Source organism: Mercenaria mercenaria, unplaced genomic scaffold (assembly GCF_021730395.1).
Source record: "Mercenaria mercenaria strain notata unplaced genomic scaffold, MADL_Memer_1 contig_3066, whole genome shotgun sequence".
Lineage (NCBI taxonomy): Eukaryota > Metazoa > Mollusca > Bivalvia > Venerida > Veneridae > Mercenaria > Mercenaria mercenaria.
In genome coordinates this window covers 1-65,571 of record NW_026461171.1, presented here as the reverse complement: position 1 = coordinate 65,571, position 65,571 = coordinate 1, and the positions used below count along the sequence as shown (strand labels likewise).

Sequence of the window (65,571 nt, the reverse complement as noted above, 5' to 3'; positions counted from 1 at the left end):
CTGTGTGGTCCAATAGACCACCGAAAATTACAAGCAAGTCATTTTTAGCTTGACTATACGAAGTTTAAGGAGAGCTATCCTACTCGCCCCGGCGTCGGCGTCTTTCCGCGTCCCCACCTTGGTTAAAGCTTTTTTACACTTTCTCTTTTTTCAACTTATCTCTGTAACTACTTGATGGATTTGATTCAAACTTGAAATACTTATTCCTCATCATCATCCACATCATCTGACATAAGGGCCATAACTCTGGCACTAATATTTCATGAATTATCCCCCATTTTCACTTAGATTTTCAGGTTAAAGTTTTGATGCACTTTCACTCTATCTCTGTTATTACTGAATGGATTTGATTCAAACTTAAAATAGCTGTTCAACATCATCACCCGCATCATATGACACAAGGTGCATAACTCTGGCACCATTTTTAGCTCACCTGTCACATAGTGACAAGGTGAGCTTTTGTGATCGCGCAGCGTCCGTCATCCGTGCGTGCGTAAACTTTTGCTTGTGACCACTCTAGAGGTCACATTTTTTGTGGGATCTTTATTAAAGTTGGTCAGAATGTTCACCTTGATGATATATAGGTCAAGTTCGAAACTGGGTCACGTGCCATCAAAAACTAGGTCAGTAGGTCTAAAAATAGAAAAACCTTGTGACCTCTCTAGAGGCCATATATTTCACAAGATCTTCATGAAAATTGGTCAGAACGTTCACCTTGATGATGTCTAGGTCAAGTTTGAAACTGGGTCACGTGCCATCAAAAACTAGGTCAGTAGGTCAAATAATAGAACAACTTTTTGAACTCTCTAAAGGCCATATTTTTCATGGGATCAGTATGAAAGTTGGTCTGAGTGTTCATCTTGATGATATCTAGGTCAAGTTCGAAACTTGGTCACGTGCGGTCAAAAACTAGGTCAGTAGTTCGAAAAATAGGAAAACCTTGTGACCTCTCTAGAGGCCGTACGTGTGAATGGATCTTCATAAAAATTGGTCAGAATGTTCATCTTGATGATATCTAGGTTCGAAAGTGGGTCACTTGTCTTCAAAAAGTAGGTCAGTAGGTCAAATAATGAAAAAACCTTGTGACCTCTCTAGACGTCAAATTTTTCATGGGATCTGTATGAAAGTTGGTCTGAATGTTTATCTTGATGATATATAGGTCATGTTTGAAACTGGGTCAACTGCGATCAAAAACTAGGTCAGTAGGTCTTAAAATAGAAAAACCTTGTGACCTCTCTAGAGGCCATACCCTTGAATGGATCTTCATGAAAATTGGTCAGAATTTTTATCTTGATGATATCTAGGTCAAGTTCAAAACTGGGTCACATGAGCTCAAAAACTAGGTCACTATGTCAAATAATAGAAAAAACGACGTCATACTCAAAACTGGGTCATGTGGGAACAGGTGAGCGATTCAGGACCATCATGGTCCTCTTGTTTCATGAATTATTCCCCCTTTTTACTTAGAATTTAAGGTTTAAGTTTTGGTGCACTTTCACTCTACCTCTGTTATTACTGAATGGATCTGATTCAAACTTGAACAATTGTTCAACATCATTACCCTTATCATATGACACAAGCTGCATAACTCTGGCACCAATTTTTCATGAATTATTTCCCCTTTTTACTTAGAATTTTAGGTTAAAGTTTTGATGCACTTTCACTCTGTCTCTGTTATTACTGAAGTGATTTGATTCAAACTTAAAATAGTTGTTCAACATCATCACCCACACCATATGACACAAGGTGCATAACTCTGGCACCAATTTTTCATTAATTATTCCTCCTTTTTACTTAGAATTTTAGGTTAAAGTTTTGATTATTCCCCCTTTTTACTTAGAATTTTAGGTTAAAGGTTTGATGCACTTTCACTCTGTCTCTGTTATTACTTAATGGATTTGATTTAAACTTAAAATAGTTGTTCAACATCATCACCCACACAATATGACACAAGCTGCATAACTCTGGCACCAATATTTAATGAATTATGCCCCTTTTTGCTTAGGATATACTTATATAGTGTTTTGATACATTTTATCTTTACCTCTCTTATTACTTTAAGTTGATATTTTTGACATAGACTCAGGCTATTGTGCAATATCTTCATCCACAATTGGAGTCATTAAACACTCCAGTGACACTCTACTTTCCTCAGATCTGCCCAGTTTCACTATCCAGCATCGAAATAGTCGAGCGCGCTGTCTCCTGTGACAGCTCTTGTTAAAATAAATTAATAAACATTGAATTGTTCACGGTACCGAAGTACAGCAGTTTAAAAATAGAATTTGGTTTTCCCCGTGTCTTTTTTCTTGAAATTTGGAATGCCCGGATGTAATGCTGGTACTAAAACCCGGGAACTGAACACGGTAACTTATCTATCGGCTTGAAGTATTCATTTACGACCTCACGGGAATACCTAGTCTGCAACTATTGAGGTATCAGTACAGTATCCAGCGTTCGGTAGATCCGAGGTTCTGGATTTTGACCCGCGAAAATCGAGAAAAACTTGTATCTGACCCGCACAGAAAATGCCCCAGGCGTCGGCTTGATCCGCGGAAATTGTCTCGAGTTCGAAAGTTCCGCCCCTGTGCCAATCAAAATCCCGATGAATTTAAATATTGTTTGCCGCTATAAGTGGAAGTATGACAGTAGGCGGAGCATCATATATTAATTAGCCACTGACATATGTCAATCACGCCACGAGCCGACTGACATGTTGTCATCTCGCGGTTTGTATTCAGTACAATTAGAATGCGCGTCATTATCATAAGTGTTTATTGTTTAAAGTTAATTGATAAACAGTGCGAAAAGCAGCCTATTATCATGTTTGTACAACTTGTTAATTAGCAGTATACAGCTTATGCTGTATTGTTATGTGCCTTGCCGATCATTACTGAAAACTAAAAGCATTTATTTTATGTGCTTGACACGTTTATATGAGCCGGTCGGCCGTTACGGTCTATAGCATTTTATTTAATTTATTATCATTACCGAGTCTTTGTTTGGGCCAAAACAAATACCATGCCTTAAATAAGCAGAAATTGTAAGCATTCAATAGGTATAATGGAAAAAAAAGAATTTTGTAGCACGTATTTTATCAAGAATTTAATGTTACTTTCGTTTTCCATAATTTGTCACCCGTTTTCATGGCCGTGATTTTCGGACATTTTTAACGAGATTTTCTGGTGCAATCTTAATAAAAAGTCAATAAAAAGTCTGCATTTAAGAAAAAATGACAACTGTTGCAAAAAAAGAGAGAAAAGGCACCAAACCCCACCCACTTTTCATATATGGCCCGCAATGTGCAAAATAAGACAACTTAAAATATGAATTGCTGAAAAAAGTCTTTATTGCCATCTTTATTTTAAATTTTTATTTTAAAATTATTTTCATTAATTAAATGGCAGATGCTTATCAAAATAATATTATAAAAATCACGTTTTGCAGTGTTTGTAAAAATTACTCCATGGAAGAAGAGGGGGTCTCATATGTTACTGGTTGCGTTAACTTAAAAAAACCCATCCATCTAGGTAGGACCACCTGAAATTCTGTCGGACCATCAGTTTGCAAAAGCTGCTGGTCCTTCGGACCACCACTGGAAAAAAGTTAGTGTCTAGCCCTGCTGTATCTCAGTTACTACTAAATGGATTTGATTTAAACTTAAAATAGATGTTCCACCTCATCACCCACATCATGTGACTCAAGGTGCATAACTCTGACACCAATTTTTCTTCAATTATTCCCCCTTTTACTTAGAATTTAAGGTTAATTTTGATGTATTTTTACTATATCTCATTCCGATTGGCTTAAAGCCAAAAGGAAGTAACCTTTTTTTAACTTTTGTACTGAGTTTCTTCCCCTTAAGTTCCAGGAATTAGTCTACTTTTAGAAATCCTATTTTTAGATTTTCAATATTTTTAGTATTTTTCTAACTTTTTTATTATCAGTCCTATGTTAAAAGTAAATACATTTTGCTGTGGTAACATGGGTCGGTAAAACAATTTTTTATATTCGCTTTTAGTGTGTCTCTAATATTAGAGATTTTTTATTTTTACCTCATCCCTCATCCAGGGCACAAAATTATACTAGTATTACTTATATGTGGAAGCCCAGGATGAAGTACTCCAAAGACGAGTAAACTTCTTTTTAAGTATTAAGCTTTTTTGACATTTTTATATTATTCTAAGTATTTTTAAGATTACTTATGGTTGTCATTCTTCTGTGACAAGACCATATGGCGGGGGTATGAGTCACTCCTGTGACAGTTCTAGTTTTTACTGTTGTGTTAAACCTTATCATGCTGGACACGATTAATTCTGCATATGCAACCAGTGTAGATCATGATCAGCCTGCACATCTGTGCAGTCTGATCTTGATCTGCCCTGTTTGCCATTCAGTCAGTATCTTTTAGGTAAGCACCCCTTTTAACTTTTAAGGTACTGTCCAAATTGCAAGATAGACAAGCTTATTATAGAAATGTAGCAGGATAAGGGTTAAATCTACTGTGTAAAAAAATACACCTACGAGGGCTCTTCAAAAATAACGTAGACTTTTTCTGTAGCTTTTATATACTTTAATGAAGCAAAACAAGAAATATATCATTTATTTGCTATCTTTCTACTAACTTCACTGCAAATTTGACTTGATTATGACCATGCAGTCAGGAGTTACGCCTCCTCAAAAACAGTCACTTACATGGACCCGGTGCACGGCAATATATTTCAACACGTTAACAATGTCGTGCCTTCATTGTGATGCTTTCATTAAGTTTGCATTAATTTATATTGGTAAATTTATTTCATAAATTTTCATGAGCAATACTTATGTCATAAAATGTTGTTTGTTTAGAATACTAAAAATGTATGAACTCTTATGACACGTATCTCGGACAGGGTACTCAGCATTAGTACTTGGTCTTTATCTACAGCGTTATACATTGGCGTTAATGTCCATTTGCAGGTTTTCCTTTTTCTCCCTCCATCTCTGCTGTATTTAAGCAATTCTGGACTATATGTGAACCGTTTCTACCATTTGGAGGTACAGACATAGATGAATGAATATTTCTGTGGCGTCTACTTTATTATTTATGATTTTCAGTTGATATTCACCAAAATTTCTCCATAACTAAACAACTGTCATATTATCTATGTGAGTCGATGACGACATTACATGCATTAAAAACAGTAATAATGACTTAGTTTAAACATTGTTTTCTTCCGCCTCCTACGTCAGAATGACTCCATACTCTAGGTGCATGTCGCCTCGACGTATTGATGCACTTTGGCCTACTTTGGGGCAAATAAGTATACTATTAGTATGAATATTAGCGATCAAACTCAAATCATGACAGATCAAAAAGCGACTGCGCCGCTTATGCATAGCTATGGTATTTGACGCACTTTGCCTGTCGGCAAAATGTTACAAAAAATGTATGACCAAATTACAGAAAGATTCCGAATTACAACGATATATGTCACATAATTATTTAGACAATATGCAACATTTGACAGCAAAAGTCTACGTTATTTTTGAACAGCCTTCGTATGATAAGAAGTGAAACAGTGACCTTAACCTTTACTGTTTAAACTGATAATACTTAGAGATGTTAGTCTAACACCGTAAGGTGATGAACATTTTTGTGTTGCAGCTAAAAAAAGAAGTGAAGTGGAACTGAATGGGAGGTAAGCATAGCCAATATTTTAACACATTGAAATATATTTAGGGCCAGTGACACTGAGGTCATGTTCAAAGTGGCCTTTAAATGAAAAAGCTTGCCAATTCTGTATCATGAAAATGCTTGAATTCTAGCCTCACCCAGAGTGTTGAACTCTTCATGTCAGGAAGCCATCCAGCTAGCTTACTGAGGGTTGGTTCTACCCAGATGCACGGAGGGGCACCTGGGGTCTTCCTCCACCATGAAAGCTGAAAAGTCTCCATACCACCTATAAGTGTGTCGATGCGATGTTAAACCAAACCAAATAAAATAAATTGCTTGGGTGCAAATAGCTTGTCTCTAATACTTTCTAAATCAGTTTAAACCTTCAAACTTGATTGGTTGTAGGGCTGCTGGAGTAGATGTCCCCTATTGTTTTTGGGGTCACTCCGTCAAAGGTCATGGTCACAGGGGCCTGAACATTGAAAAAAATTTCCGATCAATAACTAGAGAACCACGTGACCCAGAATGTTGAAACTTCATAGGATGATTGGTCATGAAGAGTAGATGACCCCTATTGTTTTTTGGGTCACTCCGTCAAAGGTCAAGGTCACAGGGGCCTGAACATTGAAAACCATTTCTAATCAATAATTAGAGAACCACTTGACCCAGAATGTTGAAATTTAATAGGATGATTGGTCATGAAGAGTATATGACCCCTATTGATTTTGGGGTCACTCTGTCAAAGGTCAAGGTCACAGGGACCTGAACATTGAAAACCATTTCCGATCAATAACTAGGGAACCACTTGACCCAGAATGTTGAAAGTTAATAGGATGATTGGTCATGAAGAGTAGATGGCCCTATTGTTTTTGGGGTCACCACATCAAAGGTCAAGTTCACAGGGGCCTGAACATTGAAAATCATTTCTGATCAATAACTAGAGAACCACTTGACCCAGAATGTTGAAACTTAATAGGATGATTGGTCATGAAGAGTAGATGACCCCTATTGATTTTGGGGTCACTCTGTCAAAGGTCAAGGTCACAGGGGCCTGAACATTCAAAACCATTTCTGATCAATAACTGGAGAATCACTTGACCCAGAATGTTGAAACTTCATAGGATGATTGGTCATGAAGAGTAGATGACCCCTTATGTTTTTGGGGTCCTTCTGTTAAAGGTCAAGGTCACAGGGGCCTGCACATTGAAAACCATTTCCGATTAATAACTTGACCCAGAATGTTGAAACTTCATAGGATGATTGTACATGCAAATTAGTTGACCCCTATTGATTTTGGAGTCACTCTGTTAAAGGTCAAGGTCACAGGGGCCTGAACATTGAAAACCATTTCTGGTCAGTAACTTGAGAACCACTCAACCCAGAATGTTGGAACTTCACAGGATGATTGTTCATGCAGAATAAATGACCCCTATTGTTGAAACTTCACAGGATGATTGTTCATGCAGAATAAATGACCCCTATTGTTTTTGGGGTCACTCTGTTAAAGGTCAAGATCACAGGGGCCTGAACATTGTTAGCCATTTCCAACCAGTAACTTCAGAACCTCTTGATCAATCATAGGATGATTGAACATGCAGAGTAGATGGCCCCTATCGATTTTGGGGTCACTCTGCTAAAGGTCAAGGTCACAGGAGCCTGAACATGGAAAACAATTTCCGATCAATAACTTGAGAACCACTTGACCCAGAATGTTGAAACTTCATAGGATGATTGAACATGCAGAGTAGATGATCCCTATCAGTTTTGGTGTCAGTCTAAAGGTCAGTGTCACAGGGGCCTGGTCATGTAAAATAATTTCTGGAGAATAACTTGAGAACCACTTGACCTAGAATGTTGAAACTTAATAGGATGATTGGAAATGCAGAGTAGATGACCCCTATTTATTTTGAGGTCACTTGATCAAAGGTCAAGGTCACAAGAGCCCGAACAGTGGCTTGAAAACCACTAAGCCAATAGTGTTGAAATTTAGCAGGATGACTGGACATGCCAAGTAGATGATCCCAATAGCAACCAACCATCAGTGTCTATTTGACTTTCGCTCCTGACCCCTATTGACTTCTTGCCTATAGGACTTGGCATTTGGGGGAGACATGTTCTTTTTAGCTCACCTGAGCAATGCTCAGGTGATTTTTTTCTGATCGCTCGATGTCTGGCGTCCGTCGTCTGTCGTCTGTCTGTCTGTCAACATTTAGCTTGTGTATGGGATAAAGGCTGTATTTTTCAACTGATCTTCATGAAAATTGGTCAGAATGATTACCTTGATGAAATCTAGGCCGAGTTTGAAAATGGGTTATCTGGGGTCAAAAACTAGGTCACTAGGTCAAATCAAAGAAAAACCTTGTGTATGCGATAGAGGCTGTATTTTTCAATTAATCTTCATGAATTTTGGTCAGAATGATTATATTGATGAAATCTAGGCTGAGTTTGAAAAAGGGTCATCTGGGTCAAAAACTAGGTCACTAGGTCAAATCAAAGAAAAACCTTGTGTATGCGATAGAGGCTGTATTTTTCTATTAATCTTTACGAATTTTGGTCAGAATGATTACCTTGATGACATCTAGGCCGAGTACGAAAACAGGTCATCTGGGATCAAAAAGAAGGTCACTAGGTCAAATCAAAGAAAAACCTTGTGTATGCGATAGAGGCTGTATTTTTCAATTAATGTTCATGAGTTTTGGTCAGAATGATTTCCTTGATGAAATCTAGGTCAAGTTCGAATATGGGTCCTCTGGGATCAAAAAGTAGGTCACTGGGTCAAATCAAAGGAAAAGCTTGTATATGCAATAGAGGCTGTATTTTTCAATTGATCTCCCTGAAATTAAGTCCAAAATGATAACCTTAATGAAATCTAGGCCGAGTTCGAAAATGGGTCATCTTGGGTCAAAAAGTAGGTCACTAGGTCAAATCAAAGAAAAACCTTGTGTATGCGATAGAGGCTGTATATTTCAATTGATCTTCATGAAATTTGGTCAGAATGATAGTCTTGATGAAATCTAGGTCAAGTTCGAATATGGGTCTCGTACTCTGGGGTCAAAAATTAGGTCACAGTTCGAATCAAAGAATATATTTATTTAAACTCAAGATTTTTGCTCCAATTTTAATGATAATTGGTCAGAATATTTTTTTCCATGAAATCACTAGGTCAAACATGTTTACACTGTTATGGTGTGTTTCTCAGGTGAGCGACCTAGGGCCATCTTGGCCCTCTTGTTTACAAAAGCAATTTCTAGTTTTAGATTAAAACAAATGTGAAGGAAATTACTTGAAATCAAGTTTCACCTTTCAAAATCCGGAAGATTTTGTGTGTAAAACAGAATAATAGATTGCATGAGTTTAATTAACATCATTATCTTGTATTAGGTTTCATTCGCATCACTAAAACACCAAAAAATGTGAAAAAATCTTTAATATCAATATCTAGCTAAATTCATCATCTGTCAAAAGGTTTAAACACAAAATTATCTGCAGATAAGAAAGAAAAGTTACTGTAACTATTAAACTTTCTATTCACTTTAATTCACCATACAAATAAGATTTGAGGTTATCCTTAAAAAAAAAAACAGTTACATATAAAACAAAAATAAAGCTGTTTTTAGCTCACCTGAGCACAAAGTGCTCCAGGTGAGCTTTAGTGATCACCCTGAATTTGTCCATCATCTACAATTTGACTGTTAACACTCAGGAGATTACAATTTTGGTCTAAACTTAAAGAAACTTGGTCAAAATATTACCCTTAATAAAATCTTGGACAAGTTTGATATTGGGTCACCAGGTCAAATCAAAGGATAAGCTTGTTAACACATTATAGGTCACAATTTTGGTTCAATCTTTAAACTTTGTCAGAATGTTACTCTAAATAAAATCTTGGACAAGTTGGATATTGGGTCATCTGGGGTCAAAAACTAGGTCACATGGTCAAATCAAAGGAAAAGCTAGTTAAACACTCTAGAGGCTGAATTTATGATCATATCTTAATAAAATTTGATCAGAATGTTAATCTTGATGACATTTAAGTCAAGTTCAAATCTGGGTCAGGTGGAATCAAAATCTAGGTAACTAGGTAAAATCAAAGGAAAAGCAAGTTTTACACTGTAGAGGCCAAATTTATGACCATATGTTAATGAAAATTGGCCAGAATGTTAATCTTGATGATCTTTAGGTCAAGTTCAAATCTTGATCAGGTGGGGTCAACAACTAGGTTACCAGGTCAAATCAAAGGAAAGAGTATGGGGCCAATAAGGTCTACCATGCATCCCCCCTAGACTTTTTTTCATAGGTACCAAGTTCTTTGGCAGGACAAACTCTTTCAAAATAAAAAATGTTCCCATGAAAAAACTCTTGAACTATATATGATTTCACTGTTTGCATGGCAACCGTTCATTATTGAAAGGGACAACCATATAGATGATAAACAGTCATATCTTGGTCAGTTTAGGTGATAGAACAATTCAAATGGTGTCAAAATGGAGCTAAGACATTGGCCTTTAAATAGCAGCATTTTTATGTTACCGTAATTAACATGAATATTAATGAGAATATTACAAAATGACACAATTTTGTTAAAAAAATAACATTTTCTGAGTTTCAAATCAGTTTAAATGTACCAAACAGCTTTGATCTGGTCTTAAAGTCTCTCTGTGTGTTTTTAGCTCACCTGTCATGAAATGACAAGGTGAGCTGCTATTGTGTCCGCTTGATGTCCGTCGTGCAACCTGGTTTCAGATCTCACAGTGCTGGATATATTCCCACATGTCGACATAAGTCCGGCAAAGATCAATAGAAAACTTGTTGTCAATGACATTTTAAAATTAAAAAATGGAAACTCCACAGATTGCTCAACAAGACAAAATCGAAATTGTACAGTTTGATTCAGAGCCTGTTCATGGACAGTAGTGGAAATGCAACCTTAGAATTGCCATGATGCAAGAAGATAAATCTGACAATTAATAGTCACTGTGAATCGTCAGAAGTGCCGGTATCATCTTCATCCTAATTAAAAAGTGAAAATAAAATAGAGTAGAGAAACTTAGTGGAAACTTCACAGGTCGCTCAACAGGACAAAAACAAAAATGTTGCAGGCTCGGTTTGATTGAGCCTGCTCATGGACGGTAGTGGAAATGTATGCTACCATCCACGCGCTCTAGCCCCGGGTTGAGCAGAACTCAACATTTACACATGCTAAAAGTACAAAAAACAATTTAGAGACATCCGCAGATGTATTCAAATGGCGGTGAAAATGGAACCTTCAGTGATACACATGTTGAGGCGTGTAATTCCATGAAGAGCGGCGTTTGGTCCCCAGATAAAGGAAAGGGTTTGCCCGAAATGAGAAAACAATGGGCAGAACTAAACAAACTGAAATTTAGGAAGGGGATAACTTGACCCTTTTAGTACTTTTAAATTAATTCAATTTGTCGATCATCTATTAATTACGTTAACAGTTATTCAGCCATTTTTACGAATAATTCACAACGTGGCATTCACATTGTTCTGACATTAAAATGATGTGAATTTTGTTCTACAAAGCAGCATGAATGCATTTGCCAAGTTTGATAGTGTATACAGCTGGAACTTTTGCTTAAAATAATCTTGACACATGTTTCAGATAAATTAAATTTAGACTACTGTATTTATCATCAGATTAATGTCCACTTGCATAATTGTGCCTATTTTTAATTCATTTAATGTTTTAATTAATTAAATTTCAGGCATTTAAATATGCTTCACTGTATGAGCTTGTGTGTGAAAATATATTTAACTAAAATTAAATAAAAAACATAATTTTAAAGATTTTGAATATGATATAAGCTCACATTAGAGCGAAATGCTTTTGGCAAGCTATTGTGACCACCCCATGTCCGTCATCAAACTTTTATTCTAATTAAAGCTTGTCGTATTTAGAAATGAAAATTATCTTAATTTTCTTCAGCTTTTCACATTCTGATTAATTGCTGCAGATTTCAATACTCTGCATTAATTTGCGTAACTTTTCCGATTCTGATCTTCACTTAAACCAAGGAATATATTGCATCTGGAATGGAGTGTTATCGAATAATTTGAATCACGCCTCATAAGAGTTGTAATTCATATTATTGTGATCACCCAATCTGCCCGTTATTATACCTTTTGTTCATTTCAGCTTTCTTTCCTGGAAAATCAAGGCAAAGAAACTGGGAAATTTACACATAAAATGTGGATAATATTCCGCAATCGCATTCTGCAGATTCTTCGCATTCTGGTTAATTGCTGCGAATTTCCTCGGGTCAGTACTCCGCATTGATAGCGAAACTTTTTCCGATACCTGATTCTCTCCCAGTTTCCGCATTTTTTCCGCATTCTAGTTTTGTTGCGGATCTCCGCAGCTCAGTACTCCGCTTTTTTTACGCATGACTTGCGGAAATAGTCCTGCGGAGGAATTGCGGAATTCCGCATTATTTGCGGAGATCTGAGCTAAGGGTGACTGGGCAGAATTACACCAAACTTCACAGGAATGATCCTTGGGTGGTCCCCTTCAATAAATATTCAAAGAATTTAATTCCATGCAGAACTCTGGTTGCCATGGCAACCGAAAGCGGCGTGTTTTTTTTCACCAAAATATTTGGCGAAATTCGGCCCCATTACCCCCTCAAAATAGTATGTTTTATTCCCCTTCCCGATGCTTAAAATTCCCCTCCGAAAAAAAAAATGGCAATCAATTAAATCATAATTCATTAGATCTAGTTTATCTTATTTATTTTCATATAGAAAACAGTTCACTGCGGTATCTCTCGTTTTGTTTACATCAACACTTCCCTTGACAAATCAGAATCATTAAAGCGCTTTATTATTCTGCACAACAACACTGTTGAATGTTAGTCTGTAAGTGATTTGCATTCTGTTTGTTTGGCCGGGTAGTGTTGAGTTTTCCATCTTCTAGTCAGTTAGGGTTTGATTTTATGCTTTGGGAAGGGACTAGACCAGCGCATACATTTTTTTTACAGTTTGTTTTTTATTGTAACAGGTCAAATTTAACAGTGACTGCAAATGTAAGAATCAACAGAAATAAAAAACAGCCACTCACCGACTTGTTTAGGAAGGGACCTAATGTCTGTTGTAATAATGCCCCCTTTCGAAGATTGGGCCTTGTGTCAGGAAAAATGATAGTTAGGTTGGCCATGATCAGCAGATGACCCCTATTGATTTTGAGGTCATTAGGTCAAAGGTCAAGGTCACATTGGCCAGGAACAGTTAAACGATTTCTGATCTTCTTGTTCAAAACTGTAGGGCCTAGAGCTTTGCCATTTGGTGTGTAGCAAAATATAGTGGTCCTCTACCAAGATTGTTCAGATTATTTCCCTGGGGTCAAATATGGCCCCACCCCGGGGGTCACGAGGTTTATATAGACTTATATAGGATTTTTTTTTGAAAAAAGCTCTTGTCCAAACCCACAGGGCCTAGGGCTTTGATATTTTGTATATGACATCATCTAGTGGTCCTGTACTAAGACTGTTCAAATTATTTTGTTCAAATTATTCCCCTAGGGTCATATATGGCTCCGCCCTGGGGGTCACATGGTTTACATAGACTTATATAGGGAAAAACTTTGAAAAATCTTCTTGTCCAAACCACAAAGACTATGGCTTTGATATTTTGTAATGTAGCATCATCTAGTGGTTCTCTACCAAGTTTGTTCAAAGTATCCCTCTAGGGTCAAATATGGCCCAGCCCCAGGGGTCACATGGTTCATATAGACTTATATAGGGAAAAACTTAGAATCTTCATGTCCATAAATTACATCATTCAAATTTGGACCACATGTATATTTTTGAGTGGCAAGATGAACCTTGACATGAGTTGGTCTTGATCTTGACCTAGTGACCTGCTTTCACATTTTTGTAGCTACAGCCTTCAAATATGGACCACATGCATAGGTTTGCGTATTGAAACAAACTTTGACCTTGTTATTGACCTAGTGACCCACTTTCACATTTTTGAAGGTACAGGCTTCAAATTTGGACCACATGCATAGTTTTTTGTTTCAAAATGAAATTTGACCTTGATTTTGACCTAGTGACCTACTTTCACATTTCTCAAGCTACAGCCTTCAAATTTGAACCACAAGCATAGTTTTATGTACTGAAATGAACTTTGATCTTGAGATTGACCTAGTGACCTACTTTCACATTTTTGAAGGTACAGGCTTCAGATTTGGACTGCATGCATATTTTTGTGTTCTGAATTGAAATCTGACATTGATTTTTACCTGGTACCTACTTTCACATTTCTCAAGCTGCAGCTATCAAGTTTGAACCACATACATAGTTTTGTGTATCGAAATGAACTTTGATCTTGAGATTGACGTAGTGACCTACTTCCACATTTCTGAAGGTACAGGCTTCAGATTTGGACTGCGCGCATATTTTTGTGTTCTGAATTGAAATTTGACATTGATTTTTACCTAGTACCTACTTTCACATTTCTCAAGCTACAGCCTCCAAATTTAAAGCACATGCATAGTTCTGTCTACCAAAATGAACTTTGACCTTGATATTGATCTAGTGACCTACTTTCTCATTTCTCAAGCCACAGCTTTCAAATTTGGACCACATACACATTGTTTTGTACCAAAATTAAATTTGACCTTGATTTTGACCTTGAGCTAGTCTTGAAATTTGGAACATTCAAAAATGGCTCAGTGGATTGCACCAAGATAACTCTGTAATCTCTTGTTAGGTTAATAGGTTAAAGGTCAAGGTCAGATTAAACCAGAATGGTAGAACTTTTGTTTACAATGAGCATATAATTTCTGTTCCTTGTGCAATTACTAAATGCATCCAGGGGGGCATTTCGTGTTCTTTGGTAGTCTTATGGATGTCTTCTCTTCCACATTTGAAAAATTTATTTGGTTATCTGGTATTGATATGCTACATTGTGTTATATGTCATGTCACATGCTCTTATGGGCCCTGAATTTATCAATACACTTGAAACTATAGTTTATTTCAACACAAATGAAAATTCCCCTTTTCTTGGTTTTACATCGTATTTTTCCCCCTCCAAAGGGCATCGACACACTTCCCCCAAAACTGAAAAAAATCACTGGAAAGGAAAAACTTCAAAAATCTTCTTGTCCAAAGCCACAGGGCCTATAGCTTAGATATTTGGTGTGAAGCAATGCCAAGTGGACCTCTACCAAGTTTGTTCAGATCATGACCCCGAGGTCAAAATTGACCCTGCCACAGGGGTCACTTGATTTTACATAGATTTCTATAGGAAAATCTTAATTTAAAAAAAAAAAATAAACCAGAAGGCCTAGAGCTTAGATATTTGATATGTAGCATTGCCTAGTGGACATCTACAAAATTTGTTCAAATCATGACGCCCGGGGTCAAAATTGACCCTGCCCAGGTGTCACTTGATTTTACATAGGAAAATCTTCAAAAATTTTCTAAATGTAAACCAGAATGCCTAGCTTAAATATTTGACATGTAGCATTGCCTAGTGGACCTCTACAAAATTTGTTCAAATCATGACCCCCGGGGTCAAAATTGACCACGCCGCAGGAGTCACTTGATTTTGCATAGGAAAATCTTCAAAAATTTTCTACAAATAAACCAGAAGGCCTACATCTTAGATATTTGACATATAGCATTGCCTAGTAGACTTCTACACCTGCCCTATGGGGTTACTTGATTGTACATAGAAAAGTCTTCAAAATTTTCTAAAAATAAACCAGAAGGCCTAGAGCTTAGATATTTGAAATGACGCCCCCACTCCCTTCCACAGCCCAAGGGGTCACTTTATTGTACATAGGCAAATCTTCATAAATTTGCTAAAAATACCAGAAGGCCTAGATCTTAGATATTTGATATGTAACATTGCCTGGTAGAGTTCTACAAACTTTGTTCAAATCATGACCCCCAGGGTAAAATTGGCCCGCCCCAGGGGTTCCCTGATGGTACATCGGAAAATCTTCCAAAAAATTTCTAAAAAGCATCAGTTTGACATTTGAAACATGTATCTCATATTATTCAGGTTAGCAATTGAGGGTCATCATGACCCACTTGTAATATATTATTTTGTTACTCTTATGGTTTTTTTTTACTCGAAACTGGATATGCTCAGCTAATTTGCATAAAATGAACCAATGTCACAAACAACAAATAAAACGTTAAGAACGTTTTTTTCATACGCCCGAAGGGACGTATTACGTTATGGTTCCGGTGTCTGTCTGTCCGTCCGTCCGTTAGCAATTTCGTGTCCGCTCTGTAACTCTTGAACCTCTTGAAGGATTTCAAAGAAACTTGAAATAAATATTCACCCCACTGACATGACGTGCAGAGCGCATTTTAATTGTAATCGCTCAATGTCTGGCGTCTGTCTGTCGTCTGTCAACATTTAGCTTGTGTATACGATAGAGGCTGTATTTTTCAACTGATCCTCATGAAATTTTGTCAAAATTATTGCATTGATGAAATCTAGGCCGAGTTCGAAAATGGGTCATCTGGGGTCAAAAACTAGGTCACTAGGTCAAATCAAAGAAAAACCTTGTGTATGCAAAAGAGGCTGTATTTTTCAATTGATGTTCATGAATATTGGTCAGAAGATAACCTTGATGAAATCTAGGCCAAGTTTGAAAATGGGTCATCTTGGGTCAAAAACTAGGTCACTAGGTTAAATTAAAGAAAAACCTTGTGTATGTGAAAGAGGCTGTATTTTTCAATTGATATTCATGAATATTTGTCAGAATGATAACCTTGATGAAATCTAGGCCAAGTTTGAAAATGGGTCATCTTGGGTCAAAAACTAGGTCACTAGGTCAAATCAAAGAAAAACCTTGTGTATGCGATAGAGGCTGTATTTTTCAATTGATCTTCATGCAGGGTTCCCACGCTTCTTTGAAAACTGGAAAAGTCCTTGAATTTTTCATTTCATTTTCAAGGCCTTGAAAGTACTTGAATTTTACAGAAAGAGTAAAAAACCTGGAAAAAGTTGGGAATTTTGTTCTTTCTGTATGCTCACAATATTGCCAGTGTACATAAAAAGCAAGCATATTTAAATAGGGAAACACGGGCATTGCTATCTCTGTTCTTGAAAAATTTGCGTCTAAGATTGTAAGGAAGGATAACTCTTCACATCAGTTGAGATTTTAGTGGTGTTACACCTACTTAGTCTATATGGAGTTGTCTTTCTTTGTAAAGCGTCTGGTGATTAAGATGAAAGAAAAATGTGGCACACTTCGAAAAAGGATTTCTTTCCTACAAAGAAGAGAAATATGCAAAGCTAGTGTAAAATACGACCTCAAAAGTCTGAAAATTGACACGAAATCGGTATTGCCAGATGACTGCATTGTCCTTTCCAAATAATCTGACTGAAATACATCTGACAAATTGCAGAACACCCTTAAAATTGAATCACAAGGTGAAGAGATGCTTATCAGCACAAGAAGTCAATCTAAAAAGCAACCTACTGACAACTTTGAAAAGTCTTAAACACTTGGTGAAAAATGACATTGAAGTGACAGTGAGCGAGGCAGAAGTATTCATTCCCTTTAGGGATAGCGCTAGCTTATTTTCTTAAAGTTCTGCCACCTATTAAAGGTGGATAATCAGATTTTGGCCATGTAACGGATTTGTTCGAAACTTTAGCATCTGATCATTTACACTCATTTATGTTCACTTAACACTTAATACAAATTAGATTTTCACTGGAGGTATTTTTAAAATTTCATTTTCCTATCCTGGTTGCCCAACCAAGATAGAGTTATTTTATCATAAGTATAAATTTGATAAACATACTTTGCCTAAGGAAATGTATAAATATTAGACATATTGTAATATATTTGTAAAATATTTGCATTAAAAATTATGTATTTAGATGGAATTCATTAGAAACGCAAGTTTGAAAAAATGTTATTACCTCCCTTTGCCTATCTTGGTTGCGCAACCAAGATAGATTGGAAATAAATGAACTCAGAAGCTACACACAGCTTTAAAACTTGCATTTTGGTTCAGATTGTTCATTAGTTGATATGTCTATCAAATGCAAATGTAAAACTAGACATTGTATCGAAATAAAAAGAAATACCCAGCTTTTTATATACTTTCATATTAAAGAGGAGTAATTACAAAATTTTATAAAAATAATAAAATATACATTTCAAATAGGAATCTAACTCTATGTAATCGGTCTTTTTGTTCCTTAAATAATTCTCTACCAGAATATACAAAAAGTAAAAAATGTCATTAAATGTTGATTAAATGTGATTGACCAACTTTAAAGAGCTTAGAGGCAGTGAAAGAATTTCACTTCTGAAGGGACTTGAACGTACAATGTCTGGATCAGGTTTGGGCGCTCTACCTTGAACCACGAGGCGCTCTATTAGTCCTTGAATTTTGTGAAAATGTCCTGGAAAAGTCCTTGAAAAGTCCTTGAATTATTTCCACAGAAAAGAGTGGGAACCCTGTAAATATGAGTATTGGTCAGAATAATTTCATTGATGAAATCTAGGCCGAGTTCGAAAATGGGTCATCTTGGGTCAAAAACTAGGTCAAATCAAAGAAAAAACTTGTGTATGCGATAAAGGCTGTATTTTTCAATTAATCTTCATGAGTTTTGGTAAGAATGATTGCCTTGATGAAATTAAGGCTGAGTTTGAAAATGGGTCATCCTGGGTCAAAAAGTAGGTCACTAGGTCAAATCAAAGAAAAAATTTTGTGTATGAGATACAGGCTATATTTTTCAATTGATCTTCCTAAAATTAAGTCAGAATAATTGCCTTGATGAAATCTAGATCGAGTTTGAATATGGGTCATCTGAGATCAAAAACTAGGTCACTAGGTTAAATTAAAGAAAAACCTTATGTATGCGATAGAGGCTGTATTTTTCAATTGATCTACATGAAATTTCCTTAGAATTATTGCCTTGATAAAATCTATATTGAGTTTGATTTTGGGTCATTGGACTCAAAAAAGTAGGTCACTAGGTCAAATCAAAGAAAACTCTTCTGTATGCAATAGAGGCTGTATTTTTCAATTAACCTTCATGGACTTTGGTCAGAATGATTGCCTTAATGAAATCTAGGTCAGGTTCTAATATGGGTCATCTGGGTCAAAAAGAAGGTCACTAGGTCAATCAAAGAAAAGCCTTGTGTATGCGATAGAGGCTGTATTTTTGAACTGATCTTCATGAAATTCTGTCAGAATGATATCCTTGATGAAATCTAGGTCAAGTTTGAATATGGGTCATCTGGGGTCAAAAACTAGGTCACCCAGTCAAATCAAGGAAAAACCTTGTGTATACGATCGAGGCTGTATTTTTCAATTGATCTTCATTTAATTTGGTCAGAATGGTTGCCTTGATGAAGTCTAGGTCAAGTTCGAATATGGGTAGTCTGGGGTCCAAATCTAGGTCACTAGGTCAAATCAAAGAAAATACTTATTTATACTCAAGATTTTTTACTCCAATTTTAATGAAATAATGCACGGAAGGGCACCTGGGGTCTTCCTCCACCATTATATTTATAATATTTATAAGAGCTTGTCTAATTATTTCCTTCGGATAGAGTTATATGAAATGTTTGTGGAAATAATTAGACGAGCTTTATAAAAGATTTGAATAGTATAGGCTTTAAGTATGAAACCTAAATATTTTAAAAAGACTGTGCACAATGGAGAAACATGACGTGTTAGTCCATAATATGATAATAATAATAATAGGTCGATCTGTTAAAGTGAGTATATCGTGTCTGTGTGATGAAAATACAAGAGATTTTAACACTAATTTATCCATTTACAACTAGAAAATAAAAGGGCGGTAGACAAATACGTGTTTTTCAGTGAATATTTCCTGAATGTTAGAAAAAACTACAAATGATATGAAAAGTTCGATACATCCCCATAAAAGCGTGTTTATTGTAGGTCATCCTCGGCCAGTTCCCAATAACAAAGCTTTAATAATGAACAAACTGCGAAGGAAAGCGTTACCTTGACTGGTGAAAACTACTGCAAAGAGCGCCCTGCTCACACGTAATTATACCACCTGTCAACGCTTACGTTGAGACTCGGTTTTATAGTACAATTTTTGTCTGGAATATTTGTCAGCAACCACTGGTTGGAATTTAGCCATACTTCGTAGGAAGCTTTACTATTGAGAGGAGTCTGAGATAATTATAATCTTCGTGTTTCATGTTGAATGATTTTTCACTGAATTATTGCCCTTTGATTATTCAACATTAGTAAACTGTAACGCCATTATAGTTTGGAGTATTTCTTAGCAACCACTGCCTGGAGTTCAGCAAATATTCATAGGAATCTTCAATCTTAAGAGGAGATGTGCATATTTTCTTTATTATCTGGTGGAATGAGTGCAAATTTTGGGGAGCATCCATCTTGTCATATTGTACAAGAAAAACTTTATCCAACACTTACCCTCTCATTTCATATTTCAAATGACTTTCAAGCAGTAGAACTGAAAGGATTGATGTGAGCATCGGCGGGCAGCTTCTAGTTTTGGGCAATAAAAGTTAGCTTTGAGGAATTTTATTAGACTTTACGTACCGGTTATTAATTTTAATTCTTGTCAGGATCAGTCTTCAGCAGCCTGAATATTTAGCACTTGATGGAAATGGATGCCTCGGTGGATGATTACAGCAAATAGTCTTCAGGTAATGTTACAAGTAGTGCCATGAGTAAATGTATATTACTTTTTTATAGCTTGGTGGTAAGATATTTAAGCCAGGCTGTGTAACATAAAAATACTAAATTTGATAAGTAGGGAGAAATGATCCATTTACCTGTAACCACAAAGTCAATTTGAAATTTGAAACTTAAACATAATCCTAAAAATCAGGAGGTATGAATAAAGCAATGTACATATTAATAAAAAAAAGAGAGATATGTTTATGAATGCTTCCTACTTCAGCATAAAAAACATCTTTCAGTAGATTACATGTATACATTAATTATAAACTGACAAATGTATACAATTTATTTTTAAGAATGTTAAGGGTGTATGATTTTGAAAAAAAATGGTAAGGTAGATTTCTTTGAAGTTCAGAGCACCTCAGATAAAGCCATAGAGTCATGCAGTGCAAAGTAGGCCTGCACCAAAAAAAACTAAAAAAAAAAAAAAAATGGAAAAATATAGCAGATGTGTTGCTTCAAAAATTCATTCCGTTTTTATTATTTGCAAAATACAAAAATGGGTAAGGGTTAGATAAAGGATGGAGGTGTTGAGGAAAGTGGAAAAAAGCAAGGATGAATATTGAACGGGAAAAGCCACACTCCGAAAAAACGTGATGTCTCTACACCTCAAACAACAGCAGCGCAAACATGCGGACACACACACACACACATACATGTAAACGCTACCAGTCGGGGATGTAAGTTATAAACCTACTAAGTGGAAACTTCTTTATTACTGTACCTACAGTTATCATATTTCTGTCGACTCTTATTCCTATCATCTTTAAATTATCAGAGGCTTTAGATTAAAGCTATCTTCAATAGTTAAGCAATGAGATTTTTCACATTCAAAATGGGGCACTTTGTTAAAAACCAACTGAGGTGAGTGTATTACAAATCAGGTGTTTGTGTATAGACGAAATGTGGAATTGTGTGTTTCAACAAACTGGGGAATTAGTGTAAAGACTAAATGAGGTACAAATGTATAACTAAATGGGTGCGTGTGTATAGTTGAAACGAGGAACTAGCCATCAAAATAGTATATGCGGAATCACTTGTTGCATAACGTGTATATGAGTAAAGTCAGTCGAGGAATTTGATTTGATTTGATGGGTTTAACGCTCGTTTTCAACAGTACTTCAGTTATGTCAGGCAGGCAGTTTACTCAACAATTGTTCCTTGGAACATCCAGTAATAGTCTCCCATCCTCCGTAAGAAACTGACAGCTTTCTTACAAAAAGAGACATGGTTGGAAGCAGGACTCGAACCATTGCCCCTCAATCAGTGAGAGCTTATGGTGATTTTAAATCAGCGACCCTAACCACCCAAGCACAGAGGCGGTCAGTCAATCGGAGAAATTCTATATTCTGTTTGTAAGCGGTACGTCAATCCTTTCAAAATTCAGTCAAAGTTGCCTATGTCAAATGTTAATATTAAAAGTAATGTTTTAAGAAGACATAAAACGATCGAAGAACAAGCCAGATACTTGGTGCAGAAACACAATATATCACAAAAAGTATCTGGTTATATCAACTTTATATTTCAGTCAAAAGCATTACTTACAAAAGCGGCTGGACTTCGATATTAGGTGAATATTATATACTGTAGTCCCCACTTATGTTTTAACTAAATTGCTAAGCAGTCAATTTCTCCTTCAATTCCGTCTAAATCAAAGAACCAATTTAGAGACGCAATATTGTAAATGAACATTCTACCCTTTGCAAATGAATACTATTCGTTCCAAAGACAGTATTACTGAATATGGTTGTAAGTACAATAAGAACAGTATTAAGAAGCAAAACATATAAGTGGTTCCTATAAGAATGATTCTGATTAAGGAAATCATCCGTATCCGAGTACACTAAAAATAAACAGACAACGGCCTGATCGAAGTTAAGTTCATATGTTTTTATCCCCCCGCCAAAGGCGAAGGGGATATTAGAAATGCTCTCCATCCGTCCGTCCGTCCGTGTGTCCGCAACGATCTTTCTCCGGAGCATAACTCCAAAAGTACTGGAGGGATTTTCTTCAAACTTCATACACTGATAGAACACTTTGGGAGGAAATGCAGTGTAAGAACAATAACTCTACCTTGCCTGTTTTTTGAGTTATTCCCCTTTATCTTATTTTCTTAAAAAAATTTGTCCGGAGCATAACTCCAAAAGTACTGGAGGGATTTTCTCCAAACTTCATACACTGATAGAACACATTAGGAGGAAGTGCAGTGTGCAAGAACAATAACTCTCCCTTGCCTATTTTTTGAGTTATTCCCCTTTATCATATTTTTTTAAAAAGAAATGTCCGGAGCATATCTTTTTCATGCATGGAGGGATTTTGATATATCTTGGCACAAATGTTCACCACCACGAGGCGGATTGTCATGCGTAAGAACCAGGTCCCTAGGTCTAAGGTCAAGGTCACACTTAGAGGTCAAAGGATACAAGAATGAAAACCTTGTCCGGAGCATTTCTTCTTCATGCATAGAGGGATTTTGATATAACTTGGCACAAATGTTCACCACCACGAGACAGAGTGTCTTGCGCAAGATCCAGGTCCCTAGGTCTAAGGTCAAGGTCACACTTAGAGGCCAAAGGTCAGATACAAGAATGACTTTGTCCGAAGCATTTCTTCTTCATGCATGGAGGGATTTTGATGTAATTTGGCACAATTATACACCATCATGAGACGAAGTGTCATGCACAGTTCCCTTCTTTAGAATTACTTCCCTTTGTTGTTACTTTAAATAGCTTTTATTGTAACTTTTTCATTACTAGTCGTAGGGAAAAATCGAGACCACTTTTCTGTAGTACAACATGCATGCTACATCCAATTTTGAGGTGTATTTTGACCAATCTCTACCTGGTAAAGATTTTTGTGTGGACTTACAATTTTTTTTTTTTCTTTAATATTAACTTCCCTTAGTTGTTACTATAAATAACTTATATTGTAACATTTTTATAATTGACCGTAGGGAAAAAACAAGACCACTTTTCTGTGGTACAACATGGATTTTACTTCCCAATTTTAGGTGTATTTTAAGATATCTCTACCTGGTAAGGCCTTTTTTGTGGACTTAGAGAAACAAAAGACTTACAATGATTACTAAACAACCACAAAATTAAAATTCCATTTGCAAATACAGCTGCTAGAGTAAAGAAATTTGCTGTGACGGGTGTATATTGTGACATTCTGGCACTCTTGTTCCCTGTTAGCTTTCCATTCCTTCTTTTTACAGTAGCCATATAGAAAAACATCATAGCTATACTGTTCATGAAAATTAATAAAATTTAGCAGTAAACCACCTCACCACTGACTTATTCTTTCTTCCACATCTTTAAAAACCCCTGATGCGAACCACAACTAAACGGTTCTTCAAAGCATTCCCCAAAATTAATACTTTCAGACACTAACTTGCCAGGAACTTTAGCCTTCATTTATAATATGCCCGGTGGGGAGATTGGCCATGTCTAACATGGCTCTTGTTCACTTTTTTTGCGCTCCTACCTTTGAAATGTTATATTATTATAATGAATACATTGTATAAATTATAATGATTAAAACTTTAGATAGTACCAGTTGCTATTTTTAGCTCACCTGTCACATAGTCACCCTTCTTGTCTGCCTAATAGCAGCTTTATTTATAATTTGATTTTTACCAAACTTGCACACAACTTGTATCACCATAAGATCTTGGTTCCTTTCTTGAACTGGCCAGATTCCTTTATGGGTTCCAGAGTTATGGCCCCTGAAAGTGCCAGTATTAGCTATTTTGACCTTGTCTGCACAATAGCAGCTTCATTTATGATTTTATTTTAACCAAACTTGCACACAACTTGTATCACTATAAGATCTTGGTTCCTTTCTTGAACTGGCCAGATTCCTTTATGGGTTCCAGAGTTATGGCCCCTGAAAGGGCCAAAATTAGCTATTTTAACCTTGTCTGCACAATAGCAGCTTCATTTATGATTTGATTTTAACCAAACTTGCTCACAACTTTTATCACCACAAGATCTCAGTTCCTTATTGAACCGGCCAGGTTCCATTATGGGTTCCAGAGTTATGGCCCTGATAGGGCCTGAATTAGCTATTTTGACCTTGTCTGCACAATAGCAGCTTCATTTATGATTTGAATTTAATCAAACTTGCACAAAACTTGTGTCACCATAAGTTCTTGGTTCCTTTCTTCAACTGGCCAGATTCCATCATGGGCTCCAGAGTTATGGCCCTTAAAAGTCCAAAATTTGCTATTTTTTTTGCTTTTGCAGCCATATAGAGACTTCATTTATGGTTTGATTTGATACAAACTTCCAAAATATCTTCAACAACAATAAATCTTGGATTTCATGAGACTTCAAATCACTTGCCCCTCATCGATGTGGGTTCGAGTCTCACTCGGGGCTTTGAATTCTTCATGTGAGGAAGCCATCCAGCTGGTTTGCGGAAGGTCGGTGGTTCTACCCAGGTACCCGCTCATGATGAAATAATGCACGGAGGGGCACCTGGGGTCTTCCTCCACCATCAAAGCTGGAAAGTCGCCATATGACCTATAATTGTGTCGGTGCGACGTTAAACCCAACCAAAAAAAAAAAAAAAAAAATGGATTCCATGATGAATCTGTCAGATCCAATCGTAGCTTCCAGAGTTATTTTTTATCTGATTACCTCCCCTGATTGTAATCAAAATGGATTTATATCAGTAAGTACTTATAGGATTTACATATATTTGAAATTTCATTATTGTCATTAGTTGGACTGAGACAATCAGGGTAGATAACTATGGACTGATTTTATATCAAATTACCTCCCTTTATTTCAAATTAAAATGGGTATATCTCCGTAACTAATGAAGATACTGGGGGCCTCCATGGCCGAGTGGTTAAGGTCGCTGACTTCAAATCACTTGCCCCTCATCGATGTGGGTTCGAGCCTCATTCAGGGCGTTAAATTCTTCATGTGAGGAAGCCATCCAGCTGGCTTACGGAAGGTCGGTGGTTCTACCCAGGTGCCCGCTCGTAATGAAATAATGCACGGAGGGGCACCTGGGGTCTTCCTCCACCATTAAAGCTGGAAAGTCGCCATATGACCTTTCATGTGTCGGTGCGAATCAAAAAAATAAAAAAAATAAATGAAGATACTGGTCTGAAATTTCATTTATGTCAGCAGATGGACTTGGACAATCAAAGAAGATACATATTGACTGAATTTATGACAAATTACCTCCCTTTATTTATTATCTAAATGAATACACCTTAGCAGCTTCTAATGAGATTGGTTTGAAACGTTATTTATGTCTTCCATGGTAAGAAATAGTCATATTAGATAACTCTTGATTGAACATTTATCGATATGAATACTTTACTAATTTATTGTTGTATAAAGGCTTGTACTCTGTATCTTCTACATGCATATACCAATGCATGATTACCTCCCCTGATTTTAATAAAAATGGATTTATCTCGGTAAATATTTATAGAACTCATTTGAAATTTCATTATTGTCTTTAGCTGGATTTAGGCAATCAGGGTAGATAGCTATGGACTGGTTTTATTTCAAATTACCTCCCTTTGTTTCAAATTAAAATGGGTGTATCTCATTAATGCCTTTTATTTTTGATCTTCCGGTTTACGGAACCGCTGCTCAAAAAAACGTGTTTTCAGAAAAAAAATAAAATTGGAAAAACGTGATTTTTTTATTTCCTCTGCTATGACATGAAAGCTTGCAGAAGAAAAAATGCATCGCGTATTCCAAAAAGAAAAAAAAAATCTCGTTCTTCGAATATCCGTCACGGCGAACAAGTCAAATCAACATTAGGAATTCCTATAATTCTATTTTTAAACTTCATATCTTATGCATGACGTAAATGTCCAATTAAAATTTCCGATATATACTGCGCCCAATCAGCATGCTTGTTACGCAATTTACGAAACGTTTAAAAATGGCTTCGCCCAGGCTGTATTATTTTGAGGTTTGAAGTAATTTGAATGAAAATGCAAGAACATTCAAAGTTGCGATGTAGTGCTTTCCTGAAAAAATGGCCAATTGTCGGTGATATGCAGTCTGTATTTAGTATACAACTACGTTTATGGTAACTGTCGTTCCAATAGCGCAATGCTTATTACGGTGATTCTATGCACCGCTTATTACGCGAACTTGAAAGCATTTTTTCCCGAAAAATATCATTTAAATACACAATGATGACAGTACTTTTGTTTGATGATATAAACTGGTACAGGGGACATTAAAACTGTGTAATTGTAAGGCCCGGTAAGCAAACGTTTAGCCTGTACAGCTTTTTGGCGTCCGGTAACCTATTTGTTTATAAGTTATGAATTACGTATTTTTAATGAAATTATTGTACGTTATATATTAACATCAGATTAATGTTGATTATAGATGTAATTACTGTCTTTTCCAATGTAGCTGTGCAGTAGATGTGGCAAGACAAATATTGACTAACAGAATTTTCAAAGATCATTGCAAAGATGAACTGTTGTGTTACATGGCCTATTCATAAAATAAATTAACAAATACCAAGAAAACCATATGAGGAAAGGCAAGGCTTCCAGTTAACAGACATAGGCTAGGTGTCTGTGTACCAGATGGCTAGACACTTCCTATTCCTAACACTTAAAAAGATAATTGCTTATTACGCACAGTGCAGTGTATGTTGTCATATAGCTGTACCCCTAAGTTTCAGACTGGGTCCATAAACAGCCAAGATGCTTGAAAGCTGCTGAGTGTAAAATCATATATCCATGGGTTTAAGATCTGACAGTGTTGTTCAAATGTGGGGAATATTAGATTCTTCCATCTGTTGTTTTAACAGAAGGTATTAATTTCAGTTAGTGTTTAACATATGACTTCTATGTCTCCAATCATTTAGTTTGTGAGAATATATGCAGTTTTTATGTATAGTACAGTCCTTTCAAGAAAAATGTTACAGCTACCTGCCCAGCTGTATATTAATGTAATTTCACAGAAATACCTAGACAAAATTTTTTCTCAAGCTGCTATGACAAGCCCCAAGGCTCATTTTTAATCAAATATAACCAAGGTCACAGGTATATTTGCAGGAAAAAGCATCAAAAGTGGGAAAGAAGATTATAACATGCAGCCTGTGTGATGTTATGTAGAATTTACCCATATTCCTTTCAAAGGTCCGTTTTCTACGGAGAAAAAAAATTCTGATTCTGTTTTTTAATTTTATTTTTTTTTCCCTCCTCCTACGACCATGTGTCATCGTGGCGGTTCGTAAACCAAAAAATAATGGCCTAACCAATGAAGATACTGATTTGAAATGTCATTTGTGCCATCAGATGGACTTGGACATAACTTTTGACTAAATTTATGACAAATTACCTCCCTTTATTTTATGTAAACAAATATATCTCAGCAGCATCTAATGAGATTGGTTTTAAATGTTATTTAAGTCTTCCAGGGTAAGGAATAGTCATGTTTAGTACAAAAATGCAGCATTTGAGCCTTGGAATCTCAAACTTGGTATGGAAATTGGCCCTGACCTGGTCAAAAGGGACTGTTACAAGAAAATGTTTATCCTGATGATATTTAATGTGTATACCTATGTGCTCTATGTCAAAACTTGATAATATCATTTTGAGCAATGGTACTCAGGTGAGCGATACAGGACCTTCATGGCCCTCTTGTATCGTGATTAGTTTCAAAAAGAAAAAGTATTACAAAATGGTAAACAAATGATGACCGCAGAGTAGGACATAAACCCATGACCCTCAAGGATATTGTTTCACTACCTGTTTACGAATGAAGGCAAAATCTCTTAAATTTAAGACGAAAAGCTATAGAGTTATTTAGGTGATTAATATGAAAAACATAGATCTGAAGCAAACACATGACCCTAAATCAGGAAGAAAAACAGTGACAGCATTTATTTTTATTTGCACTTTTTCTCTATAATAGGCTAGTGAAAACATGATTTTTTTTATGCCGCTGAAGGGAGCCATATTAGTTTTCAACTGTCCGTCCGTTCGTTAGTTTGTTCGTTAGTTCGTTCGTCACAACGTTAACTTTTTGCATGAAGGCACTTTACTTGCGAACCACTGCACCCAGGACCTTCAAACTTCACTTGCTGATAGTACTTATTGAATACACGACTCCTACTGACTTTGGGGGCACCATGTCAAAGGTCAAGGTCACAGGGGCCAATGTTAACTATTTGCATGAAGGCACTTTACTCGCGAACCACTGCACCCAGGACCTTCAAACTTCACGTGCTGATAGTACTTATTTAGTACACGGCCCCTACTGACTTTGGGGTCAAAGGTCAAGGTCACAGGGGCCAATGTTAACTTTTTGCATGAAGGCACTTTACTCGCGAACCACTGCACCCAGGACCTTCAAACCTCACAGGCAGATAGTACTTATTGAGTACACGACCCCTACTGACTTTGGGGTCACCACGTCAAAGGTCAAGGTCACAGGGGCCAATGTTAACTTTTTGCATGAAGGCACTTTACTCGCAAACCACTGCACCCAGGACCTTCAAACTTCACATGCTGATAGTACTTATTGAGTACACGACCCCTACTGACTTTGGGGTCACCACGTCAAAAGACAATATGTCTGAAATCATTCGTCCTCCACCTCTGATAATTCATGTCACCATTAGTGACCATTAGTCACCATTAGTGACAGCTCTTGTTTTTAGAAAAAAGACATTTACGGATACTTTTCAAAGTAATATTTCAGGTTTTATTATATAGAGGCAAGAACTCTGCCATGACACGCAGTTCCCGATTTGCATACAAATTGTTCTTTCCTACCTGAGATAAACTGCAAAAAATATAAACAAAATGATGAACAAACATCATTTCGAGTCATATATATTTGGTTAGCAATGGATTTTCATGTTTTTTCTTCTTCTGTCATGTTTGTAGAAAACAAGGTTGCTTTACACGCTGTCAGGTAATCTTTTAGATTTCTTGGAGATTATGGGTTCGAATCCCACACTGAGAAAGTCTTTTTTACAGTTTTCCGACACTTTTCCTTTTTGAAACTGATCATTATGTAATAGCAGATAATACTATCTAGAGTTCCATATCATGAACATGTACAATATAGCATAACATCTTAAAGGTAGAAGCATGGAAACTGATACACAAAACTGCTATATTTACCGCAGTATACTAGTATTTTCTACAAAAAGCAAATGTACATGGCTCTTTCAAACAAAGGACATGTTGTGCCTGAATGCTCCTGTAAAAATCATTCTGATCAAGGATGAGTGAAATGAAAGCAGTCATAGGTATTTTAAATGCATTTGGTATTGTTGTTGTTTTAATATATATGTACTTTCATGTCCTAATGATTATATTACATTTATTTTTCCAAGAAAAAGAAAAAACCTGAGTATTTCAATGCTGTATATACCAGTAAAGCATATATATGCACTGTCAAAACTAAAGGTAAATGCACTTGCACTCCTAATAAATGCCGGGTTAGTGTGTCGGCAAAAAGGGAAATGTCTTGATCTGTGCTGGTCAGTTAAACTGTGTTGGTCAGTAACCTAAGTAAGTCAGTCAGTAAATTCTTAATTTAGCCTGCCCGCTTAGCTCAGTAGGTAAAAGCGTTGGTCTACGGATCGCGGGGTCGTGAGTTCGATTCTCGGGCGGGGCGTATGTTCTCCGTGACTATTTGATAAATGACATTGTGTCTGAAATCATTAGTCCTCCACCTCTGATAATTCATGTGGGGAAGTTGGCAGTTACATGCGGAGAACAGGTTTGTACTGGTACAGAATCCAGGAACACTGGTTAGGTTATCTGCCCGCTGTTACATGACTGAAATACTGTTGAAAAACAGCGTTAAACCCAAAAACAAACAAAACAAACAAAATTCTTAATTTATAGTGGTCCCATTTAGCTAATCTATTCTTCTTTGGGGGCCCTCTTTGGATTAGAATGAAGAGTATTTTGATCATAGTAAACAGTTTAACAAAGCTGTATGCATTGATAATAATTATACAAACATGTCTACAAACATGTCTAAACATGATAAGCTGATATTCCTGTTTACTAATCTAAATATGATAAGGTTGTCTGCCAAAACCTGCCTTAACATTTTACAGCGTTATACGTATTTTTTTTTCTGTGTAAATTTCTTATTGCATAGGATTAACATGGAAACCAGTGGCTTCAACTTAGTATACATAAGTATTCTTTACCATTTGACTTCTGTAAGTGCTGGTGAATGTTTTCCATGTTAATTCTATGTTAATTTAAAAGTTTCTTACATGTGCTATTTAAAGAGTATATTTGTAATTGTGTTGGGGTGCACTTATTACAGTCTCTTGTGTCTATTTTATAAAATGCAGCTATATACTGTGGAATGGTTTTATTGTATTGTATTATGATTGTACATATATAGAAGAAACGGAAATAAACATAGTATATATATAGCAACAAATATTTAACAGAAATCAAAGAAATTATATATGCATAAAACAAGAGATATGAAATGGAGTTAGCATTAAAATCCATTCATCCATCGATCCATTTTTTACAGTTAAATTTAAAACATGGTAACGAAAATTAGGTTTTGATTTCTATTGGCAAACAATTCAATACAATTTGCCCGGAATATAAAAGACTATCTTTAAATAGTTAACAGTTTGTATTTGATATATACAGTTCAGGATGCGTGCTTTTGCAGAAATATTTCATTTATATAATAAGTATGTAAACCAGTCGACACTTTATACATAAAACATACCTTCTGGAAAAAACACAAACATACCTTCTGGAAAAAAGACGCTTATCAAATCTTAAATTATCATTAATTTCAAATCTTGATCAAAACCTTAAAATTCATTTTTCAAAAACAGTACTACAGACCCGTTTTTGTAGTCATCTGATTTTGTTTGTGTTAATTATAGACGTTTTTCCAGTAATCCAGGTTCATTTAAATATATGCTTTATAAAACAAAGTTCGATATGATACTGTTAAAAGTCTCTGATTCTGTACAATAACCAAATATATGATGCTACTTTTTGCAAACTTGTTTAATATCAATATCCCACTTAAGATTATATTGAAAGTATTTGCCAAGAATTTTCCGCCTGAACTTTGTCCAAGTAACTGAATAAATCATTATGTAAAACTGAATAATGTCGTTATCATTCTCTCTGGAAGCTATCTACTGTGTATGTGTGTTTAACGTATTTTTCAACAATTTTTCAGTCATATAAATGACGGTGTCTACTTGTAGCAGTGAGCACAATGCCCAACTTTATAGTGCTGCCTCACTTGAATATCACGCCGTAGACACGTGACATGATACCCCACCCAGACACATTATACTGACACCAGGCTGACCAGTCCTAGCACTACCCTCTTAATTCTGAGCGCCAAGCGAGGAAGCTGCCAGTACCATTTTTTACGTCTTTTGTGTGACGGGGATCGAACCCACGACCTCCCACACTCGAAGCAGACGCTCTACCACTAGGCTACTGAGGTGGTTCAATAAAAATATTGTACAACATTTTTTTCACGGGCCCGGCAATAAAATGTCTCAGTTTTCATGTTCCCATTAACGACTGTACTTGTGTAATGAGAAATAAAGGTAACGGCATTCATTCAATACATTACATTTTGCATTTTCTGACACCTAGGGAACTCACCTGTATATCGTTCTGTTTTCGGTTTCATCATCACTGTCAGTTCAATCAACAATTTTTTTTCGCTCTTCTTTCCCCTAAACTACCAAAATTTAGTGCTACCACAATACACATACGATGTGATATATTATTGAATTAACAGAACTGATTAGCAATTGAGTGAGGTCTTCCCCTTCCATCAAACAAAGTTTCTTAAAATGCAGTTTTGATCAAATTTAACTTTTACGGCCCTGAAGTTGAAAAAACAACAACATCACGTTCAGATAACTGTATACCATATCTATACTTATGCCTATCTAGAATCGTCGTACAATACAATAATTTCTTACATGTATATGAGCCTGTATGCTTTGTTGAAACATTTTTACATCATAGATTTCAACACATTGCGATTGCTGAACAAAATCAGTGCGAAAATTGCATGGAAATCCTGTGTTAAGATAATTGCATGAGTTAGCTACTGTATGATACAGGTTTTATGATTTTCACGTGTTCTTAATCAGTATTTTAAACATACTGGAGTCAAATCCTCTTATGCTTTTCTTTGATGTGTAGTAAATGTTGTTGTTTTTTTTTTTACAAATAATGAAACTGTATTAAAATTCTCTGGCTTTGCAGTATTAATTGCTTTGCAGTATTAATTGCTGTTGAACTTACATAGGTAATTGCATTATGAGCTGATTATATGATTCAGAACATCTTTGGAGGTAATACTACATTTATTTTTTTCAAATGCAGCACGGTAATTCAAAAGGAATTAGTATATTTCAGCACCGCGCTTGAAGTTGAAAGTTCGTTAAATTCAGTTGGTGGGAGTTGTGGCCCCTGACTTTGTAAAAATTGTTCATTTTAGTGTTGTGTCGCGCCTAGCTCCAAAAGTATTTGACGTAGAGTCACCAAAGTTTACAGGAATGTTGGTCAGCATGTGCAGTTGTGCACCTGGGGTTTCGCGTCCAGATTCATTCAGTCATGTAGGAGTTATGGCCCCTGACTTAGTAAAAAATTGGTCATTTTAATGTTGTGTCGCGTGTAGCTCCAGAAGTATTTGACCTAGAGTCACAAAAGTTTACAGGAATGTTGGTCAGCATGTGCAGTTGTGCACCTGGGGTTTCACTTCCGGATTCATTCAGTATTTTAGGAGTTATGGCCCCTGACCTAGGAAAAAATTGTCATTTTAATGTTTTGTCGCACGTATTGTTTTCCCAAAGTTGATCTGTGTCTTTTGTCATGTAGTCCCATGGACACATTCTAGTTGATAATATGAAGATTTCTGTTATTAAAATCCGCTAACATTGAGCATGCTCTGCCAAGGCAAATAAGTTTTGAAATAAAGACACCGTATGATGTCACTCAAGGGACATCAATGAAGCTGTATTTTTTCATCATTTTTGTTGTAAACTTGATATGACAAGTTTAATAATATTATCATGTACATGTTTCAGGCACATGGATGATCAAAATGAAGATAGTTCAGACGATGAAGGTAAATCTCTTCCACACTTACCCTCTCATTGCATATTTTAAAAGACTTTCAAGCAGTACACCTATAGTACATTTTGCATATGCCTTCATAACAAATTTCTCTAGTAACATTTTAATGTCAATGAATTAGTTTTTAACTCGACTATTCAAAGAATAGTCTAGCTATTCTACTCACCCTGGCGTCGGCTTCTGTGTCGGCGTCACACCTTGGTTAAAGTTTTGCATGCAAGTACATATGGCTATCATTTAAAGGCATATAGCTTTGAAACTTATTTTTTCTTTTTTTAGGTCAATTACCAACCTCACTGGGTCAAGTCCCATAACTCTGACATGTATTTTGGCCAAATTATGCCCCCTTTTGGACTTAGAAAATCCTGGTAAAAGCTTTGCGTGCAAGTACATATTATAGCTATTACTTAAAGGCATATAGCTTTGAGACATATTTTTAGAGGTTGTATTTTTCAGTTAATCTTCATGAATTTTGGTCAGAATGATAACCCTGATGAAATCTAGGCCGAGTTGGAAAATGGGTCATCTGGGGTCAAAAACTAGGTCACTAGGTCAAATCAAAGAAAAACCTTGTGTATGCGATAGAGGCTGTATTTTTCAATCGATCTTCATGAATTATGGTCAGAATGATTACCTTGATGAAATCTAGGCCGAGTTCGAAAATGGGTCATCTGGGATCAAAAACTAGGTCACTAGTTCTCAAATCAAAGAAAAACCTTGTGTATGCGATAGAGGCTGTATTTTTCAATTAATCTTCATGAATTTTGGTCAGAATGATTGCCTTGATAAAGTCTAGGTCAAGTATGAATATGGGTAATCTGGGGTCAAAAAGTAGGTCATTAGGTCAAATCAAAGAAAAACTTTGTGTATGCGATAGAGGCTATATTTTTCAATTGATCTTCATGAAATTAAGTCAGAATGATTGCCTTGATGAAATCTAGGTCAAGTTTGAATATGGGTCATCTTGAGTCAAAAATTGGGTCACTAGGTCAAATCAAAGAAAAACCTTGTGTATGCGATAGAGGCTGTATTTTTCAATTGATCTTTATGAAATTTGGTCAGAATGATTGCCTTGATAAAATGTAGGTTGAATTTGATTATTGGTCATCTGGGATCAAAAAGTAGGTCACTAGGTCAGATCAAAGAAAAACCTTATGTATGCAATAGAAGCTGTATTTTTCAATTGATCTTCATGAAATTTAGTCAGAATGATTGCCTTGATGAAATCTAGGTGAAATTCGAATGCGGGTCATCTGGGGTCAAAAAGTAGGTCACTAGGTCAAATCAAAGGAAAACATTGTGTATGCAATAGAGGCTGTTTTTTTTTTCAATTGATCTTCCTGAAAGTAAGTCAGAATGATTGTCTTGATGAAATCTAGGTAGAATTTGAATATGGGTCATCTGTTACTGTAGTCAAAAAGTAGGTCACTAGGTTAAATCAAAGAAAAACCTCGTGTATGTGATAGAGGCTGTATTTTTCAACTGATCTTCATGAAATTTTGTCAGAATGATAGCCTTGATAAAATCTAGGTCAAGTTCGAATATGGGTCATCTGGGTTCAAATACTAGGTCACTAGGTCAAATCAAAGAAAATACTTGTTTTGCGCCAATTTTAAAGATAAATTGGTCAGAATATTTTTTTCTATGAAATCACTAGGTCAAACATGTTTACACTGTTATGGTGTATTATGGTGTGTTTCTCAGGTGAGCGACCTAGGGCCATCTTGGCTCTCTTGTTTCCTTTTTCTAGGTCAATTTACATCATTGGGTCATGTCTCATAACTCTGACTTGTATTTTGGCCAAATTATGCACCCTTTTGGACTTAGAAAATCCTTGTTAAAGTTTTGCATGCAAGTTAATTCCTGTCTCTAAAAGTAATGCAGATATTGAATTGAAACTTTATGTGTCTTCGGGGTTATAAATCTAGGTGATAGCTTCAAGTCCCATAAATCTGACATGCATTTTGGCCAAATTATGCCTCTTACTTCAGTGTTATAAAGCTCATACATGTGATCTCCCGCGCGGGAGGGTCAAAATCCCGATTTTTTCACCTTGCCTCCCGTCTCTCGACCAAAACCATTTCTCCCGCTTTTCAAAACAAACATAAAAATCAGTATTATGACGGGGTTGATAATTGCCGAGGAGTGCCAAACATGTTTACACAGTAAATCAAAGTGTCACCGACTGTTGTGTATTATACATGTTTGACACACATGTAGCTGGAGGAAAGAGTTGTTTTTCACAGGTGAATTAGTAATTGTTTGTTTTGATAAGGGATTTGACAAGCAGGGCCTTTTCCACGTGTCTCACGTGGCCGAATATCGGCCCATTCTCAATGCCAATTAGGCTCCATTTCTTACCAATTTGAAGCAAAAAACTCCCAGTCATAAGAAATAATTCCCAACTGAAATGAATTTTGATTATTCAAAGAAAAGTTTTGTTCAGTAATAAATTCACATAAATAATTGTTGGAAAAACCAACCCATTACTGTTTTTAGAACAGGAGTGTTATTTCCCCTTGGCAGTGGCTAGGATAAGGTACCGTAATCCTAGCCTCTGAGTCTAGGATTACGGAAGTTCCGTATTTCTAGACAACCCTACGAGGATAGGCTAGGATTACGGAAGTATTTAAGAGGCATCAAATATATGTTAGAACATGCATAAATGATGTTTTAAACTTACTTTTTTCACTTAAAATAGCGATTTTTTCATGCCTGTCGTATCGTGTTATAATCCGCCATTTAGGGTTAACGATATATTAATGGCGGCACTCGCTACCAGGTGTATAAACAGAGTAACAGCTGTTAAAAATCTGTAGTCAAATGTTAAAAAAAGAGAGACCCCCCAAAAAGAAGGAAAAAATCAATAAAAAGGAAGAAAAGAAAGAAAGAATCAATAAAAAGAGAAAAGAAAAAAAAGAGAAAAAAAAAAAAACAACAATAAAATGAAAGAAAAAAATGCAAAATCATTAATATGAAATAATGACATACTCTTAACAAAAAAACAAAATTACAACACTATTTTTTAAAAAGAAACAAAAGAGAAAAAAAAACCAATATTTTTATGGAAATTGTAAAATATGGTACTGTAGTCGCCACTATTAATGTATCGTAAACCAAAATAACGGATCCATAACACAAATTAGTATGACAGGCATGAAAATCGCTATTTTAAATGGAAAAAAGTATGTTTACAACATAATTTATACATGTCCTTAGATATATTTGATTCCTCTTAAATACTTCCGTAATCCTAGCCTATCCTCGTAAGTTTGTCTAGAAGTACGGAACTTACGTAATCCTAGACTCGGAGGCTAGGATTATGGTACCGTAATCCTAGCCACTGCCTTTCCCCTTATGCAGTTATGCCATTTTCTTCCAATGTTTACCAAATTAATTTGCTACTAAAATCGGACTTATTTCATTGAAATTGGATGAAAACACACACTCATTTGTTTGATAACATCAATCTACATTATTTTGGTAAGGGTAAATGCATGTTGATGCATTTTTGTTTTCTATTTTTCATGTCAAAATCATCAGTATTTTTATACGAAAGTGGGTGGGGTAAGGAATTTACATAATTTATGAGTTGTGTTCAGACCAATTTAGAGCTTTTCAGTCCTCAAGCAGAATAATGTTAATGCATGTTCACCACCATTTCAGACCTAAATTGAGACTTTGTTTGTAAAATTTAATCTGTTAAGAAAATTTTAAGTTAGAACAAGAGAGAGCTTATGTAAGACAGCATGCTCGACTTTTTTTCAGTGTTTGACTGTGAATTAAAGCTTTGCCAGTAAAAGGGGCAATTAAAGCTTTGCCAGTAAAAGGGGCATAATAGTCAATAGCATTGAATGTAACAGAGATAATATGAAATTAGATGCTACCTAAAAGGCAGAGCTCCCTTGAAAAATCACCAGTGCCCCTTAAAAATTAAGAGTGGCGTTGGAATTGTCTGGAATTATGGATTCGTTTAGGACGTTTATGTTCTATTAGATCTATTAAAATTATAAGTATTAATGATAATTCATGATTTCTGAATGCATGTTTTAGACCGCATCAAATTTAATTCTTGACATGTGAAAACTCGAAAGATATTCTGTATATAATCAAAAGAAAGTTCGATATAGACTACCGTATTTTCCGGACAATAGGCCGCTGCACCGTATTGGCCGCAGCCGTATATTTTAACTATTATCAAAAACAGAATTTAATGTATAGGCCGCTCCGGCATATTATCCGCGGCCTATACACCACTATGCGGCGAACATGACCACGTCGTATAAAGACTGTCCTCGATTAGAAAATCGGTTGTATTTACAGGTAATAACACTTGTTAATCTGTCAAATGCAGTGAACTGTTAAGTCCGAATGTAAGTTTTAAAGGCCTTCTTGGCAATATTGTCTATTATTTACATTTTACATGATTCAATTGGCTTTCAAAATGCAAGTAAAAAATTAAACCGTTACATCGGCCGCATGAAAGGCCTATTTAGAAAAAATAAATTGACGTATAGGCCACTTCGACGCATAAACCGCACCCCTGAAAATTTCACTTTTGTAAACGTATAGGCCGTGGCCTATTGTCCGGAAAATACGGTAACATCTGCACCAAGATAAAGAAAGAAAACGTATTTGAATAATTTCTGTTATACTGCATCAACAATTTTACATAAATTATTATCATACTGGAAACCAGTCACAAATGATAACTCCTTCAAATTGAAAAGCTTGAACCTTGAAAATTTCAAACCTAACAGAATCTCATTAGGCCAATAGCCAAAGGAATTCTGTCTCTCTGCGTGTGAATATTTGGCAATGAGGACTTAATGTAAAAAGTTAATGTTCCAATTCCAAAGTTATTAGAAATTAGAATTTACGTTTTCCTGGAAATGACTATTGTAATTTTTTTAAATGTCATTATTGTCAAATTTTGGTTCTTTCTGAAAGGAAGAATGATTGTGTGCAACTTTCAGTCAAAAGTACTGCTATAATAGACGCCTGGTATGGGAAAATTACAATCATTTACATGACTGTACAAAGCTTGTTTTAAACCCAAAAGACTAGCAATTTTTAAAAGTTAATGATCAGAATTTTACCTAGAGAAAATCAGTGTTTGCCGAAATTCTCGAAAACCCCTGTTTATTTACTGAACTTCTAAGTTAACATTTCTATGGCTTTTTTAGCTCACCTGAGCATTGTGAGCAATGCTCAGGTGAGTTTTTCTGATCGCTCGATGTCCGGCGTCCGTCGTCTGTCAACATTTAGCTTGTGTATGCGATAGAGGCTGTATTTTTCAATTAATCTTCATGAATATTGGTCAGAATGATAACCTTGATGAAATCTAGGCCGAGTTCGAAAATGGGTCATCTCGGGTCAAAAACTAGGTCACTAGGTCAAATCAAAGAAAAACCTTGTGTATGCGATAGAGGCTGTATTTTTCAATTGATCTTCATGAATATTGGTCAGAATGATTGCCTTGATGAAATCTAGGCCGAGTTCGAAAATGGGTCATCTCGGGTCAAAAACTAGGTCACTAGGTCAAATCAAAGAAAAACCTTATGTATGCGATAGAGGCTGTATTTTTCAATTATTCTTCATGAATATTGGTCAGAATGATAATCTTGATGAAATCTAGGCCGAGTTCGAAAATGGGTCATCTCGGGTTAAAAACTAGGTCACTAGGTCAAATCAAAGAAAAACCTTGTGTATGCGATAGAGGCGGTATTTTTCAATTGATCTTCATGAATTTTGGTCAGAATGATAACCTTGATGAAATCTAGGCAGAGTTCGAAAATGGGTCATCTGGGGTCAAAAACTAGGTCACTAGGTCAAATTAAGGAAAAACCTTGTGTATGTGATAGAGGCTGTATTTTTCAACTGATCTTCATGAAATTTAGCCAGAATGATTACCTTGATAAAATCTAGGCCGAGTTCGAAAATGGGTCATCTGGGTTCAGAAACTAGGTTATTAGGTCAAATCGAAGAAAAACCTTGTGTATGCAATAGAGAATGTAGTTTTCAATTGATCTTCATGAAATTTGGTCAGAGTGATTGTCTTGATGAAATCTAGGTCGAGTTTGAATATGGGTTATCTGAGGTCAAAAACTAGGTCACTAGGTCAAATTAAAGAAAAATCTTGTGTATGCGATAGAGACTGTTTTTTTTTCAATTGATTTTTATGAAATTTGGTCAGGATGATTGCCTTAATGAAATCTAGGTCGAATTTGAATATGGGTCATCTGAGGTAAAAAACAGGTCACTTGGTCAAATCAAAGAAAAAAACTTGTGTATGTGATAGAGGCTGTATTTTTCAATTGATCTTTATGAATTTTGGTCAGAATGATTGCCTTGATAAAATCTAGGTCGAGTTTGAACATGGGTCATCTAGGTTCAAAAACTAGGTCATATCTAAGAAAATGCTTGTTTTATCGCAAGAGACCAATTTTTTGGTCCAATCTTAATGAAAATTGGTCAGAATATTTTTTATTTGTTTCCATGAAATCACAAGGTCAAACATGTTTTACACTGTTATGGTGTGTTTCTTAGGTGAGCGACCTAGGGCCATCTTGGCCCTCTTGTTTATGGTTAATCTTTTAGCACTATAGAATAGGGATGGTAGTAAGAACCTTTTTGATGTTTATTAATAATTCATCGCCAATAGTTTTAGTTTTTTTGATAAACTCAGGTCAGTGATTTTAAAGCTAACGAATGAAATATATACGAATGGGGAGAAGAGCATTATTTGCTTTTCACAGTTCAATGCCTGTATATTTTGATCCTAAAGCTTTTTTTTTGTTTTAAAAAGTTATGTCTACTGACTACTGCACAGGCACTACATAATAGAACCTGACATCAAAACTAAACACTTGTTAAATTTCACATGAATCACTTTAGTTATACAATATTTTCAAAACTCATAATAATACAAAAAAAAAACTGAAATAAAAAAGGAATTAAAAAAAAAAATCTGGTCCAGGTGAGGTTCGAACTCACGACCTCTGGTTTTCAACACGAACTCGCTAACCACTACACCACTGTGGAGTTATAACGTCATCTGGACAAACATAAGTATATATAATAAAGTTCGGTAATGGCAGCGTGACGAAAGTCGTTTCAAAATGAAAATATTGTATTTTATTTCTTTTTTCTTCGTAGAAAATGTATTTAGCACTAATTTCATATTATCAAACGCGCATTTACATTTTTATTCAATATTCAAAGCAGTAAGCGAGACGCTTTTGTCAACCGTAAACAGTAAGCGTCTACTGACGTCTTTACTGACTAATTACTATGTGCATTATAGTTTACTTGAAAAAATCCGAACAACACCGATTCCAAAAAGTACCACAAATTTTTTAACTGGATAGTATACACAGTTAGATCTCTCTATTCGTTTTCTTGTTCATACGTCTAACCGTAATGCGACACTGAAGCGGCGCCGGTAGCTCTGCTATTAGACATTATATAAAACTTTAACAAAAAAATGTAAGTTAAAAAGTGGCATAACTATGTCAAAATTCAAATCAAGAGTTATGAAGATTGTTTCTTCTGGTGTAGACTTATATACGTTATTGTGTGGCCAAAAATGTTGGATTTTGTCTCTAAGTTATGTGTCCGCGCACTTAATTTATGTCTATAAAAAACCTCCAGTTTTGAGACCCCAACTCCAGCTGAAAAATGGCAAACCTCCAGTTTTGGGATTCTGAACTTACCACATATATGTAAAACTAGGTGATAGCATCAAGTCCCATAACTCTGACATGCATTTTATCCAAATTATGCCCCTTTTTGGACTTAGAAAATCCTGGTTAAAGTTTTGCGTGTGACTTACTATCTCCAAAACTAATGCAGAGACTGGATTGAAACTCTATAGATATTTTAACATTTAGGATAATATTCCTGCTTCTGGGACAACAATTCCAATAGTCGAGCATTAGCAGTGTTACGGAGAGTTCTTGTTATTGGTAAAGTTTCATGTGGCTGCTTTATGCTCACTTCGTAATTAAAAGATTGAATCTGGATTGATCGAATCTCTTTTTCTACGCGAAGGGACGCATTATGTTATACTCCCAGTGTCCTTCTGTCCGTCTGTCTGTCATCAATTTCGTGTCTGCTCTTGAACCCCTTCGAAGAAACTTGACACAAATGTTCACCACATCGAGACAACGTGCAGAGCGTATGTTCTGGATGGCTGGCTTCAAAGTCAAGGTAACAGGGGTCAAATGTCATATGACTTTGTTTCGTGTTGGCTCTGTAACTCTTGAACTGCTTGAAGGATTTCGAAGAAACTTGACACAAATGTTCAACACATCAAGATCAAGGTCACACTTAGGGGTTTGCAGGGCATTTTTACAGATTTTATTTAACTATCACAACAGCAATCTTTAAGTGCTGTGTGGCGGCTGTAAAAAGTCTTAGATTCAGTTGGTCCGAGAGCTCACAGACTTTTCATTATTTGTAATTGCTCGTAATTTATTTTAATGTATATTTGTCCGACAATATCAGTAATAAAGATATCGTCTAAAATCAGACAAGTTCAAATGTGATATTAAGGGTCAAAGGTCATTTTCAAGTAAAAGAATGAAAAAATAGCCCTTTAACTTTTCTTCTTGTTTATGATATTCTGTCGATATTAATCAACAATATCAGTTCATTTTAATGTATAAAAAGTAGGCGAAATTTGGTATGCACATATTATTTCAAAAATTTCAAGGTCAACCGTAATTTCAAAGGTCAAAGGTCAAAAAAGTGAATAAAATTTTGCAAAAATATCACCAGTTTGTAATAATTTTTATTGTTTTAAAGTATTTGTTTTGTCATTTTTAGTAACTGATCGTTGTTCATTTTACTGCATATATGTCAGACGATGTCTTGAAAGAGAAAATAAGTCAAGGTCAAACCTGGTATTGGAGGTCAGGGGTCACTTTTGTATAAAAAATTACAACCTTTTCCATACTTACTCATTACTTTGATCAAAAATAGCTTGTTGTTATAATTCACTGTAGCAATTTACTTTAATGTATACATGTTAAGCAAGGTTAGCAATGTAGGTCTTATCATTATAAGTGAAAAGCAAACCTATTATCAAAGGTCAAAGGTCAAATTTGTGTTAGAATTCGCAAAATAACAAGAAATTTGCACTGATTTTGGTTGCGGGTTTATCCCGCTACAAAAGTTAAAGTGTATTTCTGACAACCAAAGCATCTTTATTTTATTCCGAATCACGTCCAAAAGATGTTCATGTGCTGCACAAAATAGTCCCATTCATGAACAGTGCGGATGAATTATCAATGAACAAGCAGTTCTTATTCAACCTGTATACACTCACACTGACCATTTAGATTACATAAGATCTATTAATGATAAGGTATTCGCCCATGGTTACATCACAGTCTGGGTGTGGCAGAGTTCATCTTAGATATGAGAAACATTAAATTTGTATTTGTTTCTCATTCATGTACATTCATAGACTGGCATTTAAACAGAAACTAAATCTACCAAAAACCCGCAACCATCAGACATTTCAAGGCTTTGATTCTTATTGTGTAGGTTATTTCTGTCACTACTAGTAAAACTGATTAGTATTCATTTTAAAGTATATACAACTGACAATATCACTGTTGAAATAATAATGGAAAATAAGTCAAGGTCAAACCTGACATTAAAGGTCAAATGTCATTTTCATGTAAAAATTCAAAGTACAGCATTTTTTATTTTTTCTTCGTTACAAATTTATCTTGCCTTTTTGTTCATTGAAAATAATTCTGTCTTATGTTTATTTGTAAATCAATGTCAGCAATGCAGATCTAATTTCAAAAACAGTGATTGGTAAAGCTTATATCAAAGGTAAAAGGTGAAATTTGCGTGAAAGACCGCAAAAAATAGCATTTTTGCAATACTCTTCACTGTTTAAAGGTATTTTGTCATTATTAATATCTTATGGTTATTCCTTGAGGTTTCATACATGTATATATATGGATCAAATCAACAATGGAGATATCATAAGACATGGGTCTAGATCACCCCTAATGTTAAGTTTAAAAATTCATTTTCGGGTAATAAATTCAAAAGATATCACTGTTATTTTTTTTGTTTGTTCAAACATATCTTGTTGTAACTTGCTGTTAATTTATTTTAATGTTAGCCTTTAATTACTTACTTCCTTACTGCCTTCCATCTTCTTATGGCCGTTTTATATTTATGATTAGATGCGGCAATGAACTGCACCGTATTCTGCAGGTCGCTGATATCTCTCCACGGCTTGGTCTCAAATGGGATGTCTGTTGGCCAAACTTCCTGGCGTGCTTCTTCCAGATAGGAACAGCTCTGAAGAATGTGAAACTGTGTTTGTTTCTCTGATCCGCACTGACATTTAGCTTTCTCTGCAATTTCCCAGCTTCTTCATATGTTTTCTCAGGCCACAGTCTTCAGTGCGTAGACAGAAGACAGTTAATTGGCTGTTTAGCTTGTGTAGACAGTCCTGATTTGGCAGGTAACCTTCATTTATGTTCTTCCAATCTGACGCAAGCTGTTCTTCCGCAGAGTCTGAGCTTCTCTGTATGAAGTTGGAGGTTGGGGCTGTATTTTGCTGGTTGCTGTCTTTGCAAGTTTGTGCGCAGCTTCATTTCCAGCTATGCCCACCAACATGTGCAGGAATCTATCGAAATTGCTACATTGTTGTTCTCTAGGCAGGAGATTTTAGTTTTTCAACAGCTGTCTGATTAAGTTGTCTGATGGACCTGCTGAGAGAGCCTGAAGAGCTGATTTGGGGTCTGTTAAGAATATATTGTCCCTTTTCTCCTCGCTCATACTGTTCGAGTGTTGCCGATGTGAGGGCTTGCATCTGGATCTGTAGTTGGAGCATCTCTTGCCGACTGTATGAGAGAGTATGAAGGAGGAGCTGTCTGAAAATTTGATGTAGGCACCACCCCAAGCTTTCTGAACTGCCTTTTCCACTGATCCATTGGTATATTCTTGGATCCAAGAGTGTACTGTTATAGCGGTTATTGATCATTTCTAGCGTAAGAAGAGTTGGTAAGCCTGATGTTGCTTTCCCTTTTCTTCTACTCTTGGCACCTCCAATCTGATTTTGGGAGCACATTGTCTGGGAACCCATTCTTTGGGCTCTGCCTCTGTGTCCAGTGCTGCTGCTTTCCCTTTTTTTGCAGTTTTTTTGACGATGTGGTTAAGACTCTGTCTTTTCAGTCTGTTCTTGGTTCTGCTCTCGAATTTTGAGTGGAGTGGGTGGGATGGTAGTCTCTTTGCCTTCTCTGCATGGACAAAGCTTTGTACTCTCGTCTTGTCTCTAATGGTTCAGGATTGGCTCTCTTTTCGATTTAGTTTATTTGAGTTGTTTTCATTGCCCCGGGATTATCCTCAGACCGAAATGAACCTTGCCCAGTTTATCTTTACTGGTTTTAGAAGCAGGTACCAATGAGGTTGATGCGTACTCTGCTATGTACCGTACGTTGCCCGTGTAGACTTGCAGAGGATCTTTGCATTTACTCCCCAACTTGTTCCAGCCAGTTTTGTTTTCATAATATCGAGTTTTTTTTTGAAGGACCTATCCTTTGACTTTAATGTAAGATTTGACCTTGACTAATTTTTCATTATTATTTCAATAATGATATCATCTGTTATATATACTTTAAAAATGAATAATAATTAGGTAATAGTTTTTAAATACCCTCAAAAAATAATGAAAAACCATTGCAAAAATACTAGATATTTGGCTAATTTTCACGCAGATTTGAACTTTGACCTTTGATAATAGGTTTGGCTTTGCCTTATTTGGATAAAACCTACATTCCTGACCTAGCTTGACATGTATACATTAAAATAAATTGCTAACAGAAAATTCTAACAAGAGCTATTACTTTTGAACAAAGTAATGAGTAAGTGCGCTACAATTCGATCTTTTACACAAATGACCCCTGACCTTTAATACCAGGTTCGACCTTAACTTACTTTTCTTCCATGACATCGTCTGACATATATACAGTAAAATGAAAAAGACGATCAGTTACTAAAATGACAAAACAAATACTTTTTAACAATAAAAACTTTTCAAACAGGTGATATTATTGCACATTTTATTCACTTTTTTGACCTTTGACATTTGAAATTATGGTTGACCTTGAATGTTTTGAAATAATATGTGCATACTAGATATCGCCTACTTTTTATACATTAAAAAGAACTGATATTGTTGATTAATATCGACAAAATATCATAAACAAGAAGAAAAGTTAAAGGGCTATTTTTTCATTCTTTACTTGAAAATGACCTTTGACCCTTAATATCACATTTGAACTTGTCTGATTTTAGACGATATCTTTATTACTGATATTGTCGGACAAATATACATTAAAATAATTACGAGCAATTACAAATAATGATCAGAAATAGCTGTTATAAATTCAAAAAGGAAACTATTCATGCAATTTTTCACAAAAATTTGACCTTTGACCTTTGATATAAGCTTTACCCTTGGCAGTTTTGGGGTTACCTTTGCACTGCTGACTTTACCTGACATACAGACATTAAAACGAATTAACTTCAGTGACTAACAATGTGAATACAAATTAAAAACGTTAGAAAAGTAAATGTACCATTTTTCATATTTTTGCATGAAAATGAAATTTGACCTTTAATTATCAGAGTTGACCTTGGCGTTTTGCAATAAGATTTGTATTTCTGACTTTGACCGATATATACACATTACATATATAAAACTGAGTGACTTATGATAACAAAACTAATTTTTAGAATAAAATAAATTTCAAATATGCCAATTTATGTGATTTATACATAAGTTTGACCTTTGACCTTAAATATCAAGTTTGCCCTTCATTCCTTTTTGATGAATTTCTTTTTGCTGACATTGGTTGACATATATACATTAAATGACAATCATATAGCTACTGTAATTAAACAGTGAAAAAACTGGTAGACGTAAACTTTACCCTACCCCCTAAATTTTTACAAGTGAGTTTTACCACCCCTATCACAAACATAAGTGAACAAAATATAGATAGGCACGGCTTTGACACTTAAGAAATGGGTTTTCATGGAGGATATGAAATATTGTTTCCAAAAATGTATAAACTTCTTTTGGCCTCAATTGTTGCAATAAAAGTCCGTGAGCTCTCGGACCAAGTGTTGTTATCCCCCGCCAATGAAATCGGGAGTGGGGTATTGAAATGGCGTTGTCCGTACGTCCGCAGCCATTTCTCAGTAACTACTTGGTAGAATTTCATGAAACTTGAAATAAACATGAACCAACATACTGTGATGATGCCCGTCAAGTTTTTTTTTTTGATTGGTCAATTTGGCTTAGAGTTATTGCCCTTGATTTAATGAAAAATGTCCATCCGCAGCCATTTCTCAGTAACTAGCAGGTAGAATTTCATCAAACTTGAAATAGACATGAACCAAGATACTATGATGATGCCCTTAAAGATTTTTTTCGATTGGTCAATTTCCCTTGGAGTTACTGCCCTTGATTTAATGAAAAATGCACAAAAATGTCCGTCCGCAGCCATTTCTCAGTAACTAACAGGTAGAATTTCATCAAACTTGAAATAGACATGAGCCAACATACTGCAATGATGCCTGTCAAGTTTTTTTTTTGATTGGTCAATTTCCCTTAGAATTATTGCCCTTGATCTAATGAAAAATACACGTCTGCAGCCATTTCTCAGTAACAAGTTTGTAGAATTTCATGAAACTTGAAATAAATATGAACCAACATACTTTGATGATGCCTGTCATTTTCTTTTTTTATTGGTCAATTTTCCATACAGTTATTGCCCTTTAATTGTTTAAAAATCCACAGATTTGTACATAACAAACCAACCAATTGGAAGAATTTCATTAAACGTCTTTCATTCTTTTCCATGAACATTTATTATAAACATGTGAATTTGTGTACCCACACCTGGTCGCCACCTTGTCTTGGTCACAACCCTCCCCCCCCCCCCCCCCCCCCCCCCCCTCACCCCCACAATTTTTTTTTTTTTTTTCATTTTTAGCTCATCTGATTTTTTGAAAAAAAATGATGAGTTATTGTCATCACTTGAGCGGTTGTCGGCGTCGGCGTCGGCGTCTGCGTCGGCGTTGCCTGGTTAAGTTTTATGTTTAGGTCACCTTTTCTCCTAAACTATCAAAGATATTGCTTTGAAACTTGGAATACTTGTTCACCATCATAAGCTGACCCTGTATAGCAAGAAACATAACTCCATCTTGCTTTTTGCAAGATTTATGGCCCCTTTTGTACTTAGAAAATATCAGATTTCTTGGTTAAGTTTTATGTTTAGGTCAACTTTTCTCCTAAACTATCAAAGCTATTGCTTTGAAACTTGGAATACTTGTTCACCATCATAAGCAGACCCTGTACATCAAGAAACATAACTCCATCTTGCTTTTTGCAAGATTTATTGCCCCTTTTGGACTTAGAAAATCAGTTTTCTTGGTTAAGTTTTTATGTTTAGGTCAGCTTTTATCCTAAACTATCAAAGCTATTGCTTTAAAACTTGCAACACTTGTTCACCATCATAAGTTGACCCTGTACAGCAAGAAACATAACTCCACCCTGCTTTTTGCAAGATTTATGGCCCCTTTTGGACTTAGAAAATATCAGATTTCTTGGTTAAGTTTTATGTTTAGGTCAACTTTTTCTCTTAAACTATCAAAGCTATTGCTTTGAAACTTGCAACACTTGTTGACCATCATAAGCTGACCCTGTACAGCAAGCAACATAACTCTATCCTGCTTTTTGCAATAATTATTGCCCCTTTTGGACTTAGAAAATAATTTTCTTGGTTGAGTATTATGTTTAAGTCAACTTTTTCTCATAAACTATCAAAGCTATTGCTTTAAAACTTGCAACAGTTTTTCACCATCATAAGTGGACACTGAACATCAAGAAACATAACTCTAACCTGCTTTTTGCAAGAATGATGGCCCTTTTTAGACTTAGAAAATCATGGGTAGGACAATATTTCTATTACACAAAAAAAATCAGATGAGCGTCAGCACCCGCAAGGCGGTGCTCTTGTTAATTTTCCATCAATATTTATAATCAACATATAAAGTTTTGTACCCTCCCCCTCCCCCTCAAAAAAAACAAACATTCATTTTCTGTTAATTTGATTTTGACTAAATTAATGAAATTATTTGCTTCTTTGTAACATTCTTAACTTTTTGCTGGATATATTTTTTTGCCGTTCCTCACCACAGACCCTTTCGGCGGAGGATACCAATTCATCAAATTTGCTTGTTATATTTTCTGGTCCTTTGGGATCATGGAGTCCGTTCAACATATGTGTAATAGAGTTCCACTTAAGCTGGTGCAAGGGGGCGTGAGAGGTGTTGCACATTTCATTAGCTCTCATGAACAGACTCAGTCAAACTGAGTCTGCTATTATTTTTCTTGGTTGCATTCTTTGCTTCCAAGGATCTTTTTACAGATTTTTTTATTTATTTGGCAGATCCCTTTTTTGTTCACTTACAATAATTTGTTCTGAATATTTCCCTTTAATGTTACTATAAATAGCTTATTTTGCAACTTTTTTATTATTGGCCGAGACCACATTTCTGTGGTAAAACATAGATGGTACCTCCAATTCTTAGGTGTAGTTTGATATATCTGTACCTGGTAAGGATTATTTGTGGACTTAGAATTTATTTTTTTTAATTTCTACCCTTTGTTGTTCCTGTCCTTTTGGCTTCAACAGTCAGGTTCTTTAAATTTTGCTCCCATCCTCTGATATAACCCTCCGGTCACACTTAGGGGTCAAAGGTCATACCTTCGGGCGTATATAAATGTTCCGCATTGTGGTGCTCTTGTCTACATATTTCTTGGACAAGAGGTTTTTATTTCAAAGTAATCAGAGGTCATTAGGTTAATTCTGTTTGAAGGCTCTTTACCAGCGTACATTTAACTTTAGAAACTGTCAGTTACAGATATACTAATGCCAAGACAGAATAATGGATTATGGAGCCTATCTTCTATGATCTTTTCATGTAATATATGAAGTAAATGGAGAGCTATTCTACTCTCTCCTGCATCCGCATCTGAGTCTGCAGCTTTATTGAAATTTATGATGCTTTTTGTCTTTATACCTGTTATTACTTGATGGAGTTACTTCAGACTTAAAATATTAGTTCATCATATGACTCAAGAACAATAACTTTTGCACCAGTGTTACATGAATTCTGCCCTCATTTTGACTTAAGAGTTTCATGTTAAAGGCCAAGTATTTGTTTCACATCATCTCTAGCATCATTTGGCACAAGGTACATTACTCGTGCAGAAATATTTCTTGAATTTTATCTCTTTTATACTAGAAATTCTGGTTAATGTTTTAATGCACTTCCACACTTTCTGTGCTATTATCTAGAAGAATGAACTCAAACTGTTGTCTTACGTCATCATCTGCATTGGGCTCCAATGAAAAACTAGTTACCTCAGATATGGTATGCTTTATATCACATCCAGTCATTATACCCCCACCAAACATGTTTGAGGGGGGTATATAGGAGTCAGTTTTGTCGCGTCCCGTCGCGTCCCGTCCCGTCCCGTCGCGTCCCGAAATCTATTATCTCAGTTATTACCAAATGGATTTGATTCAAACTTAAAATACATGTTCCACCTTATCACCCACATCATGTGACACAAGGTGCATAACTCTTGACACCAAGTTTTCATGAATTATGTCCCCTTTTACTTAGAATTTAAGGTTAATTTTGTTGTATTTTCACTATATCTCAGTTATTACTAAATGGATTTGATTCAAACTTAAAATAGATGTTCCACCTCATCACCCACATCATGTGACACAAGGTGCATAACTCTGACACCAGTTTTTTTATGAATTATGCCCCTTTTTACTTAGAATTTAAGGTTGATTTTGATGTATTTTCACTATATCTCAGTTACTACTGAATGGATTTGATTCAACCTTAAAATAGATGTTCCACCTCATCACCACATCATGTGCCCACATCATGTGACACAAGGTGCATAACTCTGACACCAAGTTTTCATGAATTATGTCCCCTTTTACTTAGAATTAAAGGTTAATTTTGTTGTATTTTCGCTATATCTCAGTTATTACTAAATGGATTTGATTAAAACTTTAAATAGTTGTTCCACCTCATCACCCAGATGATGTGACATAAGGTGCTTAACTCTGACATAAATTTTTTATGAATTATGTCCCCTTTTACTTTAACTTTAAGGTTTATTTTGATGTATTTTCACTATATCTCAATTATTACAAAATGGATTTGATTCAAACTTAAAATAGATGTTCCACCTCATCACCCACATCATGTGACACAAGGTGCATAACTCTGACACCAATTTTTCATGAATTATGCCCATTTTTACTTAGAATTTAAGGTTAATTTTGATGTATTTTCACTATATCTCAGTTACTACTGAATGGATTTGATTCAGACTTAAAATCGATGTTCCACCTCATCACCCACATCATGTGACACAAGGTGCATAACTCTGACACTAATTTGTCTTGAATTGTGTCCCCTTTTACCTAGAATTTAAGGTTAATTTTGATGTATTTTCACTATATCTCATTCTGATTGGCTTAGAGCCAAAGGGAAGTAACCTTTTTTCAACTTTTGTACTATGTTTCTTCCCCTTAAATTCCATGAATTAGTCTATTTTTAGAAATCCTATTTTTAGATTTTCAATATTTTAGGTATTTTTCTAACTTTTTTATAATAAGTCCTATGTAAAAAGTAAAAACATTTTTCTGTGGTAACATGGGTCGGTAAGACACTTTTTTTGTATTCACTTTTAGTGTATCTCTAATATTAGAGATTTAATATATTTACTAGTATTACTATACTAGTATTATACTAGTATTACTTATATGTGGAAGCCCAGGATGAAGTACTCCAAGGTATTTTTAAGATTTCTTATGGTTGCCATTCTTCTGTGACAAGACCGTATGGTGGGGGTATGAGTCACTCCTGTGACAGTTCTAGTTGAATTAGTTGAATGTGCTTTCCTCTGACAGGTTTTGTTCTTCTATAGTTGTAACAGAGAATGCAATGTATGAATCGGCTTCAAATGTTGGTCAGAAGAAGCTTGTAGATGATAATGTTTATGCCAAACCACAGAAAAAGTCAGTAGCAAATACAGATGTTTACGCTGTTGTCAACAAAACAAAGAAACAAGGTAACACTAACTAGTTCTTAAACAAATATAAACAAGCATGTATATAATATAAAAGTTTATATTTTTAAGCCTAAACTTACGGTATGGTTATACCCCATAACAACATTTTGGCAAAAGCCCCTATATTAATTACTCTGTCCATCCATCCATCTGTCCATCTGTGCATGTCTGGACACCTATTCCAGGCCATAACTTCAAAAACAAAGTGGGGATTTTGTCACATTTTCACAACTGGGAGGAAGTGCACTATACTACAACCCTAACTGTACCTTACTTACTTTCAAGATCTTCTGAAAAGTTGGTGAGCTTTTAGGATCATTTGATGTCTGATAGCCTCTGTCCACAATTTCTTTTTTTCAAAGGGACTGACCTTAAGATTGTACAACAACTAGGAAAAAAATGAAAATGCTATGATATCTGGAAATTATTGCTATATTTCTTAAGAAGGCTTTGCAACTTAGTTACTAACAGATTATACGTGATGGAAACACATAAGAATTAATTGTGTTTTTAGCTCACCTGAACTTTGTTCACAATGAGCTATAAGTATAGGTGGATGGTCTAGTGTACATTGTCTGATGGCCATTGTCCTCCCTTACCGTTTTTACTTAACTCATTAATACCTGCAGCCATATCGCCGCTTAATTACTGGTATCAATTTTCCGATACATTCCTGAGCCACTTATCAAATTATCTGCTTTGTATGCCTGTGGATTTTCACTGATAATCAATAATCGATAAGATCTAGGCATCCTTTGATCAATATTAGGGACAAACATCTGTTTACAACAGATAAATAAAACTGAAATTTTCACAACTGATACTACAATTTATGATTTATTCATAAGTGTGTCTGTCTGTCACAAAGCTTGTCCGCACTCTAAATCAAACATTTCTTACCCGATCTTCACCAGACTTGAAAAAAATGTGTCTGACCATAAGACCTCGGCCAAGTTCGATAACTAGCCAAATCGGCTCAGGCACTTTGGAATTATGGCCCTTGAATTAGCGAAAAATCCTCATTTCGCTTTGTGCAGGCAAAACGCACCCTATACTACTAATAAGTAGTATAAGGGTGCGTTTTTCCTGCGTGAAAGCGCATGCGAAATTAGTAGTATAGGGTACGTTTTGGGTGCACGAAAGCGCATGCGCAAGATGATTACGCAGTTGTGGGAGACATGCGCTTTTCTCAAAAGCATCTCTAGTTTAAAATTTACTATTATTTTAATTTGCAAAATTGTTTTACAGGCCAACTGAAGTAACATGAATTTGGAAAACTGCAGTATTCAAGAAAGATTGGACATAGAAAAACAGCCATTATTTGATAATACTATATTTATTCAAATATCATCTACTGCTAAATTTTAAAGCAAATGACATTATGAAAGAACAAAATTATGCTTTATTTAATAAAATTAAAATTACTGAATCAAAAAGAAAGACTCTGCAGCATAAAACAGGCAATACCTAGAAATAACTTTCTAATTCCGATATTAAGTGATGAGTATATCGAAAATACATGCTTAAATAATACACATTTTGATTGTTTTGATCGCTTATGGGTTTTATAAATCTTTAGCGTAAAATATTTTCATTGGATGACCTTGACAGCAGTGCAATCGTTAGTACTCTTACAAATGTACAATCACGTCACGCGGCATACAGTACTATCAGGCAGATAGCGCATTTATGCGATCCTCGGCATACACGCCTGTTATCTTTTGACGGATAAATACAGCTTGCGGTACTAGATAAGAGTTAAAATGAACACATAAATGCGATCTGCGTCCTTAATGAGTTAAACATCTTCTCCTCTGAAACTAATGGTCAGATTTATGTAAACTTAGTCAGTTGCATCCTGGCATGGACTCTATCAAATTTATTCAAATGGTTCACCTTAGCCCCTTTCAGGTGTGGCCAGAGCTAAAAATAGAAATACCTTTCAACAACTTCTACTCATGAAGTGATGGTTGGATATTCATCAAGGATGAGAAGAAGTAATGGATGGATATTCATCATGCTTGGTCTGTAGTATCATTATAAGGTCCCTTCCCAAATTTATTTAAATGGGCACGCTACTAAATCTAAAAATAGAAATGCTGTAAACTGTTTTTTTTCATGCACCTCTTCATAGATTTTCATCAAACTTTGCCAACTTCGTTCAGTTGGGGGCACTTAGCCCTTTTTAAGGGCTGCTAGAGCTAAAGATAGAAAAACCTTTAAACAAGATCTTTTTATACGAATCACTTCATGGATCTTCATCAAACTTGGTCTGTAGCATCATTATAAGGTCCTCTCTCGATTTTGTTCAGTTGGGCGAGCTTGGCCCTTGTTAAGAGCTGCTAGAGCTAAAAATGGAAATGCCTTTAAACAATTTCTTCTCATGAACTGCTTGATGGATCTTCATCAAACTTGGTCCAAAGCATCATTATAAGGTCCTCTACCAATTTGTTTTCAAAAAGAGTCCCTTAGCCCCTTTAAAGGTTCACTAGAGCTAAATATAGAAATACCTTTAAACAACTTTACCACTGGATGGATCTTCATCAACTTAGTGTGTAGTGTTACCATAAGGTCTTCTGCCAATTTTTTCAAATGGCGACGCTTTGCCCCATGTAGAGCTGAAAATATAAATACTTTTTAAACAACTTCCTCTAATGAACATTTGATTGATATTCATCAAACTTGGTTTGTAGCATCACTGTAAGGTCCTTTTGAAATTTTTTTCAAGTGGGCATGTTTGGCCCTTTTAATTGCCACTTGAGTTAAGGTAATTCTGCACGTTCGGATTGAATTTTTTTCTACAATGATTAAACTCTAATATTTCAAAACTTCAGAATATACATAGAAAATTCAGCAAATAAAAAATATAGGGTTGTGTGCTTGAGTTTTTGCTAGACTGATTTGAAAAAAATTGGACTTCACGCATTTTTTCATAATGTGGGTCTATGAGAAAATCATATTTTTCATGACATTTTCACGAATAGAATTTTTTCTAAAATGTAGATTTTAAAGAAATTCCTCACAGTTGTAAATAAACATATGGCATTTGAATTGGGAAATAAAATGTATAGGTCCGTGTGCTTAATTTTGAGATATTTGACCATGATTAAAGTGAACCGCACATTTCACACTAATTTCAAGACATTATTTTGAATTATTTAGCATGTCAGATGTTTTAATATCATATTTCAACTTAAGAAAGATAGTAGCAGTGCCATTGTAATACATTTTCTCACAGGTTGCCATTTATTCATAAAATTATTTTTATTTCCATACGCCTTATCCAGGCTTTATTCTACATTTTTCGGATAAATGATGTTACGCCATCACTTCCGGTTTATCAAACGTGCAGAACTACCTTTATAATGAAAAAAATTTGGAAATGATGTCTTCTTATTAAACAATGGCTGGATCTTCATCAAACTTTGTCTGTAGCCTCATTGTAAGGTCCTCTCCCAAACTTGTCTTGGCCTCTTTTAGGGATCACTGGAGCTAAAAATAGAAAAACCTCTCATGAACCGCTTGACGGATCTTCATTAAACTTGGTATGTAACGTCGTTGTAGGTCCTCTCCCTTGGGCAAATGGTTCTGCTTGGTCCATTTTAGGTGACATTAGAGCTTAAATTAGATTTAAAAAAACCAAACACTTTCTATCTTGCAGTTTGATCTAATTTTAACGCATTTTTGGGCCGTCATAGCAAAATATAGAATAAAACCTGTAAGTATCTTACATTTTAATGAATTTCCTAAAGGATGTTCACCAGACTTGTTTGGAAACAAGGTCAGATAGTTGTGGTTTTCACAAGTGAGTGACTAAGGCCCGTTTCAGCCTCTTGCTGCCAATTTTTCCATGATTGAAAAGCGTTTGTAAAGGGGTACTGAAGGTAAACCACCTGAATTACGAAGCTGTATATAAATGGTCATTAATTAAAAATTCCTCTATGTATATTGGTCAACATGGCAGTATAGTTTTCATTTCAGAGGCAACCTGGTTTTGATTCCTAACACAGAGATTTTTTTTCTAGGCTTACCCGAGCATGGGTTAGCTAATGTGATCACTTACCGTTCGTCTGTCTGTCCATCATCCGTCTGTCCATCCACACTTTTATACGCCCGTTTGAAAAACGGGACGTATTATGGGAACGCCCCTGGCGGGCGGATGGGCGGGCCGCGGCGTCCACAGACTTTGTCCGGAGCATATCTTCTACATGCATGGAGGGGTTTTGATGAAACTTGGCACAGTTGTTCACCATCATGAGACGGAGTGTCATGCGCAAGAACCAGGTCCCTAGGTCTAAGGTCAAGGTCACACTTAGAGGTTAAAGGTCAAATTCAAGAATGACTTTGTCCGGAGATGTCTTCTACATGCATGGAGGGATTTTGATGAAACTTGGCACAGTTGTTCACCATCATGAGACGGAGTGTCATGCGCAAGAACCAGGTCCCTAGGTCTAGGTCAAGGTCACACTTAGAGGTCAAAGGATACAAGAAAGAAAACTTTGTCTGGAGCATTTCTTCTTCATGCATAGAGGGATTTTGATATAACTTGTCACAAATATTCACCACCATGAGGCGGAGTGTCATGCACAAGAACCAGGTCCCTGGATCTAAGGTCAAGGTCACACCTAGAGGTCAAAGGATACAAGAATGAAAACTTTGTCCGGAGCATTCTTTCTTCATGCATAGAGGGATTTTGATATAACTTGGCACAAATGTTCTCCACCACGAGACGAAGTGTTGTGCGCAAGAACTAGGTCCCTAGGTCTAAGGTCAAGGTCACACTTAGAGGCCAAAGGTCAGATACAAGAATGACTTTGTCCGAAGCATTTCTTTTTCATGCATGGAGGGATTTTGATGTCACTTGGCACAATTATACCCCATCATGAGAGGAAGTGTCATGCACAGTTCCTTTCTTTAGAATTACTTCCCTTTGTTGTTACTGTAAATAGCTTATATTGTAACTTCTTCATTACTAGTCGTAGGGAAAAAACAAGACCACTTTTCTGTAGTACAACATGCATGCTACATCCAATTTTGAGGTGTATTTTGACCAATCTCTACCTGGTAAAGATTTTTGTGTGGACTTACAATTTTTTTGGATTTTTTTTTTTTTTTTAAGATTAACTTCCCTTAATTGTTACTATAAATAACTTATATTGTAACTTTTTTATAATTGACCATAGGGAAAAACCAAGACCACTTTTCTGTGGTACAACATAGATGTTACTTTCAAATTTTAGGTGTATTTTAAGGTCTCTCTACCTGGTAAGGAATTTTTTTGGTGGACTTAGGAAATCAAAAGACTTACAATGATTACTAAACAACCACAAAATTAAATTCATTTGCAATACAGCAGCTAGAGTAAAGAAATTTGCTGTGACGGGCGTATATTGTGACATTCTGGCACTCTTGTTTTCAGATAAAATCTCCTCTGAAACTACTGCAGAATTGCATCAAACATGGTCAGTAGCGTCCCAGCATGGTTTTCTGTTAAGTTTATACAAATATTTGAGCTTGGCCTCTTTTAGGGGCTACAAGGGCAAAAATAGAAAAAAAACTTTAAATGACGTTTTCATTAACCTCTTGATAGATCTTCATCAAATTCTTGATCTGTAGCATAATTATAAGGTCTGCTCCAAAGTTTTTATGCCCCCGCCATAAATGGGGGAGCATATAGTGTTACCCCTGTCCGTGTGTGTGTTTGTCCATTTGTTTGTGTGATCGGGAAAGGGTGATGTTCGTGTCCGGTCCATAACTTTGACATGCATGGTCCGATTTCAAAATATTTGACACAAATAATAAGCATGGATAGATGATGTTTTAAGCACAACAACCAGGTCCCTAGCTCAAAGGTCAAGGTCACAGTCCTTGCTTGAACATAGCCAATTTTCACTACATATATACTGATAATGTGGTCCTCGTGTCCAGTCCATAACTTTGACATGCATGGTCCGATTTCAAAATAATTTGACACAAATAATAAGCATGGATAGACGATGTGTCATGCGCAACAACCAGGTCCTTAGGTCTAAGGTCAAGGTCACACTTAGAGGCCAAAGGTCACATACAAGAATGACTGTCATGAGCATTTCTTCTTCATGCATGGAGGGATTTTGATGCAAGTTGCCTCAGTTGTATACCCTCATGAGACAGAATGTCATGCGCAATAACCAGGTTCCTAGTATAGAATTACTTCCCTTTGTTGTTACTTTAAATAGCTTATATTGTAACTTTTTTATTACTGGTCGTAGGGAAAAAACAAGACCACTTTCCTGTAGTACAACATGCATGTTACATCCAATTTTGAGAAGTATTTTAACCTATCTCTACCTGGTAAGGATTTTTGTGTGGACTTGGGATTTTTTTTTCAAGATTAACTTCCCTTAGTTGTTACTATAAATAACTTATTCCTGTGACCTTTCTCATGTTGCGGGGGCATCCGTGTCTGTGATACATTTCTAGTTTTCAAATTGGAGCGCTTCGCTCCTTTTATGGGTTGCTAAAGTTAAAAATAGAAGAGGTTGTCAATGACTTATGAACTACTGGATAGATCTGTATTGAACATGGTTTGTAGCATCTTTATAAGGTCCTCTTGCATTTTTGTTCAAATGTGGACCCTGTTATGATCCGCTAGAGCTAAAGGCGGAAATAACTTTAAATAACTTCTTCACAAGATGGATCCTCATCAAAGTTGGTGTGTAGCATCATTGTAAGGTTCTCTCCGAATTCTTTTCAAATGGGGGTGCTTGTTCCCTTTTAGGGACTGCTAGAGATAGAAATAGGGGAAACTATTGCTGAGTGGTTATGGTCGCTGACTTCAAATCACTTGCCCCTCACTGATATGGGTTTGAGCCTCACTCGGGGTTTTGAATTCTCCATGTGGCGATGCCATCCGGCTGGCTTTCTGAAGGTCAGTGGTTCTACCTAGGTGCCCGCCTGTGATGAAATAATTCATGGAGGGGCACACATGGTCTTCCTCCACATACAAAACTGGAAAGTTGCCATACGACCTTTAATTGCGTTGGTGTGATGTTAAACCCAACAAAAACAACATTAAAGAAATAGAAACACCTTTAAATAACTTTTTCTCATGAACTGCAAACTTGATATATTACATCGTTGTAAGTCCTCTCCCAATTCTTCTCAAATGGGTGCAATTAGCCCCTTTTAGGGGCCACAAGAGCTGAAAAATAGAATTACCTTTAAATGACTTCTCCTTATGGTCGATCTGAACCACTTGATGGATCTTCATCAAATTTGGTCTGTAGCATCATTGTAAGGTACTCTCACAATTATATTCAAATGGGGACACTTGGATCCTTTTAGGGGGCCGCTAGAGCTAAAGATAGAAATATCTTTTAACTCTTCCTCATAAACTGCTAGATGGATCTTCATCAAACTTTGTCTATAGCTTCATTAAAAGGTTTGCTCCCAATTTTGTTCAGATGGGGGCACTTGTCTGAAACCACAGGGGTTGCAAGAGCTAAAAATAGAAATTGCTTGATGGATCTTCATTAAACTTCACTGTGGCACCATTATATGGTCTGCTTCCAACTTCGATCAATGATAACATCTGGCTCCTTTATGGGGGCTGCTAGAGCTAAAGATAGAAATACCTTTTAACAACTTCTTCTAAATTATGTCTTAATAGAACTTCACCGAAGTCGATCGGTAGTATCACCGTAAGGTCCTCGTCCAAACTTGGTAAAATGGCATCATCCAACCCTGTTTTGGGGGCAAGTAGAGCTAAATGTAGAAATACCATTAAACAACTTCTTTTCATGAACTGCTGGATGCAGATAACCATTATAAATCGTCCAAAACACCATTAACTTGTGCCAATTGTCTGTGTGTATTTTTCCACCCAATTTTAAAGACATGTGAAGCATATAGTGTTTGAACTGTTTATCATCTGCAGGGTTCCCACGCTTCCTGGAAAACTGGAAAAGTCCTTGAATTTTTCATTTCATTTTCAAGGGCTTGAAAGTACTTGAAAGAGCAAAAAAAAAACCTGGAAAAAGTCGGGAATTTTGTTCTTTCTGTATGCTCACAATATTGCCAGTGTACATAAAAAGCAAACATATTTAAATAGAGAAACACCGGCATTGCTATCCCTGTTCTTGAAAAATTCGCGTCTTCAGCTCTTCACATCAGTTGAGATTTTAGTGTTGTTACACCTACTTAGTCTATATGGAGTTGTCTTTCTTTGTAAATTTAAGCGTCTGGTGATTAAGATGAAAGAAAAACATGGCACACTTTGAAAAATGTTTTCTTTCCTACAAAGAAGAGAAATTTGCAAAGCTATTGTAAAATACAACCTCAAAAGTCTGAAAATTAACAATAAATCGGTATTGCCAGATGACTGCATTGTCCATGAGATTTCATAGATTGAATTCTTTAAACTTAGTCTATATAGAGATGTCTTTCTTTGTAAAGCGTCTGGTGATTAAGATGAAAGAAAAACAAAAGGCTTTCGACACTGCATGTGGATCACAACATATTGTTCAACAAACTTTACCATCTGGGAGTACAAGGCAAACTTTGGGTTCTTTTGAAAAATCTTTACCAAGATGCTAGTGTAAAAGTTAAATGGAATGACGACCTCTCAGAAAAATTCATCTTGCAACAAGGTACAAAGCAAGGCGCCAAATTGTCTACAACACTATACAAGGCCTATAATAACAGTACCCTGGACTGTCTTACAAACAGTGGGTTAGGAGCCTGCATTGGGGAAGTTAGCGTAGCAGCTCCAACCTGTGCTGATGATGTTGCACTCCTTGCTACCACTGAATACAATCTACAGGCGATGCTCGACATAGTAGGGTTCTGCTGTAATAAACACAGGGTCACTATCAACCCACAAAAATCAGAAGTACTGAATATAAAGGGTAAGCCATTTGGACCAGTTACCTTAAATGGTAAGGAAATTTCTCAATCAGGCACAATTAAACACCTCGGCATACAAAGGACACGGAAAAACAATCTTAACACAGATGACCGGGTAAAGGTTGCCAGGCAGACTACATATGCAATGCTCAGACCAGGTCTTCATGCTCGTTGTGGACTTTCACCACTAGTATCAAAAAAACTATGGAATACCTATTCTCTTCCAAGAGCACTCTATGGCATAGAGGTTCTCCGTGTTTGCAAATCAGACATAGAAAAATTAGAAATTCAGCAAAGAACTATGTTGAAACATTTCCAAAGCCTACCAGAAAGAACTGCCAACACAGGAATACACATACTGCTTGGAGTTGAACCTATAGAATTAGTCATTGACAAAAGGAGACTATCCCTTTTCCTAAATGTTGCCCGGAATAAAGAATCTGCTGAACACAAAATACTATCCAGACAATTAACAATGAACTGAAATGAAGGGTATTCCCTTGCAACAACTGCTAAAGCAGCTCTACATAAATATCAATTACCAGACGCCAGAACCATCTTTGATAATCCCGTTGGAAAAAAAGAATGGAAATCCACTGTAAATGCTGCTGTCAGTAAATTTTGGCATACAGAATGGTCCAAGAATATGGTAGAAAAATCCTCATTAAAGTACTTACAAATACAGGATCAGCCTACTAGGGAACCTCACAATGTGTGGAAGGCAGCACGAGCCATAGATTATGAACTTAGACAATGGGAGATAAAAGTAAGACTTATCACAGGAACTTACATATTTCAAACGAACTTGGCAAAATTCAACCAAACTGATGTCAATGGTACCTGCCAACTCTGTTATACAGAAGAAGAGACAATAGAACATTTTCTCACTCGCTGTCCAAGTTTGACCGCTAACAGAAACAATGGTATCAAAATGATGGAAGATCTTATGAATCAAATTCAGCCAGGCAGTTTTGCAAATATTAAAAAAAGCAACCTACTACCACAGCTTATTCTTGATTGTACCCATAGATCAATCACACCTATTATAAAACTCACTAGAAAAGAGAAGATAAATATTGAGAGGGCAAGTCAGTCACTGTGCTACAGATTCCACCTTGCTAGAGTGCATTTACTTACACCCAGCCACACTTGTTAAACCCCAAAATACAGACCACACATAGGCATTAATAAATTATACTATAATTATAAACTTTGATACAGACTATAGACAGTACCGGAAGTGAAGTATTGATTTTAGCTAACGTGTTGTATATACCACAAGTTTATCGGGTTGTAAATGATTTAAAATGACTGCGTAAATAGGCATGACAAGTGTTATTCTTCTTCGATATTGGATTTAAAGTGTTCCTAATGACAATATATTTACTACTCCAATAGGAGGTGCGCAAATACAAGTTGCGGAAGTTACCAGTACAAAGCAAAAGCATGGTACACTTTGAAAAATGAAGAGAAATTGGCAAAGCTAGTGTAAAATACAACCTCAAAAGTCTGAAAATTAACAATAAATCGGTATTGCCAGATGACTGCATTGTCCATGAGATTTCATAGATTGAATTCTTTAAACTTAGTCTATATGGAGTTGTCTTTCTTTGTAAAGCGTCTGGTGATTAAGATGAAAGATGAGAGATCGACCCAATGACCCTCACGGCGGTATCCTCATAGCCGCAAAGAAGCATCTCCACCTGACTGACATCAAGGTAAGCAGCCACTTGGAAACGATGAGCGCCACCTTCAAAGCTGACAAGAAGAATGTACACATAGCAGTGTTCTACAGACCACCAAACAAAGTAGATGAAGAGTACCTCAGGCATGTACGAGAGGAATTCAATACTCTAAAACTCATGGCCAAAAAGAATATCCTTATCATTGCAGGCGACTTCAACTTAACAGATATAGATTGGAAACATCTTTCCATAAGCAGCAACCAATACTCATCAGGGGTAAATCAGACATTTCTAGACATAGTCTCTGACTTTCCAACACGTAAACATAACACTCTGGACCTGATACTCACCACACATCCAAGCTTCAAACAGAGATGCAAACCCATGCCTTGGATGCAGTGACCACGACATCGTCTTATTTGACACAACCATATCAGCTCGAAGACCAAAACCTCCAAGAAGAGAAATCAAACTCTGGAAGAAAGCGGACATTCAGGGCATAAAGGAAGACCTAGCCAACCTAGCAGAGACAGTTGATACCTCAGACCCTGATATCAACAACTCCTGGGGTAGGCTCAAGACGACCATACTTGATTGCATCAAGAAGAGGGTCCCCACCAAGCTTTCGTCTTCAAGGTACACAAATCCCTGGATGAACACAGAAATCAGGCGAGAAATCTGGCAAAAACAGTGAGCCTACCATAAAGCAAGAAAAACCATCCTTAAGAAAGATCTAGACAGATACAAACGTCTCCAGAAGGAGGTCCAATACTTAACAAGAAAAGCAGACAAGACATATCTGACAAAGGATCTGAGTGGCAACCTCAGAGAAGATTCCAAGAAGTTCTTCTCTTACATTAAGAGCAAAGGCCAGGAATCCTCCGGAGCAGCCCCACTAAAGAACAAAGATGGCTTCCTGCAGAGCAACAGCAAAGCAAAAGCCAACATCCTCAATGACCAGTTTGTTTCGGTATTTACCAGAGAATACAAGACTAACATGCCAGATAAAGGTCCAAGGCTAACTCCAACCATGGACAAAATAAAAGTTGACTGGAAAGGGGTACACAAACTATTATTAAACCTCAACACACACAAGGCATGCGGACCAGATGAAATTTCATCGTTCATCCTCAAAACAGCAGCAAATGAATTAGCACCAGCCCTTGCAAAATTATTTCAACATTCAATTAACTCCGGAGAAGCCGACTGGAGAGAAGCATCAGAAGTGCCACTATTCAAGAAAGGCGACAGACACCAGGCAGCAAAGTACAGGCCAGTGTCCCTCACATCAATAACGTGCAAGCTACTTGAGCACATAGTCAATAGCAGTGTGATGACCCACTTCGACAAGCAAGATGTCCTATGCGACAACCAGCACGGCTTTAGGAAACGACGCTCCTGTGAAAGTCAATTCCTTACAACAATACAAGAGATAGCCTCCACTGCTGCAAAAGGGAAACAGGTCGATATCATCCTTCTTGCCTGCTGCAGAAGCTTGATCACTACAGGGGTCAGAGGTAACACCAAGATGTGGATCAAGTCATTTCTGAGTCATCGCACTCAACAAGTAGTCCTGGACGGCGCCAAGTCAGAAACAGTAGATGTTCTATCCGGCGTTCCACAAGGCACAGACCCGGCCCATTGTTGTTTCTGGCATATATTAATGACCTCCCAGAATCCATCAAGACATCATCCACCAAATTATTTGCTGATGATAGTATGCTGTTCAAGGCCATTAGTAACGATATTGACAGACCGCAACTCCAGGAGGACTTAACAGCCCTGGAAAAATGGGAAGAAACTTGGCAGATGAGTTTTCACCCAGCCAAATGCACTGTCATACGCATTGCCCCACACAGCCGGAAGACGACTATCCCAACAGCATACTACCTCCATGGCCACCAACTCGAAGTTGTCGACGCCAGCAAGTACTTGGGAGTGACAATAACAAACACACTTTCCTGGGAGACCTACATAAACAACACGGCAAACAACGCTAACCGTACTGTTGGCTTCCTCAGAAGGAACCTAAGGGACTGCACACGACCGGTTAGGGACGCCTCATACAAGGCCATGGTACGACCGACACTAGAATACGCGTCAACCATCTGGGACCCCTACACAAGATCCAGTATCCAAACACTTGAGAATGTACAGAGGAGAGCTGCCCGTTATGTCTGCAATGATTACCACACAAAGACCCCAGGATGCGTCACGAATATGCTATCGGACCTAGGCTGGGAGTCACTGGAAAGTCAGCGCAGACAGATCAGGGTAGCAATGATGTTCAGGATAGAGAACAATCTTGTTGACATCCCCTCAGACAGGTACCTACAACGCAGCGATGCACGCAGTCCAGGCCAACACAGGTTCTTCCAAGACCGCATCAGTGACAACAGATATGCCAACTCCTTCTTCCGTTGGATGGCTAGAGAGTGGAACAATCTTCCCACCACTGTTGTTACAGCTCCAACCTTGGAAGCCTTCAGGCCCTCTTGCTGGAGTGACCTGCCACCACACCACCGAATTGACAACATTGTAAATAATTTTAAATAATTTTTTTTAAATGACACTTTTAAACTTTTGGAGACTGAAAGCCATTACGCAGACTCAGTCTCGCAGAGCTAATTACGGTCTGCAAAGATCCCAGCTCTTAACGGGAAGAAGAATAAGAAGAAGAACTTATTTTGAGCAAATAACTTTTGGTTATGGTTAAGGTACTTCCGCAAATTGAAATTAGAAATTTATGTGAAAAATCAGAATCCTCGAAACAGCTTTCGAAATGCAAGGACATAAAATATATATGATAAAAGTTGAAAAGATATATCTGTAGGTAAACTTGCAAGCATGAAAGCTACGCTGAAGCCTATCTCCACAGTGCTTTGGAAGAAAATGAGTGAACATTTTTGGTGCAAAATTTTGGTAACGTATGCAACCTAAATTCTATAAAATATTTATTTTCAAATCAAAGAAATGCCAAAATAGTGCACATGAGCGTTACTTTTTCGAGAAAATGTCGTTAAACATTCTAATGCGCAAAACACGTTCACAGTTTTTCTAATATATTTCGCCACCATGTTTATTTCAAGGAAGAAAATATATGATTGTTCTTTTACCTCAGATTTCCTTACTGAAATATGTATGTCTCCTTATTCATGGTTAGAGATATCAATTTAGTATAGTTTTTCACTGTCCGATCTCCTTAATCTGTTACCGATCCTTCACATTTAAAGAATAAACGCAATGTGTAATGATAGTTTTTTTGCTTTACACACCTCTCTTGGACAAGAAAGCCGTTTCACTTAAAAT

General features: G+C 36.3%; 1 protein-coding gene and 1 long non-coding RNA gene across 2 annotated transcripts; both read left to right on the top strand.

Moving 5' to 3' along the window:
- Window positions 1-5,645: 5,645 nt before the first annotated feature.
- LOC128552707 (uncharacterized) lies at window positions 5,646-51,689 on the top strand. The gene is made up of 3 exons (XR_008369150.1): window positions 5,646-5,681; window positions 33,432-33,472; window positions 51,548-51,689. It is a non-coding gene; the product is annotated as an uncharacterized LOC128552707 (long non-coding RNA).
- A 10,528-nt stretch (window positions 51,690-62,217) lies between these two features.
- Window positions 62,218-64,039, top strand: LOC128552706 (uncharacterized). The gene is made up of 2 exons (XM_053533753.1): window positions 62,218-62,581; window positions 62,970-64,039. The coding sequence occupies exons 1-2, from the start codon at window positions 62,218-62,220 to the stop codon at window positions 64,037-64,039; spliced, it is 1,434 nt and encodes a 477-aa protein (XP_053389728.1).
- The last annotated feature ends 1,532 nt before the right edge of the window (window positions 64,040-65,571 follow it).

Coding starts and splice junctions, on each gene's coding strand:
- LOC128552706 (XM_053533753.1), top strand. CDS start 62,218: ATGAGAGATCGACCCAATGACCCTCACGGCGGTATCCTCATAGCCGCA. Junction 62,582..62,969: donor AGTCTCTGACTTTCCAACAC/GTAAACATAACA, acceptor CCTACCATAAAG/CAAGAAAAACCATCCTTAAG.